This window comes from Eurosta solidaginis, chromosome X, assembly GCF_040869045.1.
Source record: "Eurosta solidaginis isolate ZX-2024a chromosome X, ASM4086904v1, whole genome shotgun sequence".
Classification (NCBI taxonomy): Eukaryota; Metazoa; Arthropoda; class Insecta; order Diptera; family Tephritidae; genus Eurosta; species Eurosta solidaginis.
Genome location: NC_090324.1, coordinates 178,433,829 through 178,495,170, shown reverse-complemented (window position 1 = coordinate 178,495,170; position 61,342 = coordinate 178,433,829). Strand labels below are relative to the sequence as shown.

At 38.4% G+C, this 61,342-nt stretch overlaps 1 protein-coding gene across 1 annotated transcript; it reads left to right on the top strand.

The window, feature by feature from the left end:
* The first annotated feature begins 8,135 nt into the window (after positions 1–8,135).
* Positions 8,136–57,760, top strand: LOC137235281 (uncharacterized). Its single transcript, XM_067758337.1, has 8 exons — positions 8,136–8,228; positions 8,272–8,419; positions 10,730–10,767; positions 55,541–55,607; positions 55,672–55,737; positions 55,840–56,015; positions 57,403–57,562; positions 57,621–57,760. Exons 1-8 carry the CDS (start codon positions 8,136–8,138, stop codon positions 57,758–57,760), a joined length of 888 nt encoding a protein of 295 aa, XP_067614438.1.
* Positions 57,761–61,342: the final 3,582 nt, after the last annotated feature.

Genomic DNA, 61,342 nt, shown 5'->3' with positions numbered 1-61,342 from the left:
GTACCGTTTCCAATCAGCTAACATTTACCATTTCTACTTTGATTGCAGAACCGCAACACTGATTCTGTAAAGGCAAATCTACCATTACTAATTTACTTCAATTCACAACTCATGTTTCTAATGGATTTAGAGAAAATCTTCACACCGATGTTATTTATATTGATTTCAGTAAAGCATTTGCAACGTAAATTCAATGCCGCTGAACCTCAATAAATGCAAATTCATGTGCCTCTCTAGAAGATCTTTGCCAGCAGCCTCTTACGTAATTAATAATTTTTGTCTTCTATCAGTCAACTATTTGTAGACTTTGGAGTCACGATTGATGCTAAACTTAGTTTAAACCTTCTTTATGGCCGCGGTGCGCCTGCTCCTGGAGGTAGGTAGGCGCACAGGGTCGTCCTAAATGGGTAGGTTGCTTTTGGAAGAAAATATGATAAGACGAGAATCTCTCGTTATAATGCTTATGCTTTATTGGGTAAATATAAAATATAGAGAATAAGATATTACCTTGTGAATATGTGAATTCGGCAGAGATTGCTGGCGACAGATGTGTACAGGTTGGTTGCTGAAATTCAAGAGACCGGTTGTATCGCCGGCGACAATCGTTGACCCGAAAAAAATCCTCCATTTGGAGGGGAAAGTCACCCACACATAAACGCCGACATGCATGTACATGAGTGCTAACAAAAGCACATCCACACAAGTATGTTCATGCATCCACATGCATGTGGCGTTGATAGTGTGGGTGGCTGGAAATTAAATCGAGTATCGAGTTGCATTAGGGGGATCGCGATCAGATGCGGAAAATTTAGGCATCCTGCCTGAACATGCCGCCCGCCCCTTGCGATACGCAAAATCGTTTTCCACCAACGACCTCCGCTGAAACGAGAAAAAAAGAATATAAGACTTATAACTAAACTTAACCTAGACGGAGCCTTTCGCCACCGTCGCGGGTGGCTGGGAGTCCTTTCCGACTTTCTGAAGCATGCCACCTAAATTAGAATGAAATGAACATTTAAAAAGGAGGTAAGTGAATATTTCTTGCCTTTGATTATACACAATTCTTAAATATATAAAATCCATAAAGGTTAGAAAAGAGGAAACAAGTGGTCGTTGGGCTGAACGAGGAGGCCGATGTCTTCGTTCCAGACTCGCAATTTTCTTGAGGGGAGTTTTCCTGGGCTGGACGAAGAGGCCGAAGTCTCCCTTCTAGACTCGGAAATTTTTGAGGCTCTCCTGGGCTGGACGAAGAGGCCGAGGTCTCCGTTTCAGCGTCTTACGCATCGTATCACTCTCGGAGCGACTACTTTTTGTTCGATCATCGTAGCATCGGTTGGTTGGGTGAGGCGTGATCTCGCTTCAGTGCATATATATTGTAACGTATTTGCTGGAAATCCTCTTATTTGCCCTTTTGCTAGGTTCGTATCGCTAAACTGTTGAATAAATAACTCCAATATTGAATAATGGAAAAATGGCCTTTATTAAAATACTTCACAATAACACTCAAACTGTGCAACGAATAGCTTAATAACCAAACTGATAGCTTAAATGAAACTGACTTTCAAAATAATACTGCTATTGCTCGCTAGATATCGTCTTAGTCGTAACTGCTTGACAACTCAAATCAAACTGAATTACAGCGCCTCTACATCTGTCGCCTTTTATACTCTTTGGTTTCCTCGTTCGCATTTTCTAGAATCTACTAGCATTGTCCATGAGCTCTCAAACTTCTCAGATATAACTAAAATTGCACAATTTTATAGTTTTCTCATTGCATACTTTTAGGAGTATCTCAGATATATGCATGTGTTAGTGCATTGACTCTCCGCTGCTCGTATACGTACATGGTACATATATGTAGACGCAGTTATTGTTTCGTTTATGTAGATACATAATGATTGAATTATTGATGTGCATTCACGTCACTGCTTAGCATCGGTTTAGAGACGGCAGCACTCTTTAGTTTTGCTAATCTTCGTGACAATATTATAAATTATGTATTATATTATTAATTAGTGCTGTCGGAATGGAAATGATTTCGAGCAGCTGATGCATATTTAGCACAATTAGTAGCATTGCCATGTGCGGGAGGTTGGAAAGGACGTGATTCCAACCACCCACCCAAATAATTGCGTATTTAAGGTAGTCACTGGATATTTTATTATTGCGTGGAGTGAGTCAAACGTATCAATGTTTTGTGGTGCTTGGAAGCGAAACTTTTCTTTTCAGCGAAACGAAGTTGCGATTTGTGAAAAAAAAAATGTTATTTTATTAAAAAACGTATGTTAAAATAAATAAAATCAAGTGCAAATAAAAGCGAGTTAAGCATAGCGTAAAGGGCCACTGAAATTATACATTTAATTGCGTGCGAAAGCTCATAACCAATAGAAAAAAATTATAATTAAAATTCGAAGATCCACCAACTGCATGTGCTTATATGAAGTGGTTGAAAATATCTAGATGGTCTAAACGGAATATTAAATAAAATATGACCAAGCAGAAGTGGGCTAATTACCATCCCCTGACATGCATTTTCCGATTTGCGAAGCTTTTCACGACGGGTTTTATCTGCCCATACCATTATGCAACATGTTGTGTGTCACCCTGTCGCATGTTTTTTTTCCTGCTGACAAAGCTGATGTGGTGAATTTGTAGAGCGAATATGTAGAGATTTTTTTCTTTCTTTTAATTGGCACTAGGGCTGTAGAAAAAACTGAATTCGGAACCCGTTCATTTCGGGACTCGGATTTTTCTGTACCGGCGCCTGATTCTGAGTCTCGTTTCTTTTGTGGTGTTTGTTGTTGAAAAAAATAATTCCTGTCCGCAGCCAAAAACCGAACCCATAAAAGCGTTGGAACCGAACGCAAACCCAGAAAAAAACACAATTTTGTTTTTGTAAGAGAATAATTTTTGTAATGATGTCTTGCTGGTTTTGTTGTGTGTATGTATGTGATGGGACTATACGAGTCGCCCGTATGGATCAAAAAGAGCCGATCACGAGTTTGTGTCTTGCGGGTTTTCGATACCCGCTTGCCTCTTTTGATGCAGCACTAACAATGTGTGTGCAAAACCAAGTAGGAAAACATACATTCATACATACATACATGGTATACTTGTAACCAATGACAAAAGGCAAAAAAACGCATAATCACGGTTGCCACTTTGGGACCAAATGGACCAAATTTGGTCCGCTCCAACCCCGTTTGGTCCGCTGGTCCTTTTTTTCAATTTTGGTCCTTTTCGGGCGAGCCGTCACGATTTTGGTACTTTGATTGGAATTTTTTAATTTTTCTACTTTCATAACAATACGCAACACTGATAAAAAATTTGCTTGTTTGAACACCATGTGAATGGCAATCGATTTTCAGTAACTCTCACCAGCAGAGCCAATAGCTATTAGACGGTTTTACATAGAACGCTTTGTCATGTAACAGCGAAGTAAATGGAAAGAGGTTGTATTGTTGTCCTACAACGCAGCTAAGTGCCAAAGCGAAGAAAGGCAACAAAAGTGTTTATGTATGTACATCAGGCCATACGCACATACTTACATATGTCGGTTTCGATTTTTACTTTTTACTCATCGCAATAAGCTGCCAAAGTACCGGTGTGAAACATTGTCATTGTTCTTAATAAATTTAAAAATTCAAGCATTTTTATCGCAATAAGCTGCCAAAATACCGGTGTGAAACATTTTAATAAATCTAAAAATTCAAGCATTTTTATCGCAATAAGTTGCCAAAGTACCGGTGTGAAACATTTTAATAAATCTATAAATTCAAGCATTTTTATCGCAATAAGCTGCCAAAGAACGGGTGTGAAACATTGTCATTGTTCTTAATAAATCAAAAAATTCAAGTATTTTTAAGTCCTTGCAGCATAATGGATAGGTAAGTGTGCATAATTTATGAAAATAAAATAAAATTATGGTAATTCTATATGAAAGCATAGCACTGCTAATATGTTGTACCCACAAAAATAATTGTAAACATAAGTGTTTTGCGCGGATATAGTTTTGGTCTCCAAACCGGTATTGGATTGACCCAGGGTAATTTTTTATAAGCGCGACCGAAGTCCGCCAACGCAGAAAGGTGTTCTGCGCAAAAATACTATGGATACTATGGATACCACCCCCGGTTTCGGAGGGACCCGCGGGTCATATTTCGGTTTTTCGTTAATATTTTTTGAACGAGTTGAAATTTTTATTTTCCGGCTACGGAGTATTAATGCTGATATCAAGATGCGTCGTTTGACACTACTCTCGATATTTTTGGACGCGTATTAGCAGTGTCATGCATTACCAAATTATTGCTTCATATCTACATATGTAAACACATCCTTTGTAATATCTTTTAGATAACAAGCTACAGGTCGATGTGCGTTTTTTGTAAATACTGTAAATAAATATAAATATTATCCGGTTCGGCTCCTCAATATGTGTCGAAAATAGGGGTGGTTTTCTTCATCGCATAATTCATACATTTGCCTTCATTTGTGGTCATTGTTATTTAAGTGCATATTAGTATTTGGTATTTGTTTTATGCGTTAGTATATACCAAGAAATCTCCGAGCAGAGGAAAAACAGCAGAAAACTCTTTAACGAGGCTAAGCGCACGGGAATCTGGTCCAATTATAGGGATGCCTTAAAATCTTTTAAGAAGTTAATCCAGAAGGCCAAAAGGGACTCCCGGAAGAACTTCACCAATGACATCGAAGAAGTCTCAGAGGCCAATCGCCTACGAAAGGTCCTCTCCAAAAACCCCATATCTCCAAGCTGCATTCGCACAACGAGCGGAGCATGGGCCACTTCTAGTACGGAAATTCTGGAAACCCTGATCAGCACTCACTTTCCAGGCTGCAGATATCAACCATACATCTTAAACACGCAATTTAACCCAGGGCCATTTCAACCCCTGGACGACATTGTAAGCGAAAAAGGAGTTATCTGGGCAATCAAGTCCTTTAAACCCTTCAAATCTCCGGGAACGGATGGAATATTTCCCGCTGAATTGCAAGCTGCAAGCGATCTTATAAGCCCGCTGCTAGCTAAAATCTACAAGCCTTGCCTCAACCTGGTCTATATCCCCACGGAATGGTCCAAGGCAAAGGTAGTCTTCCTACCCAAAGGAGGCAGGATATCGGGCAACAGTCCAAAGGATTTCAGACCAATAAGTCTGACCTCATCTACATGCTATCACTACTAAGATAGAGAAGGGTCTTGCCTTTAAAGAATTTACGCTGGGTATCTTTCTCGACATAGAAGGAGCCTTCAACAACGTTCTCCCAGCAGCGGTCACAAAATATCTACGTTCACAAGGGTGGAAGAGCCTCTTGTGAAATTGGTCGAGCTCCTTCTAAACAAGAGAATCATTACCTCTGAGCTGGGCAGCTCATCGTTAATAAGGTATACCAACAGAGGAACCCCCAGGGGGGCGTTTTTTATCCTCTACTATGGAACCTGACGGTGAACGCTCTGTTATCTATACTACAGCCCACCGGATGCCAAGTCATTGCATATGCCGACGGCATAGCCATGACAGTTACCGGCAAATACCTCCCGGTGCTTGGCGAACTCTTGCAAAATGCCCTTAATCTAACAAACACTTGGTCTATGGAATGCGGACTCAGCATCAGCAGTGAAAAAACTTACTCTCCCGTCCCTAAACGGGAAGGAAATCAAACAATCTACCGAGGTTAGATATCTCGGAGTTATTCTAGACAGGAAGCTTGACTGGAAGCGAAATGTGGAGGAACGATCCAGGAAAGCCACAATGGCTCTCTACGCTTGTAAGTCAGCAATCGGAAAAAGGTGGGGTCTCCAGCCACGCATAGCCCATTGGATCTATACGGCAGTGGTGAGACCCATACTCTTCTACGCCGTCACCGTATGGTGGACGGCACTCGATATCGAATCTAAAAAGAGTAAAGTAACGAGAGTGCAGAGGATGGCGGCAATGCTCACCAGCGGTGCCCTTCCCTCCACTCCCACGAAAGCTCTTGAAACCATATTATTCCTTCTCCCAACTGATCTTTATGGTAGATATTGTGCCTCCTGCAACGCGGCAAGGCTCAACGCTATCGAACCATGGGGGGACTGCAGGTTCGGTCACACCCGGATCCTGAAGCAAGTCCCCGAAACCTTCTTGAAATTGGACCATACAACATCGACCCCTTGCTGGGACAGCAAATTTTCCACAAGAATCCCAGAGAGGAACGAGTGGGCAAACGGCGTTGAGCCGGGATCACACGAAATCTCCGTTTTAACAGATGGCTCTAAACTAAACAACAGAGTCGGCAGCGGAATATTCTCGGAGGAGCTCAATCTAAGCGAGAGCTTTCGCCTACCCGATCACTGCAGTGTTTTTCAGGCTGAACTCATAGCTATCTGGGAAGCATCCCGCTATCTTGCTAACCTGCAGGTAACCAATTCTATTTCAATTTACTCTAACAGCCAAGCTGCCATAAAATCCCTGCAATGCAGTAACACCTCGTCACTAGTGGCATTGAAGTGCAGAGAAACCCTCAACAAACTAGCTGAAGATTGCAACCTAAGCATAATATGGGTTCCTGGCCACTGTGATATCACACGAAACTGCGCCGCGGATGAGCTAGTTAGGGAAGGCACCAACTTGCAAACAATATCCTCCGCTGGTTGGGTCAGCCCTCCTCTAAACACTTGCAAATACCACCTGCGATCTATTTTCACGGATCAGGCAAACGCCAGGTGGGCGATGGAACCTACATGTAGTATATCCAAGCAAATCTGGCCTAAGATGGATGAAAAGAGATCACGATCGGTGATATTGTTAAACCGTATCTCTATAAGCCCACTAGTGGGCCTTCTTACAGGTCACTGTCTCATGGGCACTCACGGTGCCTATATAGGCCTGCAGACAAAAGACTTCTGCCGCAGCTGTAGGGACGAGGAGGAGATAAAAAGTGTTGAACACTATCTGTGCCACTGTCCCACACAGTCAAAAACCAGGTACCAATGCCTCCACAGACACTCTTTTGGGTGCCTTGCGGAGCTTGAATCTATAAACCCAAACGACATCTTGCGTTTCATTTGGCAAACGCGATGGTTTAGCCTCACTGGGGTCTAAACTTTCTTCTTCTTCGAAAGTAGGGTAACAGGAAATAGGGGCCCCCGCGTGGTAGCACAATGGGCCACAACGGCCTACGTGAGTCTCCGCTCAGACAGCGGAGGCAGCCACTCTAACCTAACCTAACCTAGTATATATAAATATACATGTTTTTTTGGTTTGTTGTAAAGAAACCAAAAGTTGTAGAGATTAGCGAAAAGGAAGTAAGTAGCAGCGAAAGCAGTTGTTAGAGGTAATAGATATGACCATACATACATCCTTTTTCTTTAACAAAAATTAAACAAATTTCCTATTGTATATTTAGCGACACAGCTAACGAGGCAAGTTGTTCAACGAAACGTAAATTTCGCAAAGAATGGCCATCAAACTCACATGGCTGAGAGAAAACAAGGGGAGCGCTAACTGCATTGCTTGCGAAAAATCTGTGGCCAATCATATCTCTAAGTTAAAACGACACGAAATTCAAAAAAACCACTTGCAAATTTTAAATATAACGCAGGGTCAAATGAAGTTAGATTCTTTTGTAAGTGACGAAAATTATACCCTGGGGAGGCAGGTACGAAACGCCGAAATAAATTTGGTTATGTTCATTATTATGCATAACCTTCAATTTAGTTTGATGGATTTCTTGCCGCAGTTGTTAGCAGTATGCTGTACAGATTCGAAAATTGCACGATCAGTAAAATGCGGCAGAACCAAGGCAAGTCTAATAGCAGAAAGCTTAGGCAAAGAGGCATTGTACAGATCACTGTCGGATCTTAGGGCAAATAAATTTTCGTTAATTGTCGATGAGAAAACGGATTTATGAGCCAAAAAATGTTTTGTTTTGGTGGTTAGATATTTCGATCGGTTATCAAATGCCATTCGTGATAGATTTTTATCTCTTCTTGAGCTTAATAAAAGTGATGCCGGTTCGATATATCAGACAATAAAGAATTTTTTTCAAATGCACGGTGTGCCAATAAATAATTTGATAGGGCTCGCCACTGATGGAGCCAATACGATGGCCGGGGAATTGAATGGACTTATTAAAGAATGATACCAATTTGTTTTATATTAAGTGCACCTGTCACTCACTGCATTTATGTTCAAGCTATGCGTGCAAGCAACTACCGACAGAAATCGAGAGTTTGTGTAGGAATATATAAATTTTTTTTCTCATATCCCAAAGCGAATTAATGAATTTAAAGAATTTCAGGACTATTGTGGTGTCAAGACACAAAATACATGGTATTTCTTTTACTCTTGGATCGCTCTGGAGAGTGTGATAGTTCGGATAAATGAACAATTGGAGGCACTGCGTCTTGTCGTGTCTCGAAGTAAGTGGAGTTAGTGCAATACAATTCGCAAATTTAATGTCAGATCCCGAAATAAAAGCGTATATGCTGTTTCTCGCCTATATTCTTAAAATTATAAATACCTTAAATAAAGAGTTCCAATCAGAAAACATTCGTCTGCCATTCCTATACCATCAAATTGAAGCACACTTCACACTTATCTTGAGCAACTTCATGCATAATGAGTACATAAAAAATATTGCATGCTTGAAAAATTTTGATTTTAGTGATAAAACTTACTACCTTGAATTAAAAAATATTTTTGTTGGAAGTAAAGCTGAAGTAGGTATTTCTTGAAAGCGATAAATTTACAGATGTACAACGACTTGCGGTAAAAAAAAATATTTTAGATTTTTATATTGAACTCTTGAAGCAAATACAAAAACGCTCTGATTTTTCTAGATGTGATATACAAGTTTTATGTACAATTACTCCCGACAAGGTATTAGCAGAAACCGAAACTTCTATAATACCGTTAATAAATAACTTTTCGTACTTGATAAAGTGCTATCAGGATACAATTGTTACAGAATGGAAGCTTTTAAGACTGTTAAATTGTGATTTTAAGCCTGATATAGACGTTTTAGATTTTTGGGAAAAAGTAAGCTTTTATAGAAATGGTATGAGCGAAAAGTGTTTTGAAGGATTGCTTGGTTTTGTTTATGATTTACTGAGTCTGCCACATAGTTCGGCGGCTGCAGAGTGAACATTTTTTGAATTGTCTCTTATTAAAACCAAATTACGCAATAAATTGGAGTTTATTTCAATCAACCACATAATGTTAACCAAAGAACTTTGTACGCAAAACCCAGGTCCTCATTACGATTGGTCGGTGAAAGACATAGGCTGGTCTTAGAAAATTATACAATGAAAGATATAAAACTGTTTTTATTATACGTTTTTTTCGATGTAGCCCAGAATATATTATAAACATATATGCTTAAATTTTTTTTTAATTTGGGAAAAATTTAAACAATGTGACATCAGGACGGACAAGGCGACAGCTGTTTCCTTATACCTTGTAAATCTCTTCAAAGCCTTTTCACCCGGGAGTGGGAGTCGAACCCGCACTCCTACGATAGTTGAAATCGTTACAAAGGCATTCAGCTACGTCATGCCTTAGTTGTTGTAAAGCTTTTCCCAATTACCTTCTTTTGCATATTTTAATCCTTTTACACATTGCATACTTCGTATGCAATTATGTGTCAAAGCTATGCTTGTTGGTACGGCGGTTTTCAAAGAAACTTTGGTATTTGTTGCTGTTTTTTGTTCTATTTATAGAACTACAACGAATTTACCAATTTTGTCTGTTTGTATGATTTGATCGGGGATTGTCCGTATTGCTTTTTTTAAATGTATGAAAACACTTATTTGAAGCAATTTTTAATTTTATAATTTATTTAATAATTTGCGAAAAATTTAAACAAAGTGACGTCAGGACGGACAAGGCGACAGCTGTTTCGATTATACCTTGTTTATCTCTTCAAAGCCTTTTCTCCCGGGAGTGGGAGTCGAATCAGTTGAATAAATAGAATAAAAGACAGCAACAAATACCAAAGTTTCTTTGAAAACCGCCATACCAACAATCACAGCTTTGACACATAATTGCATACGAAGTATGCAATGTGTAAAAAGATTAAAATATGCAAAAGAAGGCAATTGGGAAAAACTTTACAACAACTAAGGCATGACGTAGCTGAATGCGTTTGTAACCATTTCAACTATCGTAAGAGTGCGGGTTCGACTCCCACTCCCGGGAGAAAAGGCTTTGAAGAGATTTACAAGGTATAATCGAAACAGCTGTCGCCTTGTCCGTCCTGATGTCACGTTGTTTAAATTTTTCCCAAATTATTAAATAAATTATAAAATTAAAAATTGCTTCAAATAAATGTTTTCATACATTTAAAAAAAAAGCAATACGGGCAATCCCCGATCAAATCATATATGATTTAAATTTTAAAATATATACACATACATATGTGTATAAGACTGAAAAATATTCCCATATGTGATGTATTTAATTATCATCAATTTTAATTGAAGCACTTTTTGTTTGTAACGTCGTGTTGTTTTGTACTTTTTAAGTTGTTCATTATTACATTGTTTGTATACCAATAAATGAAAACAAATTTTGGTCCTTTTTTTCGACGAATTTTGGTCCCAAATGAAAACAGGCTATGGCAACCGTGCGTATAATCCAACACATACGTTGAATGGAAAATTCCTATGAATTGGAACAACGGGATGACATCGTATGATTTTTTCCGTTGCTTTTTCTTTCCTCTACTACAGCGCGAGGCGTACCTACGCACGCATATCGAGAAACAAGGGTAAGTACTTGATAACTTGATAATTTGTGAATTAATTTGATGAATACTAATTATCTATCTTTTATTTCTTTGAAATTCGGTTAAAAGGACTAATTTCCAGCGTATTCTCCACACAATCATATGCTTTTGATAAAGTCACACTAAGTGTGAATTTACTTGAACGTCCATTCCTCTTGAGAATTTGTGACTCCACAGGTGTATTCCGTCAAAAACGCCAATTTTTGTTTGCAATTCATAAACCGCCTACAGTTAAGATGTGCAGAATTCGGATTACCGATTGCTGAAAGAATTGTTCCAATAATCTAGGTGGTAATGTGCCCGGAAGTTTTACGTGTGCTCTAATAACAAAAGAATTTATACCAAGTAAGTAGATTTGGGTAGCATTTATCAAACTAAAAGGAGTGCATAAAAGGCTATGAATATCCTTTCGAGTGATTGCTAACATCTTACGAGGGACAACTCTTTGCAGCAGAATATCAAAATTTTTGAAGCGGATAAATTTCACGCTATGATACATTTACTGTCGCTTAGCTGGAGTGTCTGGTTTTTAAGTGGCTACCTCGTTTTTTGTATCATGGCTTGGTTTTTGCTCATACTTATGTACAAATTAAGATGAGCATGTAGTATGGTAGGCGCTAGACTAAGTTTATGACTCAGCAACGTGGCATGCTTTCGACCCGCGTCGTCATCGACGGAACTGAACGTTAACGACAAGTGATTTTTTATAAAGAGTATTATTTTGATAGATTAATATTTAAACGATACCTCGAATGCAAAGAAAAGCAGCAAAAATTAAATTAATTGATTCCTTTTTTATAAATAAACAAAACAAACGTAATATTTGAATGAAGTAAGAAGTAATTCTGTTAAGTAAGTGCCTCACAGCCAGCATCCTTCCGACAGAATACAACACCCACCTTCGTCCATTTGTGCATAAGTGCCAGTACGTAGGTTAGGTTAGGTTAGGTTGCAAGGGCTGGGCTGGACACTATGGTAACAGCTCACTACTTAGGCCACCAATGGGCCCATTCTAATACCGTATATGGTCTCAAAGAGGACGCCTACCCTGCCTAAAGCGGGCCAAACCACTTCGTGGAAATTATATATTTTGCTAGAGCATTGACTTCATAACTAGAGACCTCAGCAAGTTAATGTAGAAAAGGTTTACCAAGGATGGCCAACCTACGCCTACTAAGCGCTGGACAATGACAGAGAAGGTGCTGGATACTTTCCTCCTCTTCTGTACATCTGCAGAGGCGAAAATAGTCGAAGGTCGTTGCCCCCATTCTAGCACCATGTGTGCCTGTTAAACAATGCCTTGTTTGAACCCTTATCAGGGACGATAGAACTGATTTGTTGAAAATCAGAAGGGCCAGGTTAGCCTGGATGTCTCACACGATGATATGGCTGACCATAGTCCATTTGTAATTCTTATAGTGGCCATGGGTATACCTAGCTAACCATTTCCCGGAAGGATATGGTCGACGGTGCCTCTTCTGGCCAGCTCGTCTGCTCTGCAGTTGCCTTCAATATCCCTGTGCCCAGGTACCCATACAAGGCTGATACTGAAGTGCTGAGCCATCTCGTTAAGAGATCTGCGGCATTCAGTGACCAAATTTGCGTTGTCGACGAACGAGTCCAGGGCATTTAATGCGGCCTGGCTGTCCGAGAAAATAAAAACCCGTTTACCATCCTTAGGCACAGACCCCAGATGTTTCAAAGCCGTGTGTATTGTCAGCATTTCCGTTTGGTAAACACTACAGTGATCTGGTAGGCGAAAAGAGACCTCTAGACCCATATTCGGTGAAAAGAGGCCTGCTCCCACCTTTCCGTCAAGTTTAAAACCATCCGTGAACATGCTTATGGCACCCGGTACCGTATGTTGTCTGGTATTCCAGTCTTGTCGCGATGGTATATATATACTATAGTTTTTAACGAAGACGTTATTTGGCGTGCAACTGTGGCTGTGGCCCAGTGCGAAATCTTGGATAGTGCCCCTTCCATTAGGTTGCAGAGAGTTTGCGGAAATTTCCCACGCATGGTAACGCAGATGTCATCTGCATACGCGATCACTTGGTGACCTTCTGATTCCATGAGGCGTAGTATTTGGTTGACGGTAACCAATCAAAGTAGCGGAGAGAGAACGTCTCCCTGCGGAGTGCCTCTGCCGACCGGTCTGCGGATCACGCATCCACCTAGCTCAGTTTTAATCTGCCTACGCGTAAGCATATTGTATATAAACTCCACCAGGTACGCGTCGACCCCCAGATCGGTCAGCGCCGAGGTGATGGCTTCCGGGAGAACGTTGTTGAAGGCACCCGCTATATCTAGAAATGCCACTAGTGTGTATTCCTTGAGGTCTAGTGACCTTTCGATAACGGATACCAGTGAGTGAAAGGTCGTGTCAGTTGACCTGCTCTTAGTATAGGCATGTTGAGCTTGCGAAAGAAGCGATGGCTCAATCCTCTTCCTGATGTATTTCGAGTGCTTTAAGCAGAAAAGAAGATAAGCTTATAGGCCTATAATCATTTGGTTAAGAGTGGGAGGTTTTCCCTGCCTTTGGGATAAAGACCACGTTGACTTCCCACCACGATACTGGTACGTAATTGAGCCTAAGGCAACCTATAAACATCCCTTTTATCCAGGGCCTTATAAGTTCGGCAGTATACTGTAGCTGAGCCGGAAAAGTTCCATCCGGCCCGGCGATTTGTGGGGCTTGAAGGTCTGTAAAGCTGAATCTATCCTTTTATCATCTGTGATTTCGCTTATTAGCTGATCACTAATTGACCCTCCGCTGACAATATTTGAAGACACGCCCGCGCTTTCTGGGAAGTGTGTATCCATAAGCAAGTTTATGGTTTCAGCGCTGCAGTCCGTCCAGTGCCCATCCGGCTTTTGGACGTAACTTAGCTGAATTGTAGATTTCGATAGCACCTTCCTTAACCGGGAGGCCGCGGATGTGGATTCAATCCTACCGCAGAAATTTCCCCAGGAGGATCGCTTTTCATTTCGGATTGCTTTATATATATATTTATTTTCCTTTTATAAGCAGCCCATGAGGATTCACGTCCATCATGATTTGCTTTATTAAAGGCCGCCCTACATGACTTCCTAAGCTTATCAAAATCGGACGACCGCCATGGTGGTTTGTGAATTTCCATAACCTTAGTCGGGCAAGCCCTATCTAAAGCAATTCTACATTTTTGACTGAAATTATTTACAAGCACATCCAGCTCCTCCTCGCTTTCTGGTGCTCGCACCTCTTCAGATAGCCTTTTACCTATTATCTTCTTATAGTAGCCCCAGTTCGTTCTCTAATATTTTGTATGTACTTAGGACTTATGTGCGCCTGTGATATAGAAGAGCTTATGCATCTATGGTCAGGAAAGGAGTACTCCTTTAGAACTCTCCATGAAACGATCAGGTCACCGAAGGATTCTGTGGCCAGGGTTATGTCAAGGAACTCTTCGCGGTTCCTCGTAGTGAAAGTGGGGTCATTTCCTCTATTACATATACTTAGATTAGTGCCTAAAAGATAGTAAATAAAGACTCACCTCGGTCATTTGTATCACTGCTGCCCCATTGGGCGTGGTGAGAATTGGCATCGCCTCCGAGTAGGATGAAATATTGATTGGATTGGATATGGATATGGATTTGCTGCTCTCACGAACTCCCTGAAATTATCCGGTGGTAATGACCCTTGGTGACCGTGCGCTAGGTAGAATGAAGCAATTTTAAAACTCCTCCCTAGCACCTCGACGCTAACCGCTGCCAGATTCCTGTCGCTAAAATTGGGTAGAAGAAAAACATTAAGAGTAGACTTAGCCAATATACTAGTGCAAGGCTTACCCTTTTCCTGAGCGCTATAAAGCTTATACGCTGGTGTCCGCAGGCCACAGATCCTATTGCCAGTGATCCACCACCTCCGTACGAGACTCAAGGTTTACCAAAGCTTCAACGTCAGCCTTATAAGCCTTAAGGCTTCTATTCTTGAAGCCGTAGCTTGAAATCCTGCCTTTTCAGCGCTTCGACGCTTGCGCTGCCGAGCAGCAGGACTATCTGCATCGTGGGCCGTTCAGTCTTCTCCACGTTAACCAACTTCCAGTTCTGGGTCGGTAGACCCGGGTTGTACTCCCGGAGCAGCTCCAGGATGTCAGCTGGGACTGTTGGCGTCATTGTAAAGTAGGCTCTCGTCCTTGGTCGTGAGGAGATATCACGTGACTCCACTACCTTGAGGCGCGCGCCCGGATACACCTCACCTATCAGCGAGACGGCGGCTCTATAAAGCTTCACCGACCTGGCGTTGTCACAGGCAATTAGTTTGATGTTGCCCTTGAACCACTCCACATAGGTATAAGAAGGCGGTGGACCAGGGTTGTCTTTTTTGACATTAACAGCCACAGTAGCGAGCACTGCCTCAATCCACTTCCCCTGTTGTTTCGGGATCCTGCCATCTTTGCTGCTCTCGTCTATAACGCCAATGATCTGCCGATCCTTGGCTATTTCGGCGAAAGGCCGCGTCCAGCCTCCCTACGTCTTGGCCCTTTTCGGTGCCGTAGGGTTGGATTCATCCGTAGACCGCTGGCGCTTCGAGGCTTCATCGCTCTCCACCCAGTCCAGCCTGAAGTCCGGCAACATTTGTCTCGCCCAAGCAAGGTCACACTGCGCCTTCGCCCAGTCCTCCGCAGAACCTTCCCCCTCCCTTGTCGGCGAGGAGGCATTCCTGCGCAGTATCCGGGCAGCCCAGCGCTTGTCTTGATGACTGGGCTTTTTTAGTCACTTGACCCTAGAGCCGGCCACACCCACATCCCTGGAGCCCCCAGCAGCCAAACCGCCGGACGTTTGACGCTGAGCAGCAGCCATGCTGGTGGCTACGGGATGGGCGGCAGCCGCCCCAAAGGTCTCCCGGTCGATGGCCCCACACCGAGAGGAACCGGCTTCCGGAATACCCGGGCTGGATTTTCTCTCAGCCCTACCCTGACTACATTGGCCCTTGGCCCTATAGCCCACGCTTGTTGCTGGGTGGAGGGCCTGCTGGTGAGGGCCAAGGGAGGAGCGGTAGTAGCACTGATGACCTCCCGGTCAGTACCCCCTCCATGAGAGGTACTGGCCCTCGGACTACTCGCACCGGATCATTTCTCGGCCCTTTTCTGTCTGCCTTTGGCCCTATAGCCCACGCTTGTTGCTGGGTGGAGGGCCTGCTGGTGAGGGCCAAGGGAGGAGCGGTAGTAGCACTGATGACCTCCCGGTCAGTACCCCCTCCATGAGAGGTACTGGCCCTCGGACTACTCGCACCGGATCATCTCTCGGCCCTTTTCTGTCTGTCTGCCGCTGCAGCAGCGAACCTCTGAGGAGTTCTCTCAGCTAACCTGAAGCCCGGCTGAGCCGTGACCTTTGCGGAGCAAGCTCCTGTCGACTTCTTACTAGGAGAGCCGCCCTTCTTATTATTTTTAAAAATTACTTTCTCCATACTAAAACTTCACACGAGTAGCGGAGAAGGGGAAAGGTCCAACCGGGCAGAGATCCGCGATGTCCGGGTAAGGCTTAATAGCACCGAAGGTCGCCCGGTTTTCGATGCACTCCGTTAGCGACTGGGCTATTTATTGGCCCCCAGCCAGGCTCATCCTCGGCACGGGTCGTATAACACCTTGATCCAGCCCATTAAGGAGGAAGGAAGAGAAAAAGGGAGAGAAAAAAGAAAGGAAGATAGGGTTAAGGGGGGTGGAAAGAAAGGTCGCCGGTCGAATTAGCTGCCGAAGCATTACCAGGTGCCACCACGAGGAGGCTCCGCCCCTACATGAGGGAGGGAGGGTGTAAAAACACCCACGAGTCGACGATTTTGGGTGACGCCGGTGAGTGCAAGGCGCAAAACCACCATGAAAGGTACCCAAATTCTAGTACGTAAGTCAGCAAAAGGGTGCTCGTTGCAGACTTGCGGCTTGCATGCTGCTTACTCTGCCGTAAGTTTAGGGTGTATGACAACGAAATGTATATCGGTGTGGGATGAAAGTTATGCGTACGCCGATGTTTAGTTACCCTTTCATGCAGTATTGAAGTGTGATATTTGCTGCTTTTAGATATGTACAAACAGAAGTACGTCACCAAATTCAAATGTCTGTCACATGTGATTGTGTCAATGATGTGGGGTAGGATCCCATCTTGGTATAAAGGCGTTTATCGCCGTCATGGACCCTCGACTTACAATTGTCGATAGGTTGGAGTCACAGTTGGATCGGGGCCTTTCTCACAGAGGACAGCGTTATGTAGTACTGTGAAGTTTTCGATGCATGGTAGATAGCAAAATCTGTTAAAACATCAGAACATGCAGCGCATTTGTTGTGTATGCCACAATCAGAGAATCGTAATCCGTATAGATTAGTCGAAATCAACATAGTTTATAAGGGTCGATTCTAAACTAAGTAGCTTGCTGAGCTTCTTGGAATTTGCATATAAAATGAAAAAAGGTTAAGAAGGCTATGTTTACTGAAATTCATGGTAGGAACGCATAGCCTAACCGTGACTTGATTTGAAGATTTATGTAATTTTAATAGGTTTTACACCAACAAATTCGCGCCATTCCACAGGCCAAACATTCGCATAAGTATACAACATTTTTACTTTACAACCGTGCATACTTATTTTATTATTGAGCAAAAAGAGAGATTATTAACCATATTGCGCTATTTGTTTGCGCCATTTGTATTTGTGTTGAGACATTCGTTTGCTTTATTCTTCGGGTGAAAACTTTGGAAATTTGTTAAATTTACATTAATTTGGCTGAGGTATGTCTGTGTATTATCCTTGTTGTGGCTTCTCTCGCCAATATTAAAGGCCCGTGAGTTATAAGGGAAACTTTGCGTCAGTCTGCTACTTCCCCCTACAAGTGGTAAGGGGTAGCAGATACTGCGTGAAGTAATAAATGAAATAAGTAGCCTTTTTTGTTAAAAAGCCTCGTTCCAGTCTGGCACTTTCCCCTACCAGTGGTAAGGGGTATCAGATACTGTTCGAGGTAAGGGAAATATACTCTCTGTGATCTAAGCTCCCGATTCCTACGACCTTTTGTAAGTCTGGCACTTCCCGGCGCGCATTGCGGATAAGCGCATTCATAATGGGGAACGGGGTTCAATCGGGGACTGGAACTCTTGGCAATTTCAGGAGCTACCACGTCATCAATTGATAAAATACTGTTCCTATTGCAGTGGAAAGCGATTGATGAGGACGAACTGGTGCCGGCTGAACGGGCCCATGCTGAGTGTCCACAGCTCGTGATACAGTTTTACCAGGCGCGTCTAACATGGGATTAGAAGCGTTAAGTACAAAAAATGAAAACCTATGAATTGTGATCATATGATACTGGATATCGTTATGACTGAATTTAATATGTATGTATAAACGTGCAGGATGCGGTTCATTTAAGTATATTTTCTAGTGTTTTTCTTTCTTTGATTGGGAATTTACAATGAAAAAAAAAAACCTCTCACCTTGATGGTACTTCCACGTGAAACAGTCAGTCACGTGAGTTTCCACTGTATGAAAAGGGGAACTGGGTTCGACATTTTTATACTCAGTTGAGCAGAGCTCACAGAGTATATTAACTTTGATTGCATAACGGTTGGTTGTACAGGTATAAAGGAATCGAGATAGATATAGACTTCCATATATCAAAATCATCAGTATCGAAAAAAAATTCGATTGAGCCATGTCCGTCCGTCCGTCCGTCTGTCCGTTAACACGATAACTTGAGTAAATTTTGAGGTATCTTGATGAAATTTGGTACGTAGGTTCTTTGGCACTCATCTCAGATCGCTATTTAAAATGAACGATATCGGACAATAACCACGCCCACTCTTTCGATATCGAAAATTTCGAAAAATCGAAAAAGTGCGATAGTTCATTACCAAATACGCATTAAGCGATGAAACTTGGTAGGTGAGTTGAGCTTATGACGGAGAATAGAAAACTAGTAAAATTTTGGACAATGGGCGTGGCACCGCCCACTTTTAAATGAAGGTAATTTAGAAGTTTTGCAAGCTGTAATTTGGCAGTCGTTGAAGATATCATGATGAAATTTGGCAGGAACGTTACTCTTATTACTTTATGTCTGCTTAATAAAAATTAGCAAAATCGGAGAACGACCACGCCCACTTTTTAAACAAATTTTTTTTAAATTCAAATTTTAAAAGAAAAGTTAATATCTTTACAGCATATAAGTAAATTATGCCAACATTCAACTCCAGTAATGATATGGTGCAGCAAAATACAAAAATAAAAGAAAATTTCAAAATGGGCGTGGCTCCGCCCTTTTTCATTTAATTTGTCTAGGATGCTTGTAATGCCATAAGTCGAACAAAAATTTACCAATCCTTGTGAAAGTTGGTAGAGGCTTAGATTCTAGGACGGTAACTGTTTTCTGTGAAAAAGGGAGAAATCGGTTGAAGCCACGCCCAGTTTTTATACACAGTCGACCGTCTGTCCTTCCACTCGGCCGTTAACACGATAACTAGAGCAAAAATCGATATATCTTTACTAAACTCAGTTCACGTACTTATCTGAACTCACTTTGTATTGGTATAAAAAATGGGCGAAATCCGACTATGACCACGCCCACTTTTTCGATATCGAAAATTACGAAAAATGAAAAAAATGCCATAATTATATACCAAATATGAAAAAATGGATGAAACATGGTAATTGTATTGGTCTATTGACACAAAATATAACTTTAGAAAAAAACTTGGTAAAATGGGTGTGACACCTACCATATTAAGTAGAAGAAAATGAAAAAGTTTTGCAGGGCGAAATCAAAAGCCCTTGGAATTTTGGAAGGAATACTGTACGTGGTATTACATATATAAATAAACTAGCGGTACCCGACAGATGATGTTCTGGATCACCCTGGTCCACATTTTGGTAGATATCTCGAAAACGCCTTCACATATACAACTAAGGGCCACTCCCTTTTAAAACCCTCATTAATACCTTTAATTTGATACCCATATCGTACAAACACATTCTAGAGTCACTCCTGGTCGACGTTTATGGCGATATCTCGAAAAGGCGTTCACATATAGAACTAAGGCCCACTCCTTTTTAAAATACTCATTAACACCTTTCATTTGATACCCATATATTACAAACAAATTCTAGAGTCACCCCTGGTCCACCTTTATGTCGATATCTCGAAAAGGCGTCCACCTATAGAACTAAGGCCCACGCCTTTTTAAAATACTCATTAACACCTTTCATTTGATACCCATATCGTACAAAAAAATTCTAGAGTCACCCCTGGCCCACCTTTATGGCGATATCTCGAAAAGGCATCCACCTATAGAACTAAGGCCCACTCCCTTTTAAAATACTCATTAACACCTTTCATTTGATACCCATATCGTATAAACAAATTCTAGAGTCACCCCTGGTCCACCTTTATGTCGATATCTCGAAAAGGCATCCACCTATAGAACTAAGGCCCACGCCCTTTTAAAATACTCATTAACACCTTTCATTTGATACCCATATCGTACAAACAAATTCTAGAGTCACCCCTGGTCCACCTTTATGGCGATATCTCGAAAAGGCGTCCACCTATAGAACTAAGGCCCACACCCTTTTAAAATACTCATTAACACCTTTCATTTGATACCCATATCATACACAAAAGTTCTAGAGTCACCCCTGGCCCACCTTTATGGCGATATCTCGAAAAGGCATCCACCTATAGAACTAAGGCCCACTCCCTTTTAAAATACTCATGAACACCTTTCATTTGATACCCATATCGTACAAACAAATTCTAGAGTGACCCCTGGTCTACCTTTATGGAGATATCTCGAAAAGGCGTCCACCTATAGAACTAAGAACCACGCCCTTCTAAAATACTCATTAACACCTTTCATTTGATACCCATATCGTACAAACAAATTCTAGAGTCACCCCTGGTCCACCTTTATGGCGATATCTCGAAAAGGCGTCCACCTATAGAACTAAGGCCCACACCCTTTTAAAATACTCATTAGCACCTTTCATTTGATACCCATATTATACAAACGCATTCTAGAGTCACCACTGGTCCACGTTTATGGCGATATCCCGAAAAGGTGTCCACCAATAGAACAAAGGCCCACTCCCTTTTAAAACACTTATTACACTTTTCGTTTGACACCCATATTGTACAAACGCATTCTAGAGTCAACCCAGGTCCACTTTTATAACGATATTCCGAAAAGGCGTCCACCTATAGAACTAAGGCCCACTCCCTTTTAAAATACTCATTAACACCTTTCATTTGATACCCATATAGTACAAACAAATTCTAGAGTCACCCCTGGTCCACGTTTATGGCGATATCTCGAAAAGGCGTCCACATATAGAACTAAGGCTCGCGCCCTCTTAAAATACTCATTAACACCTTTCATTTGATACTCATATCGTACAAACAAATTCTAGAGTCACTCCTGGTCCATCTTTATGGCGATATCTCGAAAAGGCGTCCATCTATAGAACTTAGGCCCACGCTCTTTTAATTTACTCATTAATACCTTTTATTTGATACCCATATCGTACAAAATAAATTCTAGAGTCACCCCTGATCCACCTTTATGGCGATATCTCGAAAAGACGTCCACCTATAGAACTTAGGCCCACTCCCTTTTAAAATTATCATTAACACATTTCATTTGATACCCATATCGTACAAACAAATTCTCGAGTCAGGCTTGGTCCACCTTTATGGCGATATCCCTAAATGGCGTCCATCTATAGATCTATGGCCCACTTCCTCTTAAAATACTTTTTAATACCTTCCATTTGATACACATGTCATACAAACACATTCCAGGGTTACCCTAGGTTCCTTTTACCACATAGTGATTTCCCTTACTTTGTCTCCACAGCTCTCAACTGAGTATGTAATGTTCGGTTACACCCGAACTTAGCCTTCCTTACTTGTTTATTTATTTTTTTTTTTTTGACAAATGTATGTATTCTGCACTTGTTAAATTTATTTTTGTTCAGATGGAATCGGTAGATGAATTGAATTAGGTACTCTGGTGAGCGTTGCATTGGACTGTGAGAGAGCCATGCATGACTGATGATGCCTAGGGTGAGTATTCTAGAGTTAGCGAATAAAGTGATGCAGACTCAACTCTATTTCCACCGATAGCGCAACAACATGTACGACCACAACTACAACTGGAATTCCTCGTTTGCGCGTGTTACATCACAATGGTTATTGCAGTCGTTCCCGCAACAACGCCGTGACCAAGGCGTTCCTCCCGAGCTTACAAGGAGGAGAAAAAAAGGACATTAGCCTCGGAATTGCACTCCGCAGCGATTTGGTGGAAATCAAACTGACTAAAATGAATGTAAGTACGTGTTGCTTCATGTAGATATTTTGTAAACCATATTAGGGCATTAGTTTCTTGCTTGATAAACGATATGAAAGTAATCCCATGCTCTCTTCTGTGTAGCCATAATGGGTTTTTTTCTTTGTAGTGCTAACCCAAAGAAACCCAATCCAAAATATCGGTTAATGTGATGGGAATTATTGAAATGAAATGATTATTTTTAAGGAGTTCAGGGAAACCTTTTATAACAAGTTCCCTTTTAGAAAAAATGTTATAAGATTCTCATTTGTAAGCTTGAAGTGATGTTTTGTAAGCTTAATATTTGTTTGAGAAAATTTACATCGGCCTGTCCTCACAATCATTTTAGGTTGTGTGTGATATGAGGGGTTTGATAAATTCGGTTGGCCTCGTGCATTTATGGTCTGTGGCAGACCGTGAGTCTGCGTTAGGGTTGTAGTGTCCTTCTTACGGTACTGCCTGTTTTTTTGGTAAGGAACGGTGGCAGGCAGGAATGCTTGCGAGCCCTGGCTAGCTCGTCTGTTGGGGGAGGGGTCTTTTTCACCGCCCTCGCCTACAGTACCCGTAAACAAAAATAGAGGGATTCATGCCTGTGTGTTCAAATAGAGATATGGTGAGAAATAGACAAGGTGATAGGAAAGAGAAGGCCCGTCCAAGTCAGGTGGAGTCTGCCCTCCCTCTTCTTCATAGAGAATGTAGCCTCGGGCTTCGCTATGACTCCTTATCCCGAGCGAAGCCCCCTTAGCCTGACACTAGCCCGTCCGTCAAAAGTCCCTAGTTAACCTAACATTTGCCAATGTCAGTCCACATACCCACGTCCCCTCTTCCGCACCTGCGCAACGCCTACAACAAACAAAAAGGGAATCCTATCTAACTCCTGATATACCAGTTTCTGTATCGCCGGGGATAGTGGGTAGTGTCTGGTAAGTTCTCATTTATTACTTCAATGACGTGTTCTTCTACATCGGTGTGTCCTAAACCTAACACAGCAAAGGAGGGAAACTTTGCTTTCACCCTCTCCCAAACTACACTTTCTTCAGGCGTTAACGTATGTTGCACCGCATCAAACGACAAGTAACCCTCGGTGGGCACAAGCTCTGCAACGGCAACCTGTTTCGAACGCGGAATCACTCCCCTACTCACAAGGCTCAAGTCAAACACTTGCCAGAAGTCAATACCTAGATACACTTCCTGCTGCAACCCCGGGACAAACAAAAATTCCAACTCTCTACTCGTTCCATCCCACAGCACGGGAAGGGTGATTAGTTCTACCATTGGCGTTTCTCCGCCTTTCGCGGTACGGATATTTTGCACACTTATCGGGAGTATCAGGTTCTCTTTGGCCTCTAACTGTTTTTCACAGTTTTTGCCTAAGAAGCCTAGCTCCAACACCTGATTCCAAAAGTGCTACCGCGTCCCGGCCGCCAATGGTCGGCTGGGCAAAAATCCGATTAACTCCCTTAATCGTTGCTATTGTTGAAATAATCTTATTAAAAATCCTCTTAAATCTTTTTGCCTTTTCTCTCATCTTCTTAATTTTATCAATGTTTCGTTTCTTCTTCTTTATTAGTTCCTCGCAAAAAATTCTTCTACCTGCTGCTTCGTATTCAATTTTTCTTTGGTGTAAGCTTTTTAATTCTCTTCTGACTCCTGATCCTAGTTCCTCTGTACCACGAACGGTTCTATCCCTTTTCAAAACCCTGTATTCCGGTTGGTTTCCGGTTGCACCTGTTCCTGGCTGGAGGTCCCGGAAATCTCCGCCAGTGTGGAGTTACCCTTCCCGGGCTTAAAAACACAAAAAAAGTGTCACTCCCAAACGCAAACCATACTGTGAAAACGAGACTTACACCTATTTTCCTTCAACGCCTCAGACGGATTCACAACAAAATAATTCACAGGCATACCAAATGAAACACACAACATTAAAAATAAATAAATAATAAATAAATAAATAAAATGGAACGGAGACGTACAGAAGGTGTTAACGATGGATTTGGGACTGGTCGTGGAAGTAGTTCCAGTAGACGTACCACCATTAGTGGGAAAAGGCCTAGAATTATTATCGTTACGCGATTGGTTTAACCCTAGTCTTGGTTTGGATGGCTTGTCGAGCGCCTCGACAAGCTTCCCACAAACTCCTTCACCCTCAACTTGCTCCACGGGAAATACCACCTCGTTGACTGCCCTTGCCGACCTATTCCTATTTTCATTAATTAAGCGTTCCGCACGTCTACACTCTGTCTTCAGATCAGCCAATGTCTCCATTTTCGCGGCGAATGTCAAGTTTGCCAGATATGGCTTCAAATTTCCTATAATTATGCCCACCAGCTCCTTTTCCAGGATTTTCTGCTTCAGCCTGAACGTCAAATCGTGGACCTCACCATAAAAATCATCAAAACTCTCTTGACCCGACTGCTTCCTCTCCATGATTTCCCTGATTATCTCGTAATCAGACTCATCGGTTTTAAAGTGGGCCAACAGCTCTGCCTTGAGCTCGAAGTAGCCAAAAGCATGGTCCTCAAGAACCTGCCAATACCACTTAAGCGCAAAACCTGTCACAAGATAATGGAAATCAGTGAAGAGACGATTGTAAGAGATGTAATACTGAGCCCTTAATTTCTCTATTCTAAATAAAAAGCTTTCCACGGTGATCCCCTTAGCAGACCCATCGAACTTGACGTGCCACTTGCCTGGGTCGACCTTCCTCCAATTTGGGTGCGCAGGCTCCCCATTTCTGCCCTGACCCACGGCAGCTTCGGAATTATTCCAGTTTTTGCCCCTATCTCTCCCCCCTTGCGGAGTGGATGCGTTAGCGGCTTGCTGTTTCAGCGCTTGAGCCGAAACCTCTAAGTCCCCCATACGGTTGCTGAGGTGCGAAACGTCGGTCCTCAGGTCACGAACCGCGTTCATGTACTGCGCCATAACTTGTTTTTGTTTAGCCATCATCTCCATCATCCGCTCTAGCTGTTCGGTGCCGGCGGCAGTTGCACTTGGTCCGTTTCCTGAGGCCTTCGAACCACTAGCTCCCGAATTCCCTGGCCGTCCATCTTGCACGACATCCGCTCCTCCGGTAACTCGTGGTGTTCAGGTTTCTGGCATATTTAATAGTCGCTCTATTTTTGTCGAAAACCTTAGGGTGTTGTTAGATTCGTTGATGGCCACTTGGTTGGTGATCGACACTCTAGAATGCTTATTTGTATCGCTCTCACTCGTTCCGAAAATTCTGGCTGCACACCGATTAAAAAGGTCGGTAGGTACAAAGTCGACTGGGAATGGTATTCCCGTATCTATTTGATTAAACAAGATATACGACTATGTATCAAATGCAGTGATGAAAAAAAATTTATAATTTGCAAACTACGCAACAAAATAAGATCTTTGAAAATTTATCCAAAATAAATTCAGTACCTTAAATTCGAAAGCAAATAGTGCAAAAAAACTTCAAAAAAGAATTCAAAAATTCCGTCGAATTTGAAGATAAAAGGATTCAATAAAGTTAAAAAAAGAAAAAATATAACATTTAAATATAAAACTAAAAATTCAAAACTTCCAAATTCCAAACGCTTGCGAACTAAAATTAAAAAAATAAAATTAATACAATAAAAAGAAAAAAAAGGAGTATGCGAAGATTTAATTATAAATAATGTATATATGTGTAAATTTATGGAAATTTCAGTAAAAAAGTAAAAAAAAAATTTTTTTTTAAAAATACCATTAAACTTAAGTGTAGCCTAATTATGATTTAGTTTGGAACTTTGCCAAACTTTAAAAAAGTGTGCAAGTGACGAAAATAATTCGATATATTCCTAAATATTAAACTATGCAAATACTGAAATTAGTTGCAATGGCTATATGTTTTTAAAAATACATGTGAATGCAAACGTTTTACTCCAATTCAAACAAAAAACTTAAAAAGATTATCAATTGGCCTTTTTTGTGTGGGAAATTACGTCCAAAAAAAGAATGAACAGGTTATTATTTCCATTGTTATTGCAAAGAAAACAAAACTAATCAAAAATCTAAAAAGAAAAACAGCCAGAGAAATAACGTGAACTAATGAAACACCTGTGTGTTTAGTATGTGCTGACAAATTATTAATATATTTATTTCAAAAAAAATATAAATATAAATATGTATTGATATAAATATAAAAATATAAATGTGTGTGGAGGTATTTTCCAAACAATAATATATGTATTTCAAAAATGTATATACGTGTGGTATTATATACGTAGGATGTATGTTTAAAAGGTGTTCAAGCCAGTATTAACTTGGTCCTCTTCTTATACAGAAAAACTTGAAACGAAATGTGCATAAAAAATCATTTGGTGCATTTACGGCGTTGCACCTTAGCAAGGTCGTAGTGGGTATGCTGAGTCCGTAAGTTTGTCATCCGTCCCAAGTCAGAGTCAGCTAAATTTCCCCCAGTGTCGAATGCGGCACAACAGTGTTCGATTCCTGAATCCGAATCTGGTAGCCACGATCTCCCATTACCCATTACACCCCTTACCCCATTGTGCCGACTCACTGCAAACCTCACATGCACGCAATGATGGACTGCGTCCACAGTAGCTTGTGCAATGGCCGACTAAGCAAAAACAAATCTCTGAAAATAATCCCCCCTTTAGTACCAGTCAGGCATTAGAATTCCATTTGCAAAAAACGTTGTAGCCTTGGCAAGGTACTCCCAATGCCAGACAGATACATCCCCCTTTTCGTTATAGCAGTACCAACAGTTTTGACTGGTCCAAACTGCGTTGTTACTATAACCCTAACAAGTCAAACAAACTAAAAGATAGGAAAGGAAGCATTAATTAGATAGCAAAAGAAATAGATTTAGAGAGAAAGATGAAAGAAGCTATTAAAGAAAACGAAAAGTAAAAAGAACGAGAAACAGAAAATCATGTTAAATGAAATGAAAAGATTTGGGCTATTCGTTGGGCGCCATTGTTACGGCACTGCCTGCTTTTGTGGCAAGCAGACATGCTTGCGAGCCCTGGCCAGCTCGTCGGTTGGTTGGGTCTTTTCCACCGCCCTCGCCTACAGTACCCGTAAACAAAAATATAGGGATTCATGCCTGTGTGTTCTAATAGAGATAGGGTGAGAAATAGGCAATGTGATAGGAAAGAGAAGGCCCGTCCAGGTCAGGTGGAGCCGGCTCTCCCTCTTCTACATATAGGATGTAGCCTTGGGCTTCGCTATGACTCCTTATCCCGAGCGAAGCCTCTTAGCATGACACTAGTCCGTCCGTCAAAAGTCTAAGAAGTTCCTATTTACCCTCACTTTGTCCATGTCGGTCGACATACCCACGCCCCCTCTTCCGTACCTGCGCAACGCCTACACCAAACAAAAGGGGAATCCTATCTACTCATAGTGGTATTTCAACCCATTAACCCAAAGAAAATACCGAAGGATAGAAATAATCCAAATCGATTTTTTTTTTCTTAAACGTTACAAACGTATTTCAGAATGTTTATTTCAGTTAGTGAAAAAAAATCCAAAAAAAATTTATGATTCTTACGTCTAAGTGCCTAAACCTCTAAAAATTGTGTTATGACAAATTCAACTCAAAATTCAAGTTTATACTTAAAATAGCTCAAATGTATTTTCTAATTTAACATAAATTTTTACCAAAAAATCTATCTGTAAAATGTGCCTTAATTCAAAGAAAAACTGCTACGTTAACATTATATTTCAATATAGAAATATAAAAATAACCGCACAAAAAATTGTGTAAAAGGAATTATATAAAGAAATATTAATATTCGCCATTCTTATCGCCCGTTCAATTACGTGGGTCTATAACCACGGCGGCTGCTATAGGCTTCTCCCAATCCAACCTAATTCCTCTCCCTTTCCCAAGCAGTTGCAGAAAAAATAGCAAACAAAAGCAAAAGAATATACATAAGCACGCAAAAAAACTGCGTGTACTAAATAGGTAATCGTGGTGTATTATTGTCTTGCACTTACCGCTTTATCTCTCGATGAGGCGCCGCATCTCGGAGAGCCGTGCTGAAAAGTTACAATAAAATGCCTACGTATTTACCTAACGATTGATAAGGACACATAGTAAAGTGATCTGCCATCCAATGCCTAATGAAAAGTATTACAGAGAGGAGATACTTTGGATGAGTTTCCGCTTTTAGTCACGCGGTCATGGGCTAAAACGCCGGAGCCCAATTAATACGTGGTCAAAAAAAAATAAATGGATTTAATTTGGTTCCGGAACCAATTAAATATAATTGTAAGTGCTTACATTAGTGACGTAGGTTGTGATAAAAATTTTATAAATATTTGCCAAGTGAAGTGAGTTTTCTGGCTTAAACAAGTGTTTGGCAAGCGCTCCGGGTGTATTTCTGCCATGAAAAGCTCTCAGTGAAAACTCATCTGCCTTCAGATGCCGTTCGGAGTCGGCATAAAACATGTAGGTCCCGTCCGGCCAATTTGTAGGGAAAATCAAGAGGAGCACGACGCAAATTGGAAGAGAAGCTCGGCCTTAGATCTCTTCGGAGGTTATCGCGCCTTACATATATTTTTTTTTTTATATATGGCGGCCACCGTGGTGTGATGGTAGCATGCTCCGCCTGACACACCGTATGCCCTGGGTTCGCACCCCGAGCAAAGCAACATCAAAATTTTAGAAATAAGGTTTTTCAATTAGAAGCAAATTTTTCTAAGCGGGGTCGCCCCTCGGCAGTGTTTGGCAGGCGCACCGAGTGTATTTCTGCCATAAAAAGCTCTCAGCGAAAACTCATCTGCCTTGCAGATGCCGTTCGGAGTCGGCATAAAACATGTAGCTTACGTCCGGCCAATTTGTAGGGAAAATCAAGAGGAGCACGACGAAAATTGGAAGAGAACCTCGCTTTAGATCGCTTCGGAAGCTATCGCGCCCTACATTTATTTATTTATTTATATATATGGATACAGATATATATGTATACTTCTGTATATCGCGGCTGACAAGCTATTTATTTTTTTTCTGTGTTGGTCCCCAACCCTTATTTTTTTCTTTTTAAATGTGATAAGCCAAAGCAATAAATCCTGTGAGCTTTTAAAGGCTAGTAGCTGGTGAAGCCAAAAAGAAAAATCTCCATTCAAAATTCCCCACAAGTTAGAGAAAGCTATGCCAAAAAAATCAAGATCAGCGGGCCTAAGTACACAAACAAATTGTTTAAAAAAACAAGATTTCTGAAAATATTCAACAGAAAAAAGTGAACCAAAAATTTCGTGGAAAAAAATTGAAACTGAACCCTATGCGTGGAATTACCCCCAGCTTAATTCTCCTCACAAAATAAAATTAATTCACTGGCGCATACAAAAAAATTATATACATATATATAAATACAATAAAGTTATTAATATCAGATCGCTGCCAGTCTGCTCTCAGTTGAGCAGAGCTCACAGAGTATATTAACTTTGATTGCATAACGGTTGGTTGTACAGGTATAAAGGAATCGAGATAGATATAGAGTTCCATATATCAAAATCATCAGTATCGAAAAAAAATTCGATTGAGCCATGTCCGTCCGTCCGTCCGTCCGTCTGTCCGTTAACACGATAACTTGAGTAAATTTTGAGGTATCTTGATGAAATTTGGTACGTAGGTTCCTGGGCACTCATCTCAGATCGCTATTTAAAATGAACGATATCGGACAATAACCACGCCCACTTTTTCGATATCGAAAATTTCGAAAAATCAAAAAAGTGCGATAATTCATTACCAAATATGCGTTAAGCGATGAAACTTGGTAGGTGAGTTGAGCTTATGACGCAGAATAGAAAACTAGTAAAATTTTGGACAATGGGCGTGGCACCGCCCACTTTTAAATGAAGTTTTGCAAGCTGTAATTTGGCAGTCGTTGAAGATATCATGATGAAATTTTGCAGGAACGTTACTCTTATTACTTTATGTCTGCTTAATAAAAATTAGCAAAATCGGAGAACGACCACGCCCACTTTTAAACTTTTTTTTTTTAATTCAAATTTTAAAAGAAAAGTTAATATCTTTACAGCATATAAGTAAATTATGCCAACATTCAACTCCAGTAATGATATGGTGCAACAAAATACAAAAATAAAAGAAAATTTCAAAATGGGCGTGGATCCGCCCTTTTTCATTTAATTTGTCTAGCATGCTTGTAATGCCATAAGTTGAACAAAAATTAACCACTCCTTGTGAAATTTGGTAGAGGCTTCTAGGACGCTAACTGTTTTCTGTGAAAAAGGGCGAAATCGGTTGAAGCCACGCCCAGTTTTTATACACAGTCGACCGTCTGTCCTTCCGCTCGGCCGTTAACACGATAACTTGAGCAAAAATCGATATATCTTTACTAAACTCAGTTCACGTACTTATCTGAACTCACTTTGTATTGGTATTAAAAATGGCCGAAATCCGACTATGACCACGCCCACTTTTTCGATATCGAAAATTACGAAAAATGAAAAAAATGCCATAATTATATACCAAATACGAAAAAATGGATGAAACATGGTAATTGTATTGGTCTATTGACGCAAAATATAACTTTAGAAAAAAACTTGGTAAAATGGGTGTGACACCTACCATATTAAGTAGAAGAAAATGAAAAAGTTTTGCAGGGCGAAATCAAAAGCCCTTGGAATCTTGGAAGGAATACTGTACGTGGTATTACATATATAAATAAACTAGCGGTACCCGACAGATGATGTTCTGGATCACCCTGGTCCACATTTTGGTAGATATCTCGAAAACGCCTTCACATATACAACTAAGGGCCACTCCCTTTTAAAACCCTCATTAATACCTTTAATTTGATACCCATATCGTACAAACACATTCTAGAGTCACCCCTGGTCCACGTTTATGGCGATATCTCGAAAAGGCGTTCACATATAGAACTAAGGCCCACTCCTTTTTAAAATACTCATTAACACCTTTCATTTGATACCCATATCGTACAAACAAATTCTAGAGTCACCCCTGGTCCACCTTTATGTCGATATCTCGAAAAGGCCTCCACCTATAAAACTAAGGCCCACGCCTTTTTAAAATACTCATTAACACCTTTCATTTGATACCCATATCGTACAAAAAAATTCTAGAGTCACCCCTGGCCCACCTTTATGGCGATATCTCGAAAAGGCATCCACCTATAGAACTAAGGCCCACTCCCTTTTAAAATACTCATTAATACCTTTCATTTGATACCCATATCGTATAAACAAATTCTAGAGTCACCCCTGGTCCACCTTTATGTCGATATCTCGAAAAGGCATCCACCTATAGAACTAAGGCCCACGCCCTTTTAAAATACTCATTAACACCTTTCATTTGATACCCATATCGTACAAACAAATTCTAGAGACACCCCTGGTCCACCTTTATGGCGATATCTCGAAAAGGCGTCCACCTATAGAACTAAGGCCCACACCCTTTTAAAATACTCATTAACACCTTTCATTTGATACCCATATCGTACACAAAAGTTCTAGAGTCACTCCTGGCCCACCTTTATGGCGATATCTCGAAAAGGCATCCACCTATAGAACTAAGACCCACTCCCTTTTAAAATACTCATTAACACCTTTCATTTGATACCCATATCGTACAAACAAATTCTAGAGTCACCCCAGGTCTACCTTTATGGAGATATCTCGAAAAGGCGTCCACCTATAGAACTAAGACCCACGCCCTTTTAAAATACTCATTAACACCTTTCATTTGATATCCATATCGTACAAACAAATTCTAGAGTCACCCCTGGTCCACCTTTATGGCGATATCTCGAAAAGGCGTCCACCTATAGAACTAAGGCCCACACCCTTTTAAAAAACTCATTAGCACCTTTCATTTGATACCCATATTGTACAAACGCATTCTAGAGTCACCCCTGGTCCACGTTTATAGCGATATCCCGCAAAGGCGTCCACTCATAGAACAAAGGCCCACTCCCTTTTAAAACATTTATTACACTTTTCGTTTGACACCCATATTGTACAAACGCATTCTAGAGTCAACCCAGGTCCACTTTTATAACGATATTCCGAAAAGGCGTCCACCTATAAAACTAAGGCCCACTCCCTTTTAAAATATTCATTAACACCTTTCATTTGATACCCATATAGTACAAACAAATTCTAGAGTTACCCCTGGTCCACGTTTATGGCGATATCTCGAAAAGACGTCCACATATAGAACTAAGGCCCACGCCCTCTTAAAATACTCATTAACACCTTTCATTTGATACTCATATCGTACAAACAAATTCTAGAGTCACTCCTGGTCCATCTTTATGGCGATATCTCGAAAAGGCGTCCATCTATAGAACTTAGGCCCACGCTCTTTTAAAATACTCATTAATACCTTTTATTTGATACCCATATCGTACAAAATAAATTCTAGAGTCACCCCTGGTCCACCTTTATGGCGATATCTCGAAAAGACCACCTATAGAACTTAGGCCCACTCCCTTTTAAAATTATCATTAACACATTTCATTTGATACCCATATCGTACAAACAAATTCTCGAGTCAGGCCTGGTCCACCTTTATGGCGATATCCCTAAATGGCGTCCATCTATAGATCTATGGCCCACTTCCTGTTAAAATACTCTTTAATACCTTCCATTTGATACACATGTCATACAAACACATTCCAGGGTTACCCTAGGTTCCTTTTACAACATGGTGATTTCCCTTACTTTGTCTCCACAGCTCTCAACTGAGTATGTAATGTTCGGTTACACCCGAACTTAGCCTTCCTTACTTGTTTTTTTTTGTGTTTAATATCTAAGTTTTTTTCCACTATGCGGGTTTCCCGTCGGCTTCCATGCAATTAAATTAACTTCAAACTGCTTGGGTGGATGCGGTCCAGGGATGACCCCGCCGGGTGGGGAACTGTGACAGAAATATAACAAAACCTTACTACTTATGACGCAGAATAGAAAACTAGTAAAATTTTGGACAATGGGCGTGGCGCCGCCCACTTTTAAATGAAGGTAATTTAGAAGTTTTGCAAGCTGTAATTTGGCAGTCGTTGAAGATATCATGATGAAATTTGGCAAGAACGTTACTCTTATTACTTTATGTCTGTTTAATAAAAATTAGCAAAATCGGAGAACGACCACGCCCACTTTTTAAAAATTTTTTTTTTTTAATTCAAATTTTAAAAGAAAAGTTAATATCTTTACAGCATATAAGTAAATTATGCCAACATTCAACTCCAGTAATGATATGGTGCAACAAAATACAAAAATAAAAGAAAATTTTAAAATGGGCGTGGCTCCGCCCTTTTTCATTTAATTTGTCTAGGATGCTTTTAATGCCATAAGTCGAACAAAAATTAACCAATCCTTGTGAAATTTGGTAGAGGCTTAGCTTCTAGGACGATAACTGTGTTCTGCAAAAAAGGGCGAAATCGGTTGAAGCCACGCTCAGTTTTTATACACAGTCGACCGTCTGTCCTTCCGCTCGGCCGTTAACACGATAACTTGAGCAAAAATCGATATATCTTTACTAAACTCAGTTCACGTACTTATCTGAACTCACTTTGTATTGGTATAAAGAATGGCCGAAATCCGACTATGACCACGCCCACTTTTTCGATATCGAAAATTACGAAAATGAAAAAAATGCCATAATTATATAGCAAATACGAAAAAATGGATGAAACATGGTAATTGTATTGGTCTATTGACGCAATATATAACTTTAGAAAAAAACTTGGTAAAATGGGTGTGACACCTACCATATTAAGTAGAAGAAAATGAAAAAGATTTGCAGGGCGAAATCAAAAGCCCTTGGAATCTTGGAAGGAATAATGTACGTGGTATTACATATATAAATAAACTAGCGGTACCCGACAGATGATGTTCTGGATCACCCTGGTCCACATTTTGGTAGATATCTCGAAAACGCCTTCACATATACAACTAAGGGCCACTCCCTTTTAAAACCCTCATTAATACCTTTAATTTGATACCCATATCGTACAAACACATTCTAGAGTCACCCCTGGTGCACGTTTATGGCGATATCTCGAAAAGGCGTTCACATATAGAACTAAGGCCCACTCCTTTTTAAAATACTCATTAACACCTTTCATTTGATACCCATATCGTACAAACAAATTCTAGAATCACCCCTGGTCCACCTTTATGTCGATATCTCGAAAAGGCCTCCACCTATAAAACTAAGGCCCACGCCTTTTTAAAATACTCATTAACACCTTTCATTTGATACCCATATCGTACAAAAAAATTCTAGAGTCACCCCTGGCCCACCTTTATGGCGATATCTCGAAAAGGCATCCACCTATAGAACTAAGGCCCACTCCCTTTTAAAATACTCATTAATACCTTTCATTTGATTGTAGTGTCAAATTGGGTTACTGCATTTAAATCTGGCAACTCCCCCTCTAATAAAAAAAGATGCAGCCATGCATGTATGCACTTGGCATTACTGGGTGAGAGAGTCGAATGACGAAGAATTCTGATTGGCTGAATCCTCCGTTAGTCGACTCTATCACGCCATCGCATCATAAGATTTTCCCGTTATGCGTTTTTGCATACCGGCAAAGTTGCTTTTGAAGCGTCAGTATTTTTTCTACAGTTTTCAGTTTGAATTGTGCCGGGGATACAGACGCAAGTGCGCGAACTAAAAAGTAATAAAAGAAAAGTTTGCGGTGAACTTAAATTAAAAGAAAATTGTCTACAACTAAGATAAGAAGAATTTAAAAGTTGCGATAAACGATAAACTAAGGAAAAGCTGTGTGCAACTGATGAAGAAGTAAAACTAAAAGTTCAGTGTGTAACTAGGCTAAAAGAAAAGTTGTGCGTGTGTAACCTAAAATAGTAAGAACTAAAAGAAAGGTTGTGCGAAACCAAAAAAAGAAAAGATTTTTTAGACGAATACCAAATAAAATTATTCTATGACCAAAACTAAAAGAAAAGGTGTCTGTACATTTTAATTAAATAAAAAGGAAACAAAAAGGTAACTAGTGTGAGTCGGAGTGTGGTATCGCCCCAGCGTGAGGGTGAGTTCGCCCGGCCAAATCCAAAATGCCGGTGATGCAACTAAAGTTCTTATATGGCGACCGTGGGCCGAAGCCCTGCAAATGCGGCGAGTGGCCGATAGGAGGCAAACCTCCCACCAGGTGTGAATGTTCGAATTAAAAAAAAAAAAAAAAAAAAAAAGAAAAAAACAAAAATTAACAAAAATTTCTACAAATTTATAAAATCAAAAATTACAAAAAAAAACAAAAATGCAAAAAAAATAAATTTTAAAACCACATCTACAAAAAAAAGTATAAAATCAAAAAAAAAGTTACAAAAATACAAAAACTGAAAAATTTACAAAAAATAGAACAATTTAAAATTATCTACACAAAAAAGGAAAACATTTAATATTTCACAAAAAAAAAAAAACTACAAAACTATAAAAATCTACAAAAAATACAAAAACCAAAAATCAAAAAAAAAAAAAAAAAAAAAAACAAAAAAAAACGTACAAAAAAAGGAAAAGAAGCCACAAAAATATTGGTTAAGTACCAAATACTTGTTTTTCAAAGCTATAAAAAAAAAAAATAGATATATGAAAACTAAGAAAAATAAAATACATGGAAAATAATCTACAAAAATGAAAACATCAGAAAAACGACTAAATAGAAGGAAAATAAATGCAAAATGTCTAGCTAAGGTGTAAGTGACCATGAATTGGCAGTGGCTGGTGCTTATTATTTTGCACATAATAAAATCAAAATCAAAAAAAAGAGGTAACAATCTGTACATCAATTTTGAAAAACCAGCAAAGACTACAAAATGGACTGAAACAAAGCCAAAATCAATTTTAAGAGGAATCAGAGATAATAGAAGCAACTAAACAAAATATTTGAAAAACTGACTAAAGAAAGAAATAATAAATAAATCAACATTTTTAACAAAACCGATGAACTTTTGAAACCAGCTGTACTAGCCACCAAGCCAATTGCATAACGGCATCACTCCACTTAATTAACGGCACAAACGCCAAAAATTTGATACATATACATTATAACGGCGAATGAAGTAACGCCACAAACACTTAAGCATCGACAAACGCATTTCCAGAAAGGCGGCAGCAGCGCAGCATCAACTAAAGGCAGTACCAGACCGACAGCAGCAAATATATGTATGTAACCTTTCATATCTTTTATCACTTATATGAAAAACAAAATTTTTTCTAAAATAGATTTTTCAAAAAAAATATATTTTTTGCTAATGTTTTTCTCATCCACAAATTTTTCTCATATTTTCTAATCGATAAATTTTTATATTGCAATCAATTCTTTCCGAAATTATACGTATAATATAGGTACACGATATATACCTATTCATCACTTTACCTTTCGAATTTAAATATCAATAAAAATTTACCTCAAAATTTAAAAATATTTTATTAAAAATAATTAACTTTATATTGAATTTATTTATTAGAAAAAAAATTTAATTTTTCTAATTTTAAATACATTAAGGCAGTTCAGAATCTTTTGCATTTAATAACAATCTATGAATTGTAAGCAATTCTTTTAAAAACAATAAACAACCAAAGAAAAAAAAAACATTAACTCTGGGTTTACCATTTGCTAGACCATTTGCACAAAATCCTGAACTCCCCTCTATTTAGGATATGCCATTAAATGAAATTTTTGCCTTATATCTAAACCACGTGAATTTAATATGGAAAATTAAAATATTTTCATTGATTTAAATTTTTAAATAAGCGTTTCGCTTGCTGTAAAAATTTACAGTTTGGAAATTTTATTAATAGCGGGGCGTCCGCAATATAATAGAGGATTTTTGATAAAAGATAAGGTTTTTTGATATAAAGCGGTCCGTTCGCGATACAAAAAAAAAACCCTTGGTTAGGCTTGTGGAAACAAGTGCGGTTTTTTTATATTTTTTTCCAATAGTCCGAAAAAAAATATACCAGCCTGTTTCGGTTTTCATAAATAAATAAAACCAAAATATACCAGCCTGTTTCGGTTTTTCATAAAATAAATAAAACCGGAACACGCTTGTCTATTTCCTTTTGCAAAGCCCATTCTGGGGGGCGAGAAACCACAGACCAAGTGTCCTTCTTAGGACAGCCTGTCCATTGGTTAGCTAGCGGGGCTAACCTAGTGGGGGACAGTCGGTAAGTCCGACTAAGTTCGGCACGGAAGGGGGGTAGGCATTTCTCTAGCCTATAATTTAGAGAAAATCCGCAGACCGGATGTTCCTTTGTTTTCAAAAAAAAAACAAATTATATAATTTTCTTAACCAGACTTACCATTTTATAAAATTCATACCAAACGCGACAAATATTAACAGGATTTTCAAATAATACTCGGATTTACAAAATTCTTACCTGATTTACAAAATTTTTTTTTTTCTTTTAAAATAATTTTCAATAAAATTACCCTGTTTCAAACACATGTCCGATTCTGAGGGCAATTCCAGCGATAAATCAAACTCTAAAGGAAGGTGTTCACTAGCTCGTCAAGAAGATTTTTTAGGATTTAATGACTCAGATATCGCAGAAAATAATAATTCAAATTTTCAGTCAGTAACTAATATTATAAACACTCAGCCTTCAGCAAATTCGTCTAATAATTCAGACAACCTACTAACTAGCACTTCCAATTTTCAGTCAGGAACTGACTTTTCCAATTCTCACTCTACTTCAAATTCTTCTAATTTGCCTTCAACAAATAATTCTTCAGATTTACAATCGAATAACAATATTTCAATCATGGCAACCTCGGAACAGAAAAAGGTGTTCATTACCAGTTGCGCCTCAATTATTAGGGACAACTACAGCGGCGATCCACTGGCATTAGAATCTTTTATCGACAAAATAAAATTAATTGAAGTCTTCTCAGATGAAAATTTAAATAGTACTTTTATTGCATTTTTGAAATCCAAACTTGAGGGAAAAGCACGCGAAGCATTACCAACCGTAATAAATTCAGTCGATGACATAAAGACTGCCTTGAGAAATAGAATAAAACCCGACAACTCGAAAGTTGTTTCTAGTAAAATCGCGTCTTTACATGTCATCAATAATAACTACTCAGACTTTGCTAAGCGCGTTGAAGAACTATCCGACGCATTGGAACGTTCTTTGATTATTGAAGGTATGACACAAGCCAAGGCACATGAAATGGCCGTAGAGCAAACAGTGAATGTGTGCAAGTTGAACACTCGTTCAGAATTGGTCAAATCCATCCTGGCTTCAACTACCTTCAGTGACTCAAAAGACGTAGTTGCAAAAATGATAGTCGAACGTAATAATGAGGTAAAAGAGAGACAAGTACTAGCATTCCGTACTCGTGGTAATTGGCAAAATAGTTTTCGAGGAAATTATAGAGGTAATAATTTCAATAATAGATACAACAATCCAAATGCGAGATTCAACAATAAAAATAGAAATAATTACAACAATAATAATTACGGGTACAATAATTCTAATAGAGGTAATAATGACAGATATAGCACTAATAGAAACAATCAGCCTAGTAGTAGTAACGATATGGCTAATAATAATAGACGTTCAAATTCACGAAGTAATGCCAATGTACGCGCTTTAAACGTGAACGACCCTCAGGAGCGAACACTGGGGGATCGGAATCACGATTTAGACAACTAAACGAATCTTCTTCAAAAATATTAAAATCCATCTACTGCTTGAACCTTAATTATTCAGATTTTATTGAACTTCAATGTAGCGATTCCTACAAACCATGTACTTTTCTAGTAGATTCTCAAGCAGATATTTCTTTAATCAAAATTTCAAGTTTATCTCAAAATTGTAACTTTAATACTAACGAAATAACAAACATAACAGGCGTAACGCCTGAAACAATTTCAACTTTAGGAACCTTAAAAACCAACTTAATTGCATATAAATCCTTAATACCGCATACTTTACATGTAGTTAACGACGATTTCAATATACCTTCAGACGGAATACTCGGCAAAGACTTTTTAAAATTTAATAAATGCATTATTAATTACGCAAGCGATAGCATAACCATTAATACCGGATTAGATAACGCAAATATACCAATTTTACACGGCACAAGTAACGATTCTTTAGTTATTCCTCCGAGATGTGAAGTTTATCGGTTATTTAAATTACCAAAATGCGATAATCCTGTTTTTGTAGACTCGCAAGAAATCTGTAATGGTGTTTTTACGGCAAAGTGCATTGTTGACACAAATAATCCAGTTATAAAAATTTTAAATATTACTGACGAAGTAAAACATGTCAACAATTGCAATATCGTAACGGAAGATATCACCAACTACAATGTCTACAAAATCAATGAAACTTCAAAAGATCAAAAACGCTTAGAGGAATTAACGAAAATTTTGAAAAATCAATTGACGGGTTATGCTCAAAAACAATTACTAGATTTATGCTTAAAATATGCCGATGTATTCGCTTTAAAAACTGATCGTATGACTTTAAATAACTTTTACGAACAAAAGCTACGTTTAACTGATAAAAATCCAGTCTATATAAAAAATTATCGTTTGCCATATACACAACGTGAAGAAATTAATAAACAAGTCGAAAATTTAATGCGAAATGATTTAATAGAACCCAGCTTTTCTAATTATAACAGCCCTTTAATTTTGGTGCCGAAAAAGGATCCTACAGGCCAAAAGTCTTACCGTATGTGCGTTGATTTCAGAGCAGTCAACAAAAAGCTTATCGCAGACAAATTTCCGTTGGCACGCGTAGACGACATACTCGACAATCTTGGCAGAGCCAAATATTTTTCGACTTTAGATCTTTTTTCTGGTTTTCACCAAATACCACTTCATGTTAATTCTAGAGACGTTACATCTTTCAGTACAGATCGAGGAGCTTTTCGTTGGAAAGTTTTACCTTTCGGTTTAAATATAGCACCAAACTCTTTTTCACGTATGATGTCATTAGCATTTTCAGGCATTTCGCCAAATCAAGCTTTTATGTACATTGACGATGTTATCGTCATCGGATGTAGCGAGACACATCACCTCAAAAATTTAGAAAAAGTTTTCGAAACTTGTAGAAAATTCAATTTAAAGTTAAATCCCAACAAATGCAATTTCCTTCGTTCTGAAGTAACTTTTTTAGGCCATAAATGCACCTCCAAAGGCCTGCTGCCAGATGACTCAAAAATAGACGCAATTAAAAAATACACTAAGCCTAAAGACAAGGACGCTGTTAGGCGGTTCGTTGCATTTGCAAATTATTATAGGCGTTTTATACTTAACTTTGCGTCACTGGCAGCCCCTTTAAATCGTCTAAATCGGAAAAAAGTTGAATTTGTTTGGGATGATGCTTGCGAAAGTGCTTTCGAAAAATTAAGATTATCATTAATGTCTCCTCAATTATTACAATACCCTGATTTTTCAAAAGAATTTATTATCACTGTAGATGCATCTAAGAGTGGTTGTGGCGCTATATTAAGCCAAAAGCATGGAGATAATGACTTACCGATTTGCTTTGCATCAAAATCTTTCAATAAAGCCGAACAGAAAAAGGCAATCATAGAATTAGAACTTTTAGCAATACATTTTGCTATAAAACATTTTCGGCCGTATGTCTACGGTACACATTTCACGGTAAAATCAGACCATAGACCATTAGTTTATCTATTCAATATGAAAGATCCTTCCTCGAAACTCTCTAGAATCAGATTAGATTTATCAGAATACAATTTTACAATTGAATATATTAAAGGAAAATCGAATGTTGTGGCTGATGCTCTTTCGCGTATAAGTATAGACGAGATTAAAGATTCGACAAAACACGTTTTAGCCGTTAAAACGCGATCACAAACTAAACAACAAGAATTACAAAATGAAAAAATAAGTTTAAATGATACGACCTCTAACGATAATAAAGTACAAGTTTATGATAAATTTTCATACAATTTTTCAAAAAAGATACCGCGAGTAAAATCAACAATACAATATAATAAACATAAGGAGATCTTCAATTTACAAATTTATGCGCATTTAAAACACAAAAAATACAATTTGCTTAATCTCGTGACTGTTAACGAAATAACGAATTTAGATGAGTTACTTTCGAGGCTGGAAAAAGCAGCCGACAATCACAATATTAAACAATTAGAATGGCCAAAAAATGATATCTTTTTCAATAATTTTTCAATTACGAATTTTAAAATCCGCGGAAATGAAATTTTAAAATCATTACAAATAATATTGACGGACCCTGTAGAGACCGTAACAGACAATGAACAGAAACAAAAACTTATGACAATTTATCACGAAGATCCACTGTTAGGAGGCCATTGCGGAACAAAAAGGTTATATGCCAAATTAAGAACTAAATATTACTGGAAAAACATGACACGTGATATAGCGAAATTTGTGAAAAATTGCAATAAATGTCTTTTAAATAAAGTGAAACCAAAAACAAAAGAAAATCTTGTCCTTACTCCAACACCCTGTAAACCATTTGACATAGTGATTATCGATACAATAGGTCCACTTCCAGAATCAAACTATGGTAACAAGTTCGCTGTTACTATGATTTGTGACTTTTCTAAATACCTGGTAACAGTAGCTGTACCAGATAAATCAGCAAAAACTATCGCATGTGCTATTTTTGAAACCTTTATACTAACATATGGTACAATGAGAGCCATTAGATCCGATTTAGGGACGGAATACAAAAATGAATTATTCTCGGAATTAACAAAACTTTTAAAAATTAATCATGATTTCTCAACAGCTTATCACCACGAAACTGTTGGTACTGTTGAAAGAAACCATAGAGTCTTTAACGAATATTTACGTGCATATCTAGATGAAACGTATTCAGATTGGGATACGTATTTGAAGTATTTTACATTTTTACATAATACTACAAGTAGTTCGGTTTTTGATAATAAATTTACTCCTTTCGAATTAATATTTGGCAGAAAATCTACAATGCCACATGAATTACAAAAGGAACAAATCGATCCGATCTATAATGTAGAAAATTATACAAAAGAACTAAAATATAGAATGCAAAAATCTCATAAAATGGCAAGAAATTTGATTAATAAACATAAAATTAGAAATAAAGAATTATACGATAAAACGGCTAAGCCTTTAGAAATTAAAATTAATGATAGGGTTTTAGTGGAAACAGAACCGAGAAATAAACATAGAAATATATATCAAGGTCCCTACATAATAAAGAATATCGATGGACCAAATGTAAAAATTTTTGATGAAATTAATAAAATTGAAAAAATTGTACACAAAAATCGTATACAAAAAATTAATTAAATTGATAGCCGAAAATAATCTTTAAATATAAACCTACTTTAAGAACACGCCAATGAAGGCCAAACTAAACAAACTATTAATGTTAATTCTTAATACGGCCTAATGTACAAAATTCATATGTTAGATTGAAATACTTAATAAATATATATTTACTCAATTTAATAATAAGCATATAAATAGTAACGGTTCACTTCAAACTAAAAACATTATTTTTTACATATTTCATTTTCTTATAAATTTATATCTTAACCCTAGTAAAGCCTAAAGAAGAATGTGGCAAGACTGATCACCTTGCCAAATTCTTCTTTTCTAAAGGGGGATGATGTAGTGTCAAATTGGGTAACTGCATTTAAATCTGGCAACTCCCCCTCTAATAAAAAAAGATGCAGCCATGCATGTATGCACTTGGCATTACTGGGTGAGAGAGTCGAATGACGAAGAATTCTGATTGGCTGAATCCTCCGTTAGTCGACTCTATCACGCCATCGCATCATAAGATTTTCCCGTTATGCGTTTTTGCATACCGGCAAAGTTGCTTTTGAAGCGTCAGTATTTTTTCTACAGTTTTCAGTTTGAATTGAGCCGGGGATACAGACGCAAGTGCGCGAACTAAAAAGTAATAAAAGAAAAGTTTGCGGTGAACTTAAATTAAAAGAAAATTGTCTACAACTAAGATAAGAAGAATTTAAAAGTTGCGATAAACGATAAACTAAGGAAAAGCTGTGTGCAACTGATGAAGAAGTAAAACTAAAAGTTCAGTGTGTAACTAGGCTAAAAGAAAAGTTGTGCGTGTGTAACCTAAAATAGTAAGAACTAAAAGAAAGGTTGTGCGAAACCAAAAAAAGAAAAGATTTTTTAGACGAATACCAAATAAAATTATTCTATGACCAAAACTAAAAGAAAAGGTGTCTGTACATTTTAATTAAATAAAAAGGAAACAAAAAGGTAACTAGTGTGAGTCGGAGTGTGGTATCGCCCCAGCGTGAGGGTGAGTTCGCCTGGCCAAATCCAAAATGCCGGTGATGCAACTAAAGTTCTTATATGATACCCATATCGTATAAACAAATTCTAGAGTCACCCCTGGTCCACCTTTATGTCGATATCTCGAAAAGGCATCCATCTATAGAACTAAGGCCCACGCCCTTTTAAAATACTCATTAACACCTTTCATTTGATACCCATATCGTACAAACAAATTCTAGAGACACCCCTGGTCCACCTTTATGGCGATATCTCGAAAAGGCGTCCACCTATAGAACTAAGCAGGGATGGGCGTTATCAACAAATTTGAATAACCATTGACGAAAAAATAAAAAATAAATTTTTATTCATTATTCAAGAAAACTTGAGTGATGAATAACATGTTATTTTTTATTCAAGCATTTCTTGAGTAATGAATAACATTTTCTCGTTATTCAAAATATTCTAATTGATGATAAACGACCATTCTTATTTTTGCAAATTTTGAATAAAGAGTTGAGTTATTATTCATTATTTACAAAATATGGAATAACAATAAAATTTTAGTTTTTATTCAGTTATTCAAAAATAATAAAATAAACCATCGAGATGCCCTCAAAATATACCCATATGCGCAACCAGTTCGCGTGTAGTTCTGAAGCTTCTTAGGGTAATATTGAGATGATTTTGGGGAGTATTCGCGGGTTTTTTTGGGGGCCGTTTGGGTGTAATTTCTGGGGAGTCCCTAGGGGTCATTTCGGGGTCATTTGGGGGTCATTCCGTGACCTTTTTGGGACTCCCTCGGGGTCATTTCGGGATGGTTTTGGGGACTCCCTCGCCGTCATTTCAGGGTCATTAGGGGGTTATTTTTTGGATGGTTTTGGGGACTCCCTCGGGGTCATTTGGGGGTCATTCGTAGGTCATTCCGGGATCTTTTTGGGGACTCCCTCGGGGTCATTTGGGGGTCATTCCGGGATGATTTTGGGGACTCCCTCGGGGTCATTTGGGGGTCATTTCGGGATGGTTTTGGGGAGTCCCTTGGGGTCATTTCTGGGTCATTTGGGGGTCATTTCGGGATGGTTTTGGGGACTCACTCGGGGTCATTTGGGGGTCATTCCGTGACCTTTTTGGGACTCCCTCGGGGTCATTTGGGGTCATTCGTGGGTCATTCCGGGATCTTTTTGGGGACTCCCTCGGGGTCATTTAGGGGTCATTCCGGGATGATTTTGGGGACTCCCTCGGGGTCATTTCGGAATGGTTTTGGGGAGTCCCTAGGGGTCATTTCGGGGTCATTTGGGGGTCATTTCGGGATGGTTTTGGGGACTCACTCGGGGTCATTCGGGGGTCATTCCGTGACCTTTTTGGGACTCCCTCGGGGTCATTTCGGGGTCATTTCGGGATGGTTTTGGGGACTCCCTCGGGGTCATTTGGGGGTCATTCGTGGGTCATTCCGGGACCTTTTTGGGGACTCCCTCGGGGTCATTTGGGGGTCATTCCGGGATGATTTTGGGGATTCCCTCGGGGTCATTTAGGGGTCATTCTGGGATGATTTTGGGGACTCCCTCGGGGTCATTTCGGAATGGTTTTGGGGACTCCCTCGGGGTCATTTCGCGGTCATTTGGGGGTCATTTCGGGATGGTTTTGGGGAGTCCCTAGGGGTCATTTCGGGGTAATTTGGGGGTCATTTCGGGATGGTTTTGGGGACTCCCTCGGGGTCATTCGTGGGTCATTCCGCGATCTTTTCAGGGACTCCCTCGGGGTCATTTGGGGGTCATTTCGGGATCTTTTTGGGGACTCTCTCGGGGTCATTCCGGGATCTTTTTGGGGACTCCCTCGGGTCATTTCGGGATGGTTTTGGGGACTCCCTCGGGGTCATTTCGGTGTCATTTGGGGGTCATTTCGGGATGGTTTTGGGGAGTCCCTAGGGGTAATTTGGGGGTCATTTCGGGATGGTTTTGGGGACTCCCTCGGGGTCATTTGGGGGTCATTCCGGGATCTTTTTGGGGATTCCCTCGAGGTCATTCGTGGGTCATTCCGGATCTTTTCGGGGACTCCCTCGGGGTTATTTCGGGGTCATTTCGGGATGGTTTTGGGGACTCCCTCGGGGTCATGACATTCTTGGAAAAAAGTTCCTTGTTTTAAAAGTTTTCTGGGATGTGGCGCATTCAAATCGGCAGCCGAGATTGGGTGATATTCCATTCGGGCTTCGATATATGTATATATGTAGTTCAATACACTTTAGTAGCATACTTTTAACATTAAAATATGTAGTTTTTGAGTGTATAATCAAGGTTAAAAACCTGTACATCTCATAGGTAAAAAAAAAATTTTATTTGATTTGAAAAAAGTATATATGTATGTACATATGTTTGTATGTATATATAAAATTACTGCAAATAAAAAGGGTCCATATTAATTTCGTGTGGATTCCAGGATCCCGGAAGGGTTCCGAACTGATCCCGAAAGTATCAAAAATGACCCCGAGGGTGTCCCCAAAACCATCCCCAAATGACCCGGAGGGATTCCCCAAAACCATCCCAAAATGACACCGAGAGAGTCCCCAAAAAGATGCCGGAATTACCCCGGGAGGACCCCCAAATGACCCCGAGGGAGTCCCCAAAAAGATCCCGGAATGACCCACGAATGACCCCCAAATGACCCTGAGGGGTTCCCCAAAACCATCCCGAAATGACCCCGAGGGAGTCCCAAAAAGGTCGCGGAATGACCCCCAAATGACCCCGAGTGAGTCCCCAAAACCATCCCGAAATGACCCCTAGGGACTCCCCAAAACCATCCCGAAATGACCCCGAAATGACCCCGAGGGAGTCCCAAAAAGGTCACGGAATGACCCCCAAATGACCCCGAGTGAGTCCCCAAAACCATCCCGAAATGACCCCCAAATGACCCCGAAATGACCCCTAGGGACTCCCCAAAACCATTCCGAAATGACCCCGAGGGAGTCCCCAAAATCATCCCGGAATGACCCCCAAATGATCCCGAGGGAGTCCCAAAAAGGTCACGGAATGACCCCGGGAGGACCCCGAGGTACTCCCCTAAACCATGCCAAAGTGTCCCAGAAATTACACCCAAACGGCCGCCAAAAAACCCCGCGAATACTCACCAAAATCATCTCAATATTACCCTAAGAAGCTTCAGAACTACACGCGAACTGGTTGCGCATATGGGTATATTTTGAGGGCATCTCGGTGGTTTATTTTTTTATTTTTGAATAACTGAATAAAAACTAAAATTTTATTGTTATTTCATATTTTGTAAATAATGAATAATAACTCAACTTTTTATTCAAAATTTGCAAAAATAAGAATGGGCGTTTATCATCAATTAGAATATTTTGAATAACGAGAAAATGTTATTCATTATTCAAGAAATGCTTGAATAAAAAATAACTTTTTATTCATCAATCAAAAAATTTAAAATGATGAATAATTTTTTATTTTTTATTTTGATTTGTTTCATTTCAAAATGACTCAACCCTGGAACTAAGGCCCACACCCTTTTAAAATACTCATTAACACCTTTCATTTGATACCCATATCGTACACAAAAGTTCTAGAGTCACTCCTGGCCCACCTTTATGGCGATATCTCGAAAAGGCATCCACCTATAGAACTAAGACCCACTCCCTTTTAAAATACTCATTAACACCTTTCATTTGATACCCATATCGTACAAACAAATTCTAGAGTCACCCCAGGTCTACCTTTATGGAGATATCTCGAAAAGGCGTCCACCTATAGAACTAAGACCCACGCCCTTTTAAAATACTCATTAACACCTTTCATTTGATATCCATATCGTACAAACAAATTCTAGAGTCACCCCTGGTCCACCTTTATGGCGATATCTCGAAAAGGCGTCCACCTATAGAACTAAGGCCCACACCCTTTTAAAAAACTCATTAGCACCTTTCATTTGATACCCATATTGTACAAACGCATTCTAGAGTCACCCCTGGTCCACGTTTATGGCGATATCCCGCAAAGGCGTCCACCCATAGAACAAAGGCCCACTCCCTTTTAAAACATTTATTACACTTTTCGTTTGACACCCATATTGTACAAACGCATTCTAGAGTCAACCCAGGTCCACTTTTATAACGATATTCCGAAAAGGCGTCCACCTATAAAACTAAGGCCCACTCCCTTTTAAAATACTCATTAACACCTTTCATTTGATACCCATATAGTACAAACAAATTCTAGAGTTACCCCTGGTCCACGTTTATGGCGATATCTCGAAAAGGCGTCCACATATAGAACTAAGGCCCACGCCCTCTTAAAATACTCATTAACACCTTTCATTTGATACTCATATCGTACAAACAAATTCTAGAGTCACTCCTGGTCCATCTTTATGGCGATATCTCGAAAAGGCGTCCATCTATAGAACTTAGGCCCACGCTCTTTTAAAATACTCATTAATACCTTTTATTTGATACCCATATCGTACAAAATAAATTCTAGAGTCACCCCTGGTCCACCTTTATGGCGATATCTCGAAAAGACCACCTATAGAACTTAGGCCCACTCCCTTTTAAAATTATCATTAACACATTTCATTTGATACCCATATCGTACAAACAAATTCTCGAGTCAGGCCTGGTCCACCTTTATGGCGATATCCCTAAATGGCGTCCATCTATAGATCTATGGCCCACTTCCTGTTAAAATACTCTTTAATACCTTCCATTTGATACACATGTCATACAAACACATTCCAGGGTTACCCTAGGTTCCTTTTACAACATGGTGATTTCCCTTACTTTGTCTCCACAGCTCTCAACTGAGTATGTAATGTTCGGTTACACTCGAACTTAGCCTTCCTTACTTGTTTTTTTTTTGTGTTTAATATCTAAGTTTTTTTCCACTATGCGGGTTTCCCGTCGGCTTCCATGCAATTAAATTAACTTCAAACTGCTTGGGTGGATGCGGTCCAGGGATGACCCCGCCGGGTGGGGAACTGTGACAGAAATATAACAAAACCTTACTACTTATGACGCAGAATAGAAAACTAGTAAAATTTTGGACAATGGGCGTGGCACCGCCCACTTTTAAATGAAGGTAATTTAGAAGTTTTGCAAGCTGTAATTTGGCAGTCGTTGAAGATATCATGATGAAATTTGGCAAGAACGTTACTCTTATTACTTTATGTCTGTTTAATAAAAATTAGCAAAATCGGAGAACGACCACGCCCACTTTTTAAAAAAATTTTTTTTTAATTCAAATTTTAAAAGAAAAGTTAATATCTTTACAGCATATAAGTAAATTATGCCAACATTCAACTCCAGTAATGATATGGTGCAACAAAATACAAAAATAAAAGAAAATTTTAAAATGGGCGTGGCTCCGCCCTTTTTCATTTAATTTGTCTAGGATGCTTTTAATGCCATAAGTCGAACAAAAATTAACCAATCCTTGTGAAATTTGGTAGAGGCTTAGCTTCTAGGACGATAACTGTGTTCTGTAAAAAAGGGCGAAATCGGTTGAAGCCACGCTCAGTTTTTATACACAGTCGACCATCTGTCCTTCCGCTCGGCCGTTAACACGATAACCTGAGCAAAAATCGATATATCTTTACTAAACTCAGTTCACGTACTTATCTGAACTCACTTTGTATTGGTATAAAAAATGGCCGAAATCCGACTATGACCACGCCCACTTTTTCGATATCGAAAATTACGAAAATGAAAAAAATGCCATAATTATATAGCAAATACGAAAAAATGGATGAAACATGGTAATTGTATTGGTCTATTGACGCAATATATAACTTTAGAAAAAAACTTGGTAAAATGGGTGTGACACCTACCATATTAAGTAGAAGAAAATGAAAAAGTTTTGCAGGGCGAAATCAAAAGCCCTTGGAATCTTGGAAGGAATACTGTACGTGGTATTACATATATAAATAAACTAGCGGTACCCGACAGATGATGTTCTGGATCACCCTGGTCCACATTTTGGTAGATATCTCGAAAACGCCTTCACATATACAACTAAGGGCCACTCCCTTTTAAAACCCTCATTAATACCTTTAATTTGATACCCGTATCGTACAAACACATTCTAGAGTCACCCCTGGTCCACGTTTATGGTGATATCTCGAAAAGGCGTTCACATATAGAACTAAAGCCCACTCCTTTTTAAAATACTCATTAACACCTTTCATTTGATACCCATATCGTACAAACAAATTCTAGAGTTACCCCTGGTCCACCTTTATGTCGATATCTCGAAAAGGCGTCCACCTATAGAACTAAGGCCCACGCCCTTTTAAAATACTCATTAACACCTTTCGTTTGATACCCATATCGTACAAACAAATTCTAGAGTCACCCCTGGCCCACCTTTATGGCGATATCTCGAAAAGGCTTCCACCTATAGAACTAAGGCCCAATCCCTTTTAAAATACTCATTAACACATTTCATTTGATACCCACATCGTATAAACAAATTCTAGAGTCACCTCTGGTCCACCTTTATGTCGATATCTCGAAAAGGCATCTACCTATAGAACTAAGGCCTACGCCCTTTTAAAATACTCATTAACACCTTTCATTTGATACCCATATCGTACAAACAAATTCTAGGGTCACCCCTAGTCCACCTTTATGGCGAAATCTCGAAAAGGCGTCCACCTATAGAACTAAGGCCCACACCCTTTTAAAATACTCATTAACACCTTTCATTTGATACCCATATCGTACACAAAAGTTCTAGAGTCACCCCTGGCCCACCTTTATGGCGATATCTCGAAAATGCATCCACCTATAGAACTAAGGCCCACTCCCTTTTAAAATACTCATTAACACCTTTCATTTGATACCCATATCGTACAAACAAATTCTAGAGTCACTCCTGGTCCACCTTTATGGCGATATTTCGAAAAGGCGTCCACCTATAGAACTAAGGCCTAAACCCTTTTAAAATACTCATTAAACCCTTTCATTTGATACCCATATCGTACAAACAAATTCTAGAGTCACCCCTGGTCCACCTTTATGGCGATATCTCGAAAAGGCGTCCACCTATAGAACTAAGGCCCACACCCTTTTAAAATACTCATTAAACCCTTTCATTTGATACCCATATTGTACAAACGCATTCTAGAGTCACCCCTGGTCCACCTTTATGGCGATATCCCGAAAAGGCGTCCACCCATAGAACAAAGGCCCACTCCCTTTTAAAACACTTATTACACTTTTCGTTTGACACCCATATTGTACAAACGCATTCTAGAGTCAACCCAGGTCCACTTTTATAACGATATTCCGAAGAGGCGTCCACCTATAGAACTAAGGCACGCTCCCTTTTAAAATACTCATTAACACCTTTCATCTGATACCCATATAGTACAAACAAATTCTAGAGTCACCCCTGGTCCACGTTTATGGCGATATCTCGAAAAGGCGTCCACATATAGAACTAAGGCCCACGCCCTCTTAAAATACTCATTAACACCTTTCATTTGATACTCATATCGTACAAACAAATTCTAGAGTCACTCCTGGTCCATCTTTATGGCGATATCTCGAAAAGGCGTCCATCTATAGAACTTAGGCCCACGCTCTTTTAAAATAATCATTAATACCTTTTATTTGATAACCATATCGTACAAAATAAATTCTAGAGTCACCCCTGGTCCACCTTTATGGCGATATCTCGAAAAGACCACCTATAGAACTTAGGCCCACTCCCTTTTAAAATTATCATTAACACATTTCATTTGATACCCATATCGTACAAACAAATTCTCGAGTCAGGCCTGGTCCACCTTTATGGCGATTTCCCTAAATGGCGTCCATCTATAGATCTATGGCCCACTTCCTCTTAAAATACACATTCCAGGGTTACCCTAGGTTCCTTTTACAACATGGTGATTTCCCTTACTTTGTCTCCACAGCTCTCAACTGAGTATGTAATGTTCGGTTACACCCGAACTTAGCCTTCCTTACTTGTTTTTTTGTGTGTTTAATATCTAAGTTTTTTCCTCTATGTGGGTTTCCCGTCGGCTTCCATGCAATTAAATTAACTTCAAACTTCTTGGGTGGATGCGGTCCAGGGATGACCCCGCCGGGTGGGGAACTGTGATAGAAATATAACAAAACCTTACAGTTGTTATACATTTAATTTATTTAGAAAATGAACAATACTATTTTTTTCTTAAATTGATTTTGGTTTAATTTATTTTATCAGATAGTAGTATTTTTATAACGCTTGATTTATTTAAGGTTTTATTTGTTTTATTTTTTTTTTTTTATTTGTTTAATATTTTCTTTGATTTTAGGTTTTATTTAATTTTAAGTTTTATTACATTTTTAGATTTTATTAAATTGTAGATTTTATTTAATTTAGTTTCTACTTAATTTTTTTAGATTTTATAAACTTTTAGAATTTATTCAATTTTAGGATCTATAAAACTTTAGATTTTATAGGTTTTGGATTTGATTAAATTATAGATTTTATTAAATTTTAGGATTCATTTAATTGTAGGTTTTATTAAATTTTATGTTTATTTTAATTTTAGATTTGATTAAATTTTTGGATTTACTGAATTCTTGGTTTTTAGTAAATTTTCGATTTAATTTAATTTTAGGTTCTATTAAATTTAAGGTTTAATTTAATTGTAAGTTTAATTTAATTTTAGGATTTCTTTATTTTGACTTTTATTAAATTTAGAATTTTATTAAATTTTTTTTTATTTTATTTAATGTTAGGTTTTATTTAATTTTAGCTTTTATTAGATTTTAGATTTTACTGAATTTTCGGTTTTATTAAAATTTTAAGTTTAAGTAAATTTTAGATTTAATTTAATTTTAGATTTTATTAACTTTTGGGTTCTATTAAGTTTTATGATTTTTATAAATTTTAGACTTTATAAAAAAGTTCAGGTTTAATTAAGTTTTAGATTTTATTTAACTTTATAATTTTATTAAATTTTAGGATAATTTAATTGTTGATTTTATTAAATTTTAGGTTTTATAAAATTTTAGGTATAATTAAATTTTATATTTGATCAAATTTTAGATGTAATTAAATTTTAGGTTTTATAAAATTTTTATATTTTATATTTAATTTTATTTAAACAAACTGTACTTTTTACTTACCTTAAAGTTTGATGCAGGTTGTTGTTGTTGTAGCGAAAAGGCTGCTCCCCGAAGGCTTTGGGGAGTGTTATCGATGTGATGGTCCTTTGCCGGATACAGATCCGGCACGCTCCGGTACCACAGCACCATTAAGGGGCTAGCCCGGCCATCTCGGGAACGATTATGTGGCCATTCCCTCCCTCCCCACCCCCAAGTTCCATGAGGAGCTTGGGGTCGCCAGAGCCTCGTCTGTTAGTGAAACAGGATTGGCCGCGGATAGGTGAGGTTGACAATTGGGTTTGGAGAAGCTATATATTGCGCTGGCAACCTGAAAGGTTGCGCTACACAGCCCCTTGAATCTGGTATTTTAGTCGCCTCTTACGACAGGCATACCTACCGCGGGTATATTCTGATCCCCTAACCCGCTGGGGGCAACACAAGTATAAAATTACAGAAGGGTTGAAGAAACTGATTGAAATTTGAGCTTGTTGCAGATCCGGTATGTACCGGTGGCCGGTTCCGTAAACTTGCGGTCACTTTAAGTACAAAAAATTCAACTATTTTCACAAGTGCACTTTATAAAAAAATTTGTATTATTTTTTTCACGCACTAGTTATGAGTAAGACCTCCTTTTCGGTCTTGGACACTTCAAGCAATAATTTATATTTTATTTCGGCTATTAAGCACAGCCATCCCCGAAGTAGAACGGCAGGTTTCCCTCGCCCGCTTTTCACACAACACCCGAAGGAATTACCAATACATTCTTGCCACTAAACGTTATTCACAGATGCATACATGCCTACACAGCCATTAAAACCGACACTTACAACCTAATATGCACAAGTACAAATTTTTTCCAACCTTTGAGAAATATGTAGTTCTCAAATGGAAATCCAACTTTTACAACAATTGGAGATCAAATGGTTTTTCCAAAGTTAGTTTTCAAATTGAGTGCTTTTGGAGGTCAATTTGAGGTATTACTAAAAATTTTTTCAGATGGTAACACGTTTTTTCATTTATGTTTGTGGCAATGCTGGCAAATCATCTGTCAAAAGATTGGATAGCAGGAAACTCAAAGTAGTGAAAAAAGCAAATTAGTTTATATATTTCGGAGAAGTAGCCAATTTTAATATTGTAAGTGTTAAATTAATGTAATATACATATGTGCAACAAATAAAATGCATAGAAGTAAGAAAGTTAGAAGTGAGGTAAGGCAGGTGGTGGCTTTGCTGTCGAAGCGCTCGCCAACAGTTGAAAATTTGCCAATGGAGCCTTCCACATCAACTGCTGGATGCAATACTCTTTTGGAAAACTTTTCAAGTGAAGAAACTTCCTCCGAAAGCGATTGAGAAGAGATTGCTGATAATTTGCCCAACTTAAATGATGAGTTAGCTAGTTGGGCAGTAGAATTTAATATTACAAATGAAGCTGCCAATAGCCTTTTAAATATATTGGGTAAGCGCATATGTGGGCTTCCAAAAGATGTGAGAACTCTGAAATCGACTCCAAAATTTGCTCCCGTAGAAAAAATGGGTTCGGGAGAATATGTACATTACGGGCTTAAGGAGACATTAACTGATTTTTTGGTAAAATATTCTTCATATTCTGGTGAGCTCAGCCTGAATATAAATGTTGATGGTCTCCCGTTATCCGAAAGTTCGGGTTTGCAAACTTGGCCCATTTTGATAAATGTCAATGGGACGCCAGATGTTATGGTTGCAGGTGCTTTTTGTGGAGAAACTAAACCAGAGTGTCCCAATACGTATTTAGAAAAGTTCATAGAAGATTTATGTGAATTAATGGAAACAGGGTTGAATTTCCAAACTAAAATATTTTCCGTCAAATGTCGAGCATTTATATGCGATGCACCAGCAAGAGCGTATATTCTTGGCATAAAAGGGCATTCAGGATACTTTAGTTGTTTGAAATGTACCCAAAAAGGGGACTGGGTAGATCACAGAGTTATTTTTGAAAATGAAGCTCACGATCCTCGAACTGATGCAAACTTTCGATCGAGAAGAGATACCGACCATCATAATATAGATCAGCCAATGGTTATAGAAAAATTGCCGATAGACATTGTCAAATCATTTCCAAATGATTATATGCATGTTGTCTGCCTGGGGGTCATGAAAACAATGGTTATAGCTTTGATTAGGGAAAAAAGACAAATATATTCCTTATCAACATCAACAATAAAATTATTGGATAAAAAACTTATATATTTGAGCAACCAAATGCCCAAAGAATTCGCAAGGCGTCCCCGAAGCTTAAATAAAATAGATAGATTTAAGGCCACCGAATTAAGGCCATTTCTTTTATACACAGGTATTTTTGTACTGGCTGACATTTTAGATGATGAACGCTATACTCACTTTTTGTTACTAAGTTTAGGAGTTAGGATTCTATTAGATTCAAAGTTGTGTATAGAAAAAAATGAATGTGCTAACTTACTTTCAACTGAATTCGTAAAAAACGTTGGACGTCTTTACGACAAAAAATTGTTAACCTTCAACTTTCACTGCCTCACACATTTAGCAAGTGGTGTACTGCATTACGGCTCTTTGGAATCAATAAGCGCTTTCAAATTTGAGAACTTTTGTATAAAATTAAAAGGAAATGTAAAAAGAAAAACCAAATTGCAGCGCAAATTTACAACAGAATTATAGAAGAAAGTGTAAGATTGTCTAATCCCTCTTGCAATAAAATTTATAAACGAAAATTGAATAGTGGGCCAATAAAATCTATTACCACGAAATCATATTTCTTCTCCACAAAAAGGCCTGACAATTTTTACTGCATGAGAGATAGAATATATCAAATTGTAAGCATTTTCCAAAACGCAGTTTCAGGGAGGGAAGTCTTGGATTTGAAAGACTTCTTCAAAACACCCATTATATCATCAAATTTTAATATAAAATATAGCGAAACCTTAAAACTTTCCAACTCACATTTCAAACATCCCTTAGATCAAATAGAAAGTAAAATTGTTATGTTTGAAAGCTATGAATCGAATAAATTTTTATTTATTCCACTTATGCATTTATAGAATTTCAATATGGACTTAAATAAATCATTTTCGAACACTACAGAAGAAGAACTTTTAACGAAACAAGGTATGTATGGTAATTCTTAAAAAAAAAAGTGTTTTTCCTAACAAATTGTTATATCGCTTTCTAGATTTGGAAGAATTTAAAAATGATTTAAAAACGTCGATGCAAAATATGAAAAACAATATTTTAGAAGGTTAATAAATAATAAAATCATGTATAGTAAATAAAAAATTAAAACTAGTACATAGGTGTGAAAGAAAGCTTTATAAATTAACTAATATTATTTTATTTACAGAACACAAAATAACCCAAAAACTTTTAAAACGAGTCCTGGAGGAAACAAAAAGCAACGCAACGAGAAAAAGTGCCGCAACCAAAGCCATACTTCCTAAGGAGCCATTTAAGACAGTTGAGCATTTCATGGAGTTTGAATCACGCATACAGTCATCTGAAAGCAAGTTTAATGACCTAGTGAGTTCGTAAAAATTATCTGATTTCGGCTATGGTTTATATAGTATATATATTAGGGTGGCCCTTAACTGTGATGTTTTCGAATGACTTTGCTCCCAGGTGCTCAAACGGTTCCAAAAAAATATAAACAAATTCCCTTAAAGTTTGAGCTCTTAATATGTATTAACGTTTAGATAGTCCGCACGCCAACTTAAATTTTGTATGAAAATCACATGGATTTTTTTGTTTTTCTTTAAAATCTTATAACTCAGTGAAAAATTAATTAACTAATTATTAAGAGCTCAAATTTTCATGGATTTTTTTTTGGACAGTTTGAGCCCCTGGAAGCAAAGAAATTCGAAAACATCCTTTTTAAAAGCCACCCTAATATATATATATATATATATATATATATATCGTTAGCTTAATGTGAAAATGTGCTAAGTCACTTTTTTTTTTTTAATTGTATTTTGATGCAGTTTCAAAACTGAATTCACAATACATCGATCACAAGAAAAAAATATTTTAATTTTTACGTGCTGTTTGCAATGATGTGTAAATGTGCTAAGTCGGCCGCTGTTAAAACAAATGTGCTAAGCCAACCAGTCAATAATGTCAATCTAAATTACTATTCATTTCTTTGTGCACGCATTTTATTTACTTATTTTATTCATTCAGTCTTAAAGTATATGCTTTGTTGTTGTTGTATTAACGATAAAGACACTCCCCGAAGGCTTTGTGCCGCTGTTGATGGTCCTTTGCCGCATATAGATCCGGTACGTTCCGGTAACAAAGCACTATTAAAGCACTAGGCCGACTATCTCGGGAGCGATTTATATGACCACATTAAACCTTCTAGGCCATCCCGTCCTGCCCACCGACTAGTTCCATGAAGACTTGGGGTCGCCAGAGCCTCGGCTGTCAATGAAGCATAACGTTTATTACATTATAGGCAAGCATGAGTGAGATTCAAATTGATCTGTCATGCAAAGCCTGAAGACCAAGCAATTTGCGCCTGCTGGTATATGATGGGAGGGTCCCTAAAGTCACTGGTGTAACTTAACCCAACCATTCCTGTAAAATTCGTAAAAGTTGACTTAGCACATTTTCACATTAAGCTAACGATATATATATATATATATATAAAATAACGTATAGTATATAACGTAAACTATATACCAACATGTATGTATCGTTGCTCGCTTGTTAACAGGTGAACCCATTAACTCGATTTACAAAAAATGCACATTCATGTTTCTGGCTAGAGAGCGACGATATGTACATTGATTCATATAAAGCTTTTTAAAACGGCATTTCCATAAAAAGAATTCTACTATAAGAGCTTTATAAACTATTTTATTTATATATTCTATTCAACTGTATACTTCGTACTCTCTTTTTTCTCTAGGTTGTTGAGCTTCAAACTATAGTTTGTGGCAATTCCATACGCTTCTTAAAAATGGTGTGGCGAAAAGTGATGAGCGATGAAGCTGCCAGGCACTTCACTTGGAAGGGCACGTCCAACAAGAAATCTATTAGAGTGCTCAGTACAACGGGAGCGCTGAAAAGTAACTATTACATGTCCATTATTATTTTAATTTATAATTCAAATCTTTTTTATTTCAGAGGCTTACAATCAAAAATTTGCCAACTCTTCCGATGAGGACTTTGAAAGGACTAATATGTCCTTCTTTCATCAAGCCAACAACCGCCTGGTGAAAAAAATGCAATACAGCAAGAAGGAGAATGCTACTGAATTTAAATAAAAAATTATTAATTTATTGCATTAATTTAATGATTCTATAATAATCATTAAACATTTTAAGTAATTGTAATTCATTAACTAGATTCTTACAAAATTTTAAAAATTGTTTGCACCAAAGCTGAGATATTTTTTTTTCATGCTCAAAGCATCGAGAAACAGAAAAATGTAAAAGAAAGTGTGGGGTCAACCGGAGAAATTCTGAGATAATTGAGGTTATGTACGCGAAAAACGGATTTCCTCCACTTTTGAGATTTTGTACAGGGTACAAAAATTTTTGGTGATTTCTTTCTCCAATCATATCATTTAGTACTACTCTTAGCCTTCAATTCAAGATGTTACGATCTTAACTACGAATTCTTTTCGTAAAGTTATGGCTATTTTAAATTATGAAAAGTGCATTGAAATTTGATACATAACTTAAAATAGCTGTAACTTTGCGAAAAGAGTTCATAATTAAGATCGTAACTTCTTGAATTGAAGGCTAAGAGTAGTAATAAATGATATGATTGGAGAAAGAAATCACCAAAAATTTTTGTACCCTGTACAAGATCTCAAAAGTGGAGGAAATCCGTTTTTCGCGTACATAACCTCAATTATCTCAGAATTTCTCCGGTTGACCCCCCACATGTTTAACATTTTTCTGTTTCTCGATGCTTTGAGCGCGAAAAAAAAATATCTCAGCTTTGGTGCAAACAATTTTTAAGATTTTGTAAGAATCGAATTAATGAATTACAATTACTTAAAATTTTTAAATACTTTTAATTTATTTAAAAAAATGTAAAATGAATTACTACTTATTTTAATTTATGTTTATTTTATTAAACTGAAACCAATTTAATATACAACGCTGTTATTTTTATTCAATTGGGATGGGAAATTTAATTCTAGAAGAGTTTTCTTTTTCATTTGAATCCAATTGGAGATTGATGTTGGAGTTCAAATTTATATCGAAGAACTTCTCAAGTGGAGAACTAAGATTATTTACGTATAAAAAATGTGCCGTTTTGTTTGAGAATGGGTTGGTTCTCCAATGGAGGTACAGTGGATAAAAAACATTGGAATTTGGAGAACAAGTTGGATTTCCATTTGACCTCAAACCAATTTACAACAAAAATGTTTATTGGGAAGCTATCTATATAGACAATACATATATGTAATACTTCTATATATATATACTACTGAACTGTGCAGCCTGTCAAACATTACAGTACAGATATACAACGAGAGAAGGTGACAAAATCTCAAGGATGTCGTTAAATTTTTGTAAAATCTATGTATATTCCAATAAGCAGTCTTGCTTCTATCAATATTGTACATTATGAATGAAAAAGTAAGCTTTTGTTTTCCATTAGTATTATAAAATTTTCAAATCATATTGCAATTTAAAGACGCACGCGCAGGGATTCGAGGAATATATCTCTTCATTGCGAGATGCATGGCACCCTTCTGGTTCAATCTGGCCGGAAACAGGATTTGTTGGTATGAACGTTGCTTTAAGAAATATCTTTCCACTATTTGAGAAGTTAAAAATTTTGGCATGACATACCTCTTAACATATAAGCTTTCACAAGACTTACTGGAAACCTTTTTTGGTTCAGTTAGGGCAAAAGGGGGTTTCAACAACAATCCCAACGCAGTTCAATTTAAAAGTGCATATAGACGACTCTTAGTAAGGCACGAGTTAAGTGCGAATGAAAGTGGGAATTGTACCTTCGACGGCGAATCCATTTTAGAGGCATCATCAGCGTCTACTAGTATCCTTAAAAAAAAATAGCGAGGTAATAGATTTCGAGTTAGCAAATGTTTATGTTAATACGATGTGGGGATTGTATATGTGGACAATGTTGTTCGTTATATTGCTGGCTATGTTGCTTGGAAGGTAAAATATTCCGCATGTCAAGGGCAATTGATAGGTGAAGAAATGGTTTTTACTTTCAGCGTACAAAAATAAAGGTCCGTTAGTCGCACCATCTGTGGACGTATGTAATATTTGTAGAGTGTCAGAGAAAGCTTTAAGACAAGTTCTCAAGGCCTGCCCAATTGGAAATGCAAAATTAAGTTTAATAAATAAACTTCTCAAAATGGAAGTGATGTATTCTCCAATAGTATCATGGACGATCATGGGCCATCGAAAATTTATTTAGCAATGACACCTTTAATAATCACCGAACACAGCTGTGTAAGGAAGTAATAAGTTTTTGTTTGGATATTCGTTTGTTTTTTCAAACAAAAAAAAGGACGGACGAAAAAGAGAATGTTAGAAAAAAATTTAGAAAATTGGTATTATTTCAACCCCAATAGCAGCCAGCCCAGTACTCATATTTTGTTTACTTCATTAAAAAACTCAAAATAAGTAAAATTTTGTAAAAGTTTATATATCGTTTATTCAAGCTAATTCACTTTAAATTATTTTTAAAAACGTTTAAAGAAATGCTGGGTGGGATGTATGTATAACTATTTTTTTTTTGTATATGTACATTTAAATTTTTTTCATTTCAAAAATATGAATTCTTCGCCTTGTTTTTTTTTTTTACTATTTATGTAAATAATGTACTTTGTATGGCTGCAGCCCATGTTTAAATAATAAATACATCAAGCCTTGTATTGTATTTGGTTGCCTTTTCGTTGTTTAATCGACTAAACTGAGATTTTATAACAATTAGTATGCAGAAGTTGGGTGAAGGGGATAGTGACCCGTTGTTACCCCTTTAATACTTTTTTTACACACGCTGCTACAATTCACTAACACTAACAAAGCCCGCGCATGCGCAGAACATACATTTGCACTAGGTCGGGTCGATTTGTGAGGAGGCAAAAAAATCGCCCATTGCTCTGTGAAAATCATATTCTAGGGACCAAAATAAGAAACTTTGCCGAAGGCACTATACCTCTAAAACGAATTCTGATGGTCCCCCACAGGTGGGGGCAAATTTTGAAAAATCCCACTTTGACCCATTTAGAGTGCTCCACTCGAGTCCAAATGTATGACCGACCCCCACTAACTTTTTAGGCCCGACCCACCGATGCCAGTGGCACCCACCTGGAACCCCCCTCGGGGTTCACCATACAAACATTTCAAAAAATCGCCGGTTTTGCACTTTACATGAAAAAATCAGCACAAACATATCCATACCAACTGAAAAGAGGTGCACCACGTAACATTTTATTATTACGTATAAACAAATAAAAAAATTTGCAATAAAATAATTTGAAATGTTTGTATGGTGAACCCCCAGGGGGGTTCCAGGGGGTGTGTCACTGGCATCGGTGGGTCGGGCCTAAAAAGTTAGTGGGGGTCGGTCATACATTTGGACTCGAGTGGAGCACTCTAAATGGGTCAAAGTGGGATTTTTCAAAATTTTCCCCTACCTTGAGGGGGGGGGGGGTGGGGGGGGACATCAGAATTCGTTTAAAGGTAGGGCTCCTTCTGCAAAGTTTCTTATTTTGATCCCTAGAATACGATTTTCATAGAGCAAAGAGCGATTTTTAAATCGACCCGCCCTAATTTGCACCGTTTCAGCAAATAATGATTGACAGAAAATTTGCACATTAGGAAGATAGGAAGCATTGCTTACTATATAGT

Excerpts from the sequence above, each read along its gene's own strand:
- LOC137235281 (XM_067758337.1), top strand. The coding sequence starts at position 8,136 with ATGATACCAATTTGTTTTATATTAAGTGCACCTGTCACTCACTGCATT. Across the intron at positions 10,768-55,540 it reads ACGCATATCGAGAAACAAGG|AATTTCAATATGGACTTAAA; the intron begins GTAAGTACTTGA and ends ATGCATTTATAG. Across the intron at positions 57,563-57,620 it reads TACAACGGGAGCGCTGAAAA|AGGCTTACAATCAAAAATTT; the intron begins GTAACTATTACA and ends TTTTTATTTCAG.